The sequence below is a fragment of the Salmo salar genome, chromosome ssa01 (assembly GCF_905237065.1).
Source record: "Salmo salar chromosome ssa01, Ssal_v3.1, whole genome shotgun sequence".
Taxonomy (NCBI): Eukaryota; Metazoa; Chordata; class Actinopteri; order Salmoniformes; family Salmonidae; genus Salmo; species Salmo salar.
The window spans coordinates 4,524,126-4,596,214 of NC_059442.1; the positions used below are offsets into that span (position 1 = coordinate 4,524,126).

The window sequence follows — 72,089 nt, forward strand, 5'->3', positions numbered from 1 at the left end:
TAGTCCCCGTAGATAGGGTTCAACACCTCACTATCTATAGTCCCCGTAGATAGGGTTCAACACCTCACTATCTATAGTCCCCGTAGATAGGGTTCAACACCTCGTTATCTATAGTCCCCGTAGATAGGGTTCAACACCTCGTTATCTATAGTCCCCGTAGATAGGGTTCAACACCTCATCTATATATAGTCCCCGTAGATAGGGTTCAACACCTCACTATCTATAGTCCCCGTAGATAGGGTTCAACACCTCACTATCTATAGTCCCCGTAGATAGGGTTCAACACCTCGTGATCTATAGTCCCCGTAGATAGGGTTCAACACCTCACTATCTATAGTCCCCATAGATAGGGTTCAACACCTCGTGATCTATAGTCCTGTAGATAGGGTTCAACACCTCGTGATCTATAGTCCCCGTAGATAGGGTTCAACACCTCGTGATCTATAGTCCCGTAGATAGGGTTCAACACCTCACTATCTATAGTCCCCGTAGATAGGGTTCAACACCTCGTGATCTATAGTCCCCGTAGATAGGGTTCAACACCTCACTATCTATAGTCCCCGTAGATAGGGTTTAACACCTCACTATGTTCAGTCCCCGTAGATAGGGTTCAACACCTCGTGATCTTTAGGCCCCGTAGATAGGGTTCAACACCTCACTATCTATAGTCCCCGTAGATAGGGTTCAACACCTCACTATCTATAGTCCCCGTAGATAGGGTTCAACACCTCACTATCTATAGTCCCCGTAGATAGGGTTCAACACCTCACTATCTATAGTCCCAGTAGATAGGGTTCAACACCTCACTATCTATAGTCCCCGTAGATAGGGTTCAACACCTCACTATCTATAGTCCCCATAGATAGGGTTCAACACCTCGTGATCTATAGTCCCGTAGATAGGGTTCAACACCTCGTGATCTATAGTCCCCGTAGATAGGGTTCAACACCTCGTGATCTATAGTCCCCGTAGATAGGGTTCAACACCTCACTATCTATAGTCCCCGTAGATAGGGTTCAACACCTCGTGATCTATAGTCCCCGTAGATAGGGTTCAACACCTCACTATCTATAGTCCCGTAGATAGGGTTTAACACCCCACTATGTTCAGTCCCCGTAGATAGGGTTCAACACCTCGTGATCTTTAGGCCCCGTAGATAGGGTTCAACACCTCACTATCTATAGTCCCCGTAGATAGGGTTCAACACCTCACTATCTATAGTCCCAGTAGATAGGGTTCAACACCTCACTATCTATAGTCCCCGTAGATAGGGTTCAACACCTCACTATCTATAGTCCCCGTAGATAGGGTTCAACACCTCACTATCTATAGTCCCCGTAGATAGGGTTCAACACCTCGTGATCTATAGTCCCAGTAGATAGGGTTCAACACCTCACTATCTATAGTCCCGTAGATAGGGTTCAACACCTCACTATCTATAGTCCCCGTAGATAGGGTTCAACACCTCTATCTATAGTCCCAGTAGATAGGGTTCAACACCTCGTGATCTATAGTCCCCGTAGATAGGGTTCAACACCCCACTATCTATAGTCCCCGTAGATAGGGTTCAACACCTCACTATCTATAGTCCCAGTAGATAGCGTTCAACACCTCGTGATCTATAGTCCCCGTAGATAGGGTTCAACACCTCGTGATCTATAGTCCCCGTAGATAGGGTTCAACACCTCACTATCTATAGTCCCCGTAGATAGGGTTCAACACCTCACTATCTATAGTCCCGTAGATAGGGTTCAACACCTCGTGATCTATAGTCCCCGTAGATAGGGTTCAACACCTCGTGATCTATAGTCCCCGTAGATAGGGTTCAACACCTCACTATCTATAGTCCCGTAGATAGGGTTTAACACCTCACTATGTTCAGTCCCCGTAGATAGGGTTCAACACCTCGTGATCTTTAGGCCCCGTAGATAGGGTTCAACACCTCACTATCTATAGTCCCCGTAGATAGGGTTCAACACCTCACAATCTATAGTCCCCGTAGATAGGGTTCAACACCTCACACTATCTATAGTCCCCGTAGATAGGGTTCAACACCTCGTGATCTATAGTCCCGTAGATAGTGTTCAACACCTCGTGATCTATAGTCCCCGTAGATAGGGTTCAACACCTCGTGATCTATAGTCCCCGTAGATAGGGTTCAACACCTCACTATCTATAGTCCCCGTAGATAGGGTTCAACACCTCACTATCTATAGTCCCCGTAGATAGGGTTCAACACCTCGTGATCTATAGTCCCCGTAGATAGGGTTCAACACCTCGTGATCTATAGTCCCCGTAGATAGGGTTCAACACCTCACTATCTATAGTCCCCGTAGATAGGGTTCAACACCTCGTGATCTATAGTCCCCGTAGATAGGGTTCAACACCTCAATATCTATAGTCCCCGTAGATAGGGTTCAACACCTCGTGATCTATAGTCCCCGTAGATAGGGTTCAACACCTCGTGATCTATAGTCCCGGTAGATAGGGTTCAACACCTCACTATCTATAGTCCCCGTAGATAGGGTTCAACACCTCACTATCTATAGTCCCCGTAGATAGGGTTCAACACCTCGTGATCTATAGTCCCCGTAGATAGGGTTCAACACCTCACTATCTATAGTCCCGTAGATAGGGTTTAACACCCCACTATGTTCAGTCCCCGTAGATAGGGTTCAACACCTCACTATCTATAGTCCCCGTAGATAGGGTTCAACACCTCACTATCTATAGTCCCCGTAGATAGGGTTCAACACCTCACTATCTATAGTCCCAGTAGATAGGGTTCAACACCTCACTATCTATAGTCCCCGTAGATAGGGTTCAACACCTCACTATCTATAGTCCCCGTAGATAGGGTTCAACACCTCACTATCTATAGTCCCCGTAGATAGGGTTCAACACCTCACTATCTATAGTCCCCGTAGATAGGGTTCAACACCTCGTGATCTATAGTCCCCGTAGATAGGGTTCAACACCTCACTATCTATAGTCCCGTAGATAGGGTTTAACACCCCACTATGTTCAATCCCCGTAGATAGGGTTCAACACCTCGTGATCTTTAGGCCCCGTAGATAGGGTTCAACACCTCACTATCTATAGTCCCCGTAGATAGGGTTCAACACCTCACTATCTATAGTCCCTGTAGATAGGGTTCAACACCTCACTATCTATAGTCCCCGTAGATAGGGTTCAACACCTCACTATCTATAGTCCCCGTAGATAGGGTTCAACACCTCACTATCTATAGTCCCCGTAGATAGGGTTCAACACCTCACTATCTATAGTCCCCGTAGATAGGGTTCAACACCTCACTATCTATAGTCCCCGTAGATAGGGTTCAACACCTCGTGATCTATAGTCCCCGTAGATAGGGTTCAACACCTCGCGATCTATAGTCCCCGTAGATAGGGTTCAACACCTCACTATCTATAGTCCCCGTAGATAGGGTTCAACACCTCACCATCTATAGTCCCCGTAGATAGGGTTCAACACCTCGTGATCTATAGTCCCCGTAGATAGGGTTCAACACCTCGATATCTATAGTCCCCGTAGATAGGGTTCAACACCTCACTATCTATAGTCCCCGTAGATAGGGTTCAACACCTCACTATCTATAGTCCCCGTAGATAGGGTTCAACACCTCGTGATCTATAGTCCCCGTAGATAGGGTTCAACACCTCGCTATCTATAGTCCCCGTAGATAGGGTTCAACACCTCGTGATCTATAGTCCCCGTAGATAGGGTTCAACACCTCGTGATCTATAGTCCCCGTAGATAGGGTTCAACACCTCGCTATCTATAGTCCCCGTAGATAGGGTTCAACACCTCACTATCTATAGTCCCCGTAGATAGGGTTCAACACCTCGTGATCTATAGTCCCCGTAGATAGGGTTCAACACCTCGTTATCTATAGTCCCCGTAGATAGGGTTCAACACCTCACTATCTATAGTCCCCGTAGATAGGGTTCAACACCTCACTATCTATAGTCCCCGTAGATAGGGTTCAACACCTCGCTATCTATAGTCCCCGTAGATAGGGTTCAACACCTCACTATCTATAGTCCCCGTAGATAGGGTTCAACACCTCACTATCTATAGTCCCCGTAGATAGGGTTCAACACCTCACTATCTATAGTCCCCGTAGATAGGGTTCAACACCTCACTATCTATAGTCCCCGTAGATAGGGTTCAACACCTCGTGATCTATAGTCCCAGTAGATAGGGTTCAACACCTCGTGATCTATAGTCCCCGTAGATAGGGTTCAACACCTCACCATCTATAGTCCCCGTAGATAGGGTTCAACACCTCACTATCTATAGTCCCCGTAGATAGGGTTCAACACCTCACCATCTATAGTCCCCGTAGATAGGGTTCAACACCTCACTATCTATAGTCCCCGTAGATAGGGTTCAACACCTCACTATCTATAGTCCCCGTAGATAGGGTTCAACACCTCACTATCTATAGTCCCAGTAGATAGGGTTCAACACCTCACTATCTATAGTCCCAGTAGATAGGGTTCAACACCTCGTGATCTATAGTCCCGTAGATATGGTTCAACACCTCGTGATCTATAGTCCCCGTAGATAGGGTTCAACACCTCACCATCTATAGTCCCCGTAGATAGGGTTCAACACCTCACTATCTATAGTCCCCGTAGATAGGGTTCAACACCTCGTGATCTATAGTCCCGGTAGATAGGGTTCAACACCTCACTATCTATAGACCCCGTAGATAGGGTTCAACACCTCACTATCTATAGTCCCAGTAGATAGGGTTCAACACCTCGTGATCTATAGACCCCGTAGATAGGGTTCAACACCTCACTATCTATAGTCCCAGTAGATAGGGTTCAACACCTCGTGATCTATAGTCCCCGTAGATAGGGTTCAACACCTCACTATCTATAGTCCCCGTAGATAGGGTTCAACACCTCACTATCTATAGTCCCAGTAGATAGGGTTCAACACCTCGTGATCTATAGTCCCCGTAGATAGGGTTCAACACCTCACTATCTATAGTCCCCGTAGATAGGGTTCAACACCTCACTATCTATAGTCCCCGTAGATATTGTTCAACACCTCACTATCTATAGTCCCCGTAGATAGGGTTCAACACCTCGTGATCTATAGTCCCCGTAGATAGGGTTCAACACCTCGTGATCTATAGTCCCCGTAGATAGGGTTCAACACCTCGTGATCTATAGTCCCCGTAGATAGGGTTCAACACCTCACTATCTATAGTCCCCGTAGATAGGGTTCAACACCTCACTATCTATAGTCCCCGTAGATATTGTTCAACACCTCACTATCTATAGTCCCCGTAGATAGGGTTCAACACCTCGTGATCTATAGTCCCCGTAGATAGGGTTCAACACCTCGTGATCTATAGTCCCCGTAGATAGGGTTCAACACCTCGTGATCTATAGTCCCCGTAGATAGGGTTCAACACCTCGTGATCTATAGTCCCCGTAGATAGGGTTCAACACCTCACTATCTATAGTCCCCGTAGATAGGGTTCAACACCTCACTATCTATAGTCCCCGTAGATAGGGTTCAACACCTCACTATCTATAGTCCCCGTAGATAGGGTTCAACACCTCGTGATCTATAGTCCCCGTAGATAGGGTTCAACACCTCGTGATCTATAGTCCCCGTAGATAGGGTTCAACACCTCACTATCTATAGTCCCCATAGATAGGGTTCAACACCTCACCATCTATAGTCCCCGTAGATAGGGTTCAACACCTCGTGATCTTTCGTCCCCGTAGATAGGGTTCAACACCTCACTATCTATAGTCCCCGTAGATAGGGTTCAACACCTCACTATCTATAGTCCCCGTAGATAGGGTTCAACACCTCGTGATCTATAGTCCCCGTAGATAGGGTTCAACACCTCGTGATCTATAGTCCCGTAGATAGGGTTCAACACCTCGTGATCTATAGTCCCCGTAGATAGGGTTCAACACCTCGTGATCTATAGTCCCCGTAGATAGGGTTCAACACCTCGTGATCTATAGTCCCCGTAGATAGGGTTCAACACCTCACTATCTATAGTCCCCGTAGATAGGGTTCAACACCTCGTGATCTATAGTCCCCGTAGATAGGGTTCAACACCTCGTGATCTATAGTCCCCGTAGATAGGGTTCAACACCTCACTATCTATAGTCCCCGTAGATAGGGTTCAACACCTCACTATCTATAGTCCCCGTAGATAGGGTTCAACACCTCGTGATCTATAGTCCCGGTAGATAGGGTTCAACACCTCACTATCTATAGTCCCGTAGATAGGGTTCAACACCTCACTATCTATAGTCCCCGTAGATAGGGTTCAACACCTCACTATCTATAGTCCCCGTAGATAGGGTTCAACACCTCACTATCTATAGTCCCAGTAGATAGGGTTCAACACCTCGTGATCTATAGTCCCAGTAGATAGGGTTCAACACCTCGTGATCTATAGTCCCCGTAGATAGGGTTCAACACCTCACCATCTATAGTCCCCGTAGATAGGGTTCAACACCTCACTATCTATAGTCCCCGTAGATAGGGTTCAACACCTCACCATCTATAGTCCCCGTAGATAGGGTTCAACACCTCACTATCTATAGTCCCCGTAGATAGGGTTCAACACCTCACTATCTATAGTCCCCGTAGATAGGGTTCAACACCTCACTATCTATAGTCCCCGTAGATAGGGTTCAACACCTCACTATCTATAGTCCCAGTAGATAGGGTTCAACACCTCGTGATCTATAGTCCCCGTAGATATGGTTCAACACCTCGTGATCTATAGTCCCCGTCGATAGGGTTCAACACCTCACCATCTATAGTCCCCGTAGATAGGGTTCAACACCTCACTATCTATAGTCCCCGTAGATAGGGTTCAACACCTCGTGATCTATAGTCCCGGTAGATAGGGTTCAACACCTCACTATCTATAGACCCCGTAGATAGGGTTCAACACCTCACTATCTATAGTCCCAGTAGATAGGGTTCAACACCTCGTGATCTATAGACCCCGTAGATAGGGTTCAACACCTCACTATCTATAGTCCCAGTAGATAGGGTTCAACACCTCGTGATCTATAGTCCCCGTAGATAGGGTTCAACACCTCACTATCTATAGTCCCCGTAGATAGGGTTCAACACCTCACTATCTATAGTCCCAGTAGATAGGGTTCAACACCTCGTGATCTATAGTCCCCGTAGATAGGGTTCAACACCTCACTATCTATAGTCCCCGTAGATAGGGTTCAACACCTCACTATCTATAGTCCCCGTAGATAGGGTTCAACACCTCGTGATCTATAGTCCCGGTAGATAGGGTTCAACACCTCACTATCTATAGTCCCCGTAGATAGGGTTCAACACCTCACTATCTATAGTCCCAGTAGATAGGGTTCAACACCTCGTGATCTATAGTCCCCGTAGATAGGGTTCAACACCTCACTATCTATAGTCCCCGTAGATAGGGTTCAACACCTCACTATCTATAGTCCCAGTAGATAGGGTTCAACACCTCGTGATCTATAGTCCCGTAGATAGGGTTCAACACCTCGTGATCTATAGTCCCCGTAGATAGGGTTCAACACCTCACCATCTATAGACCCCGTAGATAGGGTTCAACACCTCACTATCTATAGTCCCCGTAGATAGGGTTCAACACCTCACTATCTATAGTCCCCGTAGATAGGGTTCAACACCTCACTATCTATAGTCCCAGTAGATAGGGTTCAACACCTCGTGATCTATAGTCCCGGTAGATAGGGTTCAACACCTCACTATCTATAGTCCCGTAGATAGGGTTCATTACCTCACTATCTATAGTCCCCGTAGATAGGGTTCAACACCTCACTATCTATAGTCCCAGTAGATAGGGTTCAACACCTCGTGATCTATAGTCCCCGTAGATAGGGTTCAACACCTCACTATCTATAGTCCCCGTAGATAGGGTTCAACACCTCACTATCTATAGTCCCAGTAGATAGGGTTCAACACCTCGTGATCTATAGTCCCGTAGATAGGGTTCAACACCTCGTGATCTACAGTCCCCGTAGATAGGGTTCAACACCTCACCATCTATAGTCCCCGTAGATAGGGTTCAACACCTCACTATCTATAGTCCCCGTAGATAGGGTTCAACACCTCACTATCTATAGTCCCCGTAGATAGGGTTCAACACCTCGTGATCTATAGTCCCAGTAGATAGGGTTCAACAGCTCACTATCTATAGTCCCCGTAGATAGGGTTCAACACCTCACTATCTATAGTCCCCGTAGATAGGGTTCAACACCTCACTATCTATAGTCCCCTTAGATAGGGTTCAACACCTCGTGATCTATAGTCCCCGTAGATAGGGTTCAACACCTCGTGATCTATAGTCCCCGTAGATAGGGTTCAACACCTCATCTATATATAGTCTCCGTAGATAGGGTTCAACACCTCACTATCTATAGTCCCCGTAGATAGGGTTCAACACCTCACTATCTATAGTCCCCGTAGATAGGGTTCAACACCTCACTATCTATAGTCCCCGTAGATATTGTTCAACACCTCACTATCTATAGTCCCCGTAGATAGGGTTCAACACCTCGTGATCTATAGTCCCCGTAGATAGGGTTCAACACCTCGTGATCTATAGTCCCCGTAGATAGGGTTCAACACCTCGTGATCTATAGTCCCCGTAGATAGGGTTCAACACCTCACTATCTATAGTCCCCGTAGATAGTGTTCAACACCTCACTATCTATAGTCCCCGTAGATAGGGTTCAACACCTCGCTATCTATAGTCCCCGTAGATAGGGTTCAACACCTCGTGATCTATAGTCCCCGTAGATAGGGTTCAACACCTCGCTATCTATAGTCCCCGTAGATAGGGTTCAACACCTCCCTATCTATAGTCCCCGTAGATAGGGTTCAACACCTCGCTATCTATAGTCCCCGTAGATAGGGTTCAACACCTCACTATCTATAGTCCCCGTAGATAGGGTTCAACACCTCACTATCTATAGTCCCCGTAGATAGGGTTCAACACCTCGTGATCTATAGTCCCCGTAGATAGGGTTCAACACCTCGTGATCTACAGTCCCCGTAGATAGGGTTCAACACCTCACCATCTATAGTCCCCGTAGATAGGGTTCAACACCTCACTATCTATAGTCCCCGTAGATAGGGTTCAACACCTCACTATCTATAGTCCCCGTAGATAGGGTTCAACACCTCGTGATCTATAGTCCCCGTAGATAGGGTTCAACACCTCACTATCTATAGTCCCCGTAGATAGGGTTCAACACCTCACTATCTATAGTCCCCGTAGATAGGGTTCAACACCTCACTATCTATAGTCCCCTTAGATAGGGTTCAACACCTCGTGATCTATAGTCCCCGTAGATAGGGTTCAACACCTCGTGATCTATAGTCCCCGTAGATAGGGTTCAACACCTCGTCTATCTATAGTCCCCGTAGATAGGGTTCAACACCTCACTATCTATAGTCCCCGTAGATAGGGTTCAACACCTCACTATCTATAGTCCCCGTAGATAGGGTTCAACACCTCACTATCTATAGTCCCCGTAGATATTGTTCAACACCTCACTATCTATAGTCCCCGTAGATAGGGTTCAACACCTCGTGATCTATAGTCCCCGTAGATAGGGTTCAACACCTCGTGATCTATAGTCCCCGTAGATAGGGTTCAACACCTCGTGATCTATAGTCCCCGTAGATAGGGTTCAACACCTCGCTATCTATAGTCCCCGTAGATAGGGTTCAACACCTCGCTATCTATAGTCCCCGTAGATAGTGTTCAACACCTCACTATCTATAGTCCCCGTAGATAGGGTTCAACACCTCGTGATCTATAGTCCCCGTAGATAGGGTTCAACACCTCGCTATCTATAGTCCCCGTAGATAGGGTTCAACACCTCGTGATCTATAGTCCCCGTAGATAGGGTTCAACACCTCACTATCTATAGTCCCGTAGATAGGGTTCAACACCTCACTATCTATAGTCCCCGTAGATAGTGTTCAACACCTCACTATCTATAGTCCCCGTAGATAGGGTTCAACACCTCGTGATCTATAGTCCCCGTAGATAGGGTTCAACACCTCACTATCTATAGTCCCGTAGATAGGGTTCAACACCTCACTATCTATAGTCCCCGTAGATAGGGTTCAACACCTCACTATCTATAGTCCCGTAGATAGGGTTCAACACCTCGTGATCTATAGTCCCCGTAGATAGGGTTCAACACCTCGTGATCTATAGTCCCCGTAGATAGGGTTCAACACCTCACTATCTATAGTCCCAGTAGATAGGGTTCAACACCTCACTATCTATAGTCCCCGTAGATATATAAGGAATTGGAGTAATTAAGAGTGCGTAACTAGGGTATTGGAGTAATTAAGAGTGCGTAACTAGGGTATTGGAGTAATTAAGAGTGCGTAACTAGGGTATTGGAGTAATTAAGAGTGCGTAACTAGGGTATTGGAGTAATTAAGAGTGCGTAACTAGGGTATTGGAGTAATTAAGAGTGCGTAACTAGGGTATTGGAGTAATGTTACGAGGCCCATTCCCAACTCTATCCTTTAGTGAAAAATAGAAACCTAAATAATTCCATAATTACATCCAGTAATGACATCTTATTTCTACATGTTCAGTTTAAACAAATTGCACACATTTTTTTTTTTTTTAAAAGCTTCTTTAATTTCATCATTAGATTACACAGTGGAGCGAATCCTCCAATCAGACGATACCAACGAGATAAGATACCTCCCGGACAATACTAAACCATAAAGCCCAATGTGTCAGTTGAGGCGCAGCGGAGCAGACAAAATGACAATGGGTAAAAACACACAGATGAGCTGGCTTTGCCTTTGACAGGCTCTCTCCCCACCAGCTGATAAACAATTTGGATATCATGCAGTAAGCTTGTGGGCACTTTCACATTCAACACAGTCAAGCTCTCTCTTGCAGACACACACAGACACACAATGACAGCAGCTGTTGTTCTTTACTGATGGAATGGGGAGCGATAGAGTGGTAGAGGGGGTTTGGGGAGCGGTAGAGGGGGTTTGGGGAGCGGTAGAGGGGGTTTGGGGAGCGGTAGAGGGGGATGAGTGGTAGAGGGGGATTTGGGGAGTGGTAGAGGGGGGATGAGCAGTAGAGGGGGGTGAGCGGTAGAGGGGGATGAGTGGTAGAGGGGGAATGGGGAGCGGTAGAGGGGGGATGAGCGGTAGAGGGGGAATGGGGAGCGGTAGAGGGGGGATGAGCGGTAGAGGGGGATGAGTGGTAGAGGGGGATTTGGGGTGTGGTAGAGGGGGGATGAGCGGTAGAGGGGGATGAGTGGTAGAGGGGGATTGGGGGAGCGGTAGAGGGGGATTGGGGAGCGGTAGAGGGGGATTGGGGGAGCGGTAGAGGGGGTATGTAGAGGGGGATTTGGGGAGTGGTAGAGGGGGTTTGGGGAGCGGTAGAGGGGGTTTGGGGAGCGGTAGATGGGGATGAGCGGTAGAGGGGGTTTGGGGGAGCGGTAGAGGGGGATGAGAGGTAGAGGGGGGTTTGGGGAGCGGTAGAGGGGGATGAGAGGTAGAGGGGGTTTTGGGGAGCGGTAGAGGAGGGATGAGTGACAGAGGGGGGGGTTGGGGAGCGGTAGAGGCGGGTTTGAGTGACAGAGGGGGGGTTGGGGAGCGGTAGAGGCAGGTTTGAGTGACAGAGGGGGGGTTGGGGAGCGGTAGAGGCGGGTTTGAGTGGTAGAGGGGGGTAGAGGGTGGTTGGGGACTGGTAACAAGGCCCATATTCGTAGTCCCGACACCCTAGTGAGTGAGAGGTGTCCGTGTGATCAGTCGATCAGTCAGAGAAATAAAGAGACTTGAAACCAGAGGGGGAAAAAAACTGTCCCTGACAGCAGTAATACTGTAGTAGTACTAGATAGTAGTACTAGTCTTCATTTCCCCAGACCAATCTTCTTAGCCTCTGTTTCGTAGATCAACAACCTCCACATTTTAACTATGAACACCTCTGCCTCCTCATCCAGAACCTGCAGGTAACAATAAATCAGTTAGTGGTGTCGTCATTTACTAACACACGTTCTAACACCCGTTATGTCTAGAGTACTGCACTGTTGACGAGAAACAGGTAACAATAAATCATTCAGTTCAGTGAGTGGAGTGGTCTTGTCTCTCACACTTTTTTTTTTTTATAACTAACTCAAATGTAAGATTACATATCATTTTTACATTTTACATGTCATTTAGCAGACTCTTATCCGCAGCGACTTACAGTTAAGTGCATTCATCTTAAAACGACAACGTGAGAAAAACTACACGTCTCAGTCGTAGCAAGTACATGTTTTCCTCACTTAAAAGTCTGAGCTAGTAGAACAAGCCAGAAGTACATTACACGCGTTAACGTACGATCACTAAAACTGGTTTCAGCCTAGAAAAATCCGTTCCTGTGATCACGTTTAATGATTTTCTATGATCCACTCACCATGGCAACATCATCCAAGATCCCCTGCGGTGTACCGTGAGACATGACCTTTAGGGGACAACATAACAAGCTGGTCAAACATCACACCGTGAGACATGACCTTCAGGGGACAACATGACCTTTAGGGGACAACATGACCTTTAGGGGACAACATAACAAGCTGGTCAAACATCACACCGTGAGACATGCCCTTTAGGAGACTACATGACCTTTAGGGGACAACATAACAAGCTGGTTAAACATCACACCGTGAGACATGACCTTTAGGAGACTACATGACCTTTAGGGGACAACATGACCTTTAGGGGACAACATGACCTTTAGGGGACAACATGACCTTTAGGGGACAACATGACCTTTAGGGGACAACATGACCTTTTAGGGGACAACATGACCTTTAGGGGACAACATGACCTTTAGGGGACTACATGACCTTTAGGGGACTACATGACCTTTAGGGGACTACATGACCTTTAGGGGACAACATAACAGCTGGTCAAACATCACACCAGCCTAGTGCAGAGATTATGTTACACGTCACAGCAATAAACACTGGGTCCATCCCCAATACCTTTGACAGCATCCTGTCATCTACATGGCCAATGTGAAGGACTGAAAACAACACATGCTTATGACAAGCTGTAGGTTGTGTTCATATCCTTATCCAGAGCCACTACAGTAGTGAGTCATTTAGCAGACTCTCTGATCCAGAGCCACTTACAGTAGTGAGTCATTTAGCAGACTCTCTGATCCAGAGCCACTTACAGTAGTGAGTCATTTAGCAGACTCTCTGATCCAGAGCCACTTACAGTAGTGAGTCATTTAGCAGACTCTCTGATCCAGAGCCAGTACAGTAGTGAGTCATTTAGCAGACTCTCTGATCCAGAGTCACTACAGTAGTGAGTCATTTAGCAGACTCTCTGATCCAGAGTCACTACAGTAGTGAGTCATTTAGCAGACTCTCTGATCCAGAGCCACTAAAGTAGTGAGTCATTTAGCAGACTCTCTTATCCAGAGTCACTTACAGTAGTGAGTCATTTAGCAGACTCTGACCCAGAGCCACTACAGTAGTGAGTCATTTAGTAGACTCTCTGATCCAGAGCCACTTACAGTAGTGAGTCATTTAGCAGACTCTCTGATCCAGAGCCACTTACAGTAGTGAGTCATTTAGCAGACTCTCTGATCCAGAGCCACTTACAGTAGTGAGTCATTTAGCAGACTCTCTGATCCAGAGCCACTTACAGTAGTGAGTCATTTAGCAGACTCTCTGATCCAGAGCCACTTACAGTAGTGAGTCATTTAGCAGACTCTCTTATCCAGAGTCACTACAGTAGTGAGTCATTTAGTAGACTCTCTGATCCAGAGTCACTACAGTAGTGAGTCATTTAGCAGACTCTCTGATCCAGAGTCACTACAGTAGTGAGTCATTTAGCAGACTCTCTTATCCAGAGTCACTACAGTAGTGAGTCATTTAGTAGACTCTCTGATCCAGAGTCACTACAGTAGTGAGTCATTTAGCAGACTCTCTGATCCAGAGCCACTTACAGTAGTGAGTCATTTAGCAGACTCTCTGATCCAGAGCCACTTACAGTAGTGAGTCATTTAGCAGACTCTCTGATCCAGAGCCACTTACAGTAGTGAGTCATTTAGCAGACTCTCTGATCCAGAGCCACTAAAGTAGTGAGTCATTTAGCAGACTCTCTGATCCAGAGCCACTAAAGTAGTGAGTCATTTAGCAGACTCTCTTATCCAGAGTCACTTACAGTAGTGAGTCATTTAGCAGACTCTCTGATCCAGAGCCACTACAGTAGTGAGTCATTTAGCAGACTCTCTGATCCAGAGCCACTACAGTAGTGAGTCATTTAGCAGACTCTCTGATCCAGAGCCACTACAGTAGTGAGTCATTTAGTAGACTCTCTGATCCAGAGTCACTACAGTAGTGAGTCATTTAGTAGACTCTCTGATCCAGAGCCACTACAGTAGTGAGTCATTTAGCAGACTCTCTGATCCAGAGCCACTACAGTAGTGAGTCATTTAGCAGACTCTCTGATCCAGAGCCACTACAGTAGTGAGTCATTTAGCAGACTCTCTGAGCCACATACAGTTAGTGCAGAAAGACAAGTACAACTCACCTTCGAACAAACAAAGTCGACTAGCGTAGCTTCCTCCTCTCCGATATATTCTATAATCTTCTTGTTGATCCAGGGCCTGATGCGACGGTCCATCAGAGTCTGAGGAGAAGAACAAAGGTGGTAGACTTGGTGTGTTTTAAAAGAGACACAGGAGCGACAGTCCCAACTCCAACTCCCCCCCCACAAAACTTACACACACGCCAAATTCATACCGGTGCGATTAAATGGTTAGCTGCGGCGCCTCAGAAATGTAAAAGGGAGAGAGCACATCTCCGACAAGATTCTCCGGGACAAGACGAGACCAAAAAAAAAAAAGGCATTCATCGCGCAGTCCGACTGCATCCGAACTCTAATTTACAAACGAGCGAGTTTATTTCAGACCTCGTGACGACTAAGTATAAATCCACTCCTACAAAGCATAGCTAATAGAGATTATAAAACACACATTTTCACTTTCTACTTCTCTATCGAACAGCCGAGTCGACAAAAACATGTTTACAATAGCCGGTGGTATGTGTACGTCACTTTGGGGGTGGAGTCTCCTCCTTCTCGCTAAACATTACATGTTTATCGCTAGGCAGGAAACTAAAGTGATTACGGACAATAAACTGTTTCTTCTCCCTTAAACGTGACCTGATCTCGACCCGTCCCCCCCCCCCACACACACTTCATCACTAATCCATGACTCTCCCCCCTTATCTATGCCTGCCATGTGATCGTTCTCTCTAACACTCAGTACATTCCAAGCTTAGTTTCACACACTATATACCTTCCTATTACAGATACCCATACCCGTGTGGCTCAGTTGGTAGAGCACGGTGTTTGCAACGCCAGGGTTGTGGGTTCGATTCCCACGGGGGGACCAGTACGGAGAAAAGAAAATGTATGAAATATATGCCTTCACTACTGTAAGTCGCTCTGGATAAGAGCATCTGCTAAATGACAAAAAATGTTAAATGCAAAATGTAACCTCTGGTGTAGACCCTCTAAACCATAGCACTCAATATTTCAATAGAATATCTGATAATTAACCTTATTTCAAGTTTAGGAGTTAGAACCCAGAATCCATCACACTATATTTAGGGAAAAAGAGCTCTAGCCTGGGTACCAGTCTGTTTGTGTTATCATTCCACTCCTTGCCATTTTGCACTAGTGATGGAGTTGAAATGATAAACAGATCAGGGACCAGGCTAGAAGAGTTCATCCTAAACGAGTCCACAGCGGTCTATTGATGTAAATCCCCTGTATCTATCCATAAAACCTGGTCCTATAGTCTCTCCACTACCTCGTCTTCATCCTTACCGAGTCCACAGCGGTCTATTGATGTAAATCCCTGTAATCTATCCATAAAACCTGGTCCTATAGTCTCTCCACTACCTCGTCTTCATCCTTACCGAGTCCACAGCAGTCTATTGATGTAAATCCCTGTAATCTATCCACAAAACCTGGTCCTATAGTCTCTCCACTACCTCGTCTTCATCCTTACCGAGTCCACAGCGGTCTATTGATGTAAATCCCTGTAATCTATCCATAAAACCTGGTCCTATAGTCTCTCCACTACCTCGTCTTCATCCTTACCGAGTCCACAGCGGTCTATTGATGTAAATCCCTGTAATCTATCCATAAAACCTGGTCCTATAGTCTCTCCACTACCTCGTCTTCATCCTTACCAAGTCCACAGCGGTCTATTGATGTAAATCCCTGTAATCTATCCATAAAACCTGGTCCTATAGTCTCTCCACTACCTCGTCTTCATCCTTACCGAGTCCACAGCGGTCTATTGATGTAAATCCCTGTAATCTATCCATAAAACCTGGTCCTATAGTCTCTCCACTACCTCGTCTTCATCCTTACCGAGTCCACAGCGGTCTATTGATGTAAATCCCTGTAATCTATCCATAAAACCTGGTCCTATAGTCTCTCCACTACCTCGTCTTCATCCTTACCGAGTCCACAGCGGTCTATTGATGTAAATCCCTGTATCTATCCATAAAACCTGGTCCTATAGTCTCTCCACTACCTCGTCTTCATCCTTACCGAGTCCACAGCAGTCTATTGATGTAAATCCCTGTAATCTATCCATAAAACCTGGTCCTATAGTCTCTCCACTACCTCGTCTTCATCCTTACCGAGTCCACAGCGGTCTATTGATGTAAATCCCTGTAATCTATCCATAAAACCTGGTCCTATAGTCTCTCCACTACCTCGTCTTCATCCTTACCGAGTCCAGAGCGGTCTATTGATGTAAATCCCTGTAATCTATCCATAAAACCTGGTCCTATAGTCTCTCCACTACCTCGTCTTCATCCTTACCGAGTCCACAGCGGTCTATTGATGTAAATCCCCTGTATCTATCCATAAAACCTGGTCCTATAGTCTCTCCACTACCTCGTCTTCATCCTTACCGAGTCCACAGCGGTCTATTGATGTAAATCCCCTGTAATCTATCCACAAAACCTGGTCCTATAGTCTCTCCACTACCTCGTCTTCATCCTTACCGAGTCCACAGCGGTCTATTGATGTAAATCCCCTGTAATCTATCCATAAAACCTGGTCCTATAGTCTCTCCACTACCTCGTCTTCATCCTTACCGAGTCCACAGCGGTCTATTGATGTAAATCCCTGTAATCTATCCATAAAACCTGGTCCTATAGTCTCTCCACTACCTCGTCTTCATCCTTACCGAGTCCACAGCAGTCTATTGATGTAAATCCCCTGTAATCTATCCATAAAACCTGGTCCTATAGTCTCTCCACTACCTCGTCTTCATCCTTACCGAGTCCACAGCGGTCTATTGATGTAAATCCCTGTAATCTATCCATAAAACCTGGTCCTATAGTCTCTCCACTACCTCGTCTTCATCCTTACCGAGTCCACAGCGGTCCAGTCCAGAGGGTAGTTGAACAGCTCAGGTCTGGCCGTAGGAATCTTCTCAATCAGACTCCTGATGTGTTTTCGTTTCTCCTCTGTGTTTTGTCCTCCCTTCCCTCCAGGTACCTCCGCCCCGTCCAGACCCAAACTCTTATCGTCCTCACCGTAGTCCAGCGGAACCAGCTTACGTTTACGGGGCGCCTCGTCGGCCTCCTCCTCTCCAAACTTGTTGAAGACGCTGTCGACGTTGGCCAGCTTCTTACGTTTACTCCCAGTGTGGATCTGATGGTTGGGGCTGGCGCCGGCGCCTGGGGAGGAGAGCGAGAGAGAGCGAGAGCGAGAGAGAGAGAGATATAGTAGGGAAGTAACTATTAACTTTTAAATGTATTAGAAGAAAAGTTACGGTACCTTTAGCATACAGATGTAAAACGTTTAACATCTTCAGAAAGTATTCACACCCCTTGACTTTGTCCACATTGTTGTTACAGCTTGAAATTAAAATGTATTAAATTGAGATTGTGTCACACACACACACACAATACCCCATAACGTCAAAGTCGAATTATGTTTTTAGCAATATTTACAAATTAATTACAAATGAAAAGCTGAAATGTCTTAAGTCAATAAGTATTCAACCCCTTTTGTTATGGCGAGCCTAAATAAAATTCAACAGTTGAAATCTGCTAAACCGGTCACATACTAAGTTGGAGCATGGACACCGTATGCAATAATAGTGTTTAACATGATTTTTCAATGACTACCTCATCTCTGTACCCCACACACACAAAATTGTGGCGAAATCAAGCACTGTGAGCCGACACTTTGGGTGTGCATCAGCTGTCGGGAAGGAGAGGGAAAAAAAGATTGGCTCTTTGTGGAGAACTAAGGAGCTATCAGTTAGCAGTTTGACAGTTTGTGCAACTCTGCAGAAGTCTTGTTTATTTTCAGCGCGTTTCGTTCGTGAAGTGTTTAAGTCGACGGCCGGTGTTAGCGCTCTAGCTCGTGGTTATGTGTTGCGACCGCTCCGGTCATCGATCGCATGGAGTCGTTGCAACATCGTTGCAAAGCTATGACAAAACAACCAACCAGCCACCAGATGTATCCGACGGACAGTCAGTGAAACTGCAAGCCCAGAAGTCAACAGGTGAAACTGCAAGCCCAGAAGTCAACAGGTGAAACTGCAAGCCCAGAAGTCAACAGGTGAAACTGCAAGCCCAGAAGTCAACAGGTGAAACTGCAAGCCCAGAAGTCAACAGGTAAAACTGCAAGCCCAGAAGTCAACAGGTAAAACTGCAAGCCCAGAAGTCAACAGGTGAAACTGCAAGCCCAGAAGTCAACAGGTGAAACTGCAAGCCCAGAAGTCAACAGTTAAAAGCCCTCTCTCTCTCTCATTCATTTTCTCTCTATCGTTCCATTGCTTTACACTGCAGGAGACTGTTTTAACCCCCCCAATGATCTTCCCTTTGATGTCGCTGGACTGTTACTGCCCTGCCAGACGTATTTGGGTTGCCATTTCAGTTAAAGGGAGGTTGCTGCCAGTTTATTGTTGTTTGAACTGCATTGCTTTGATGTGGTACTATTATAATTTGGCTGAGACGAGTTTGGACATTTTAAGGCCTTTGTTATATCTATGAACACACCCCCTCACTCCTCCCTCACCCATTCATACCCCCCTTCAGTCCTCCCTCACCCATTCATACCCCCCCTCACTCTCCCCCACCCATTCCTACCCCCCCTCACCCATTCATACTCCCCACTCTCCCCCACCCATTCATACCCCCTCTCTCACTCCCCCCCACCCATTCATACCCCTCACTCCCCCCCACCCATTCATACCCCCTCCCTCACTCTCCCCCCCACCCATTCATACCCCCCCTCACCCATTCATACTACAGCTACACACCGCTGAATGAGCTGAGCGCCCGGTCAACAGTCTTGAGTTCCCACATATGCTGAGCACTTGTTGGCTGCTTTTCCTTCACTCTGCGGTCCAACTCATCCCAAGCCATCTCAATGGCCCAGTTTCAGGCTGGTTCTAAACTGGCCCAGTTTCAGGCTGGTTCTAAACTGGCCCAGTTTCAGGCTGGTTCTAAACTGGCCCAGTTTCAGGCTGGTTCTAAACTGGCCCAGTTTCAGGCTGGTTCTAAACTGGCCCAGTTTCAGGCTGGTTCTAAACTGGCCCAGTTTCAGGCTGGTTCTAAACTGGCCCAGTTTCAGGCTGGTTCTAACCTGGCCCAGTTTCAGGCTGGTTCTAACCGGCCCAGTCAGGCTGGTTCTAACTCACCCAGTTTCAGGCTGAGGCCTATCTTCGGCCGGTGTTCATCTGTGGGCTGGGCTTCTGGAGAGTTCTCATGGGGGATGATGATGCCACACGGAGACTCGTTGCCAGGGGAGTTGGGCGTGGCGCCGCCGCTGCCCGACGACACAGAGGGTGCCGACGTGATTGGCCGCAGTGTGGGCTTGAGGTGTGGGTGTGTCCTGGCATCTGACGAGTCTTCCCCGTCACGATCGTCAAGCTCCTCTCCATCCTCCACATCATCGTCTGATTGGGACTGAGGGTGTTCGGGAGGAGGCCTGTCTGCACCTCCACCTCCTCTCCTGTCCCTCTCTCGGTGCTCCCTCTCCCGGTGCTCCCTCTCCCGGTGCTCCCTCTCCCGGTGCTCCCTCTCCCGGTGCTCCCTCTCCCGGTGCTCCCTCTCTCGGTGCTCCCTCTCCCTGTGTGGTTTCTCCTGCTGCACCTCCTCCTCCTCCTCCTCCTCTGGCTCCGGCTTCACTGGGGGCTGCCGCCTCCTCTCTGCCTCCTCCTCCATCTTGGTGTAAAAATCAAATCACAATTTATTTAAAGTCTCAACACACTTTACAAATGAAAATAAAACAAAACAAAATGTCATGAATGTGCCTTGTTGATTAGTGTGTATTGTCCCCATTTGACAGGTACAATACACACTGATCAACATTTCTCATGTCTGTTACTGTGCCAAAGTTAACCAGCAGGAGGTAGACGGGAGGAAGATGGGAGACAGACGGGAGGCACACGGAGACAGACGGGAGGAAGACGGGAGACAGACGGGAGGAAGACGGGAGACAGACGGGAGGAAGACGAGACAGACGGGAGGAAGACGGGAGGAAGACGGGAGGAAGACGGGAGGAAGACGGGAGGCACACGAGACAGACGGGAGGCACACGAGACAGACGGGAGGCACACGAGACAGACGGGAGGCACACGAGACAGACGGGAGGCACACGAGACAGACGGGAGGCACACGAGACAGACGGGAGGCACACGAGACAGACGGGAGGCACACGAGACAGACGGGAGGCACACGAGACAGACGGGAGGCACACGAGACAGACGGGAGGCACACGAGAGACAGAACGCAGCGTTGCGTTTTCCCTTGCAAAACACATTGTTACGATGTGCCCTCGTGAACACGACCTTGGTCATAGGAGAGCTCCACAACAGCCAGCCAGCCAGCCAGACCGTCTGCCTGTCTCCTGTTCCACAACAGACAGACGGAGACATACCCTCTGCAGCTCGGCCTCAGGGTCTGGGTGTCCCTCAGCTAACAGTCTCTGTCTGATCTGATCATGCTCCTCCTTCTCCCGCTTCCTGTCTCTATCATCCAGCTCTGTCTCCTTCTCACGGTCTCTCAGACGCTTCTGTAATGCACTACCCCTGAGAGGGGGGGGACGACGACGACGACAGAGAGACAGACAGTCAGTCAGTCATACAGATTAACACTACAGACCTGTGTTAAAATACTATTTGTAATCATTCAAATACTTTGCATTTGCTTTAGGCTGCCTATAGCGCCAGATGGGCAAGGGTTTGCTATTTCTTTACCCCCCCCACCCACGCCTAACTCAAATCAAGCCCAACTTGAGATTAGGAAATGATTTAAAATAGCATTGGAACTCAGCTCTGCTACAGGGTGCCAGACCCAACACAGCTGGCTCCTTTGTTTGTGGCTTCCACCGACCAGTTCCAACAGCTTGTATTTTGACTCATCTGTCTGTCTGTTATAAACGGTGCCGTCTCACCTGTAGTATTTTGACTCGTCTGTTATAAACGGTGCCGTCTCACCTGTAGTATTTTGACTCGTCTGTTATAAACGGTGCCGTCTCACCTGTAGTATTTTGACTCATCTGTATGTCTGTTATAAACGGTGTCGTCTCACCTGTAGTATTTTGACTCGTCTGTTATAAACGGTGTCGTCTCACCTGTAGTATTTTGACTCATCTGTATGTGTGTTATAAACGGTGCCGTCTCACCTGTAGTATTTTGACTCGTCTGTTATAAACGGTGTCATCTCACCTGTAGTATTTTGACTCATCTGTTATAAACGGTGCCGTCTCACCTGTAGTATTTTGACTCATCTCTGTTATAAACGGTGTCGTCTCACCTGTAGTATTTTGACTCATCTGTCTGTGTGTTATAAACGGTGCCGTCTCACCTGTAGTATTTTGACTCATCTCTGTTATAAACGGTGTCATCTCACCTGTAGTATTTTGACTCATCTCTGTTATAAACGGTGCCGTCTCACCTGTAGTATTTTGACTCATCTGTCTGTGTGTTATAAACGGTGCCGTCTCACCTGTAGTATTTTGACTCATCTCTGTTATAAACGGTGTCATCTCACCTGTAGTATTTTGACTCATCTTCTGTTTATAAACGGTGCCGTCTCACCTGTAGTATTTTGACTCATCTCTGTTATAAACGGTGCCGTCTCACCTGTAGTATTTTGACTCATCTGCTGTTGTTATAAACGGTGTCATCTCACCTGTAGTATTTTGACTCATCTGCTGTGTGTTATAAACGGTGTCGTCTCACCTGTAGTATTTTGACTCATCTCTGTTATAAACGATGTCGTCTCACCTGTAGTATTTTGACTCATCTCTGTTATAAACGGTGTCATCTCACCTGTAGTATTTTGACTCATCTCTGTTATAAACGGTGTCGTCTCACCTGTAGTATTTTGACTCATCTCTGTTATAAACGGTGCCGTCTCACCTGTAGTATTTTGACTCATCTCTGTTATAAACGGTGTCGTCTCACCTGTAGTATTTTGACTCATCTGTCTGTGTGTTATAAACGGTGCCGTCTCACCTGTAGTATTTTGACTCATCTCTGTTATAAACGGTGTCGTCTCACCTGTAGTATTTTGACTCATCTCTGTTATAAACGGTGCCATCTCACCTGTAGTATTTTGACTCGTCTGTTATAAACGGTGTCGTCTCACCTGTAGTATTTTGACTCATCTCTGTTATAAACGATGCCGTCTCACCTGTAGTATTTTGACTCATCTCTGTTATAAACGGTGTCATCTCACCTGTAGTATTTTGACTCATCTGTCTGTGTGTTATAAACGGTGTCGTCTCACCTGTAGTATTTTGACTCATCTCTGTTATAAACGGTGCCGTCTCACCTGTAGTATTTTGACTCATCTCTGTTATAAACGGTGCCGTCTCACCTGTAGTATTTTGACTCATCTCTGTTATAAACGGTGCCGTCTCACCTGTAGTATTTTGACTCATCTCTGTTATAAACGGTGCCGTCTCACCTGTAGTATTTTGACTCATCTGTTATAAACGGTGTCGTCTCACCTGTAGTATTTTGACTCATCTGTCTGTGTGTTATAAACGGTGTCATCTCACCTGTAGTATTTTGACTCGTCTGTTATAAACGGTGTCGTCTCACCTGTAGTATTTTGACTCATCTGTTATAAACGGTGCCGTCTCACCTGTAGTATTTTGACTCGTCTGTTATAAACGGTGTCATCTCACCTGTAGTATTTTGACTCATCTGTCTGTGTGTTATAAACGGTGTCGTCTCACCTGTAGTATTTTGACTCGTCTGTTATAAACGGTGTCATCTCACCTGTAGTATTTTGACTCATCTGTCTGTGTGTTATAAACGGTGTCATCTCACCTGTAGTATTTTGACTCGTCTGTTATAAACGGTCTCACCTGTAGTTTTTACTCGTCTGTTATAAACGGTGCCGTCTCACCTGTAGTATTTTGACTCATCTCTGTTATAAACGGTGTCATCTCACCTGTAGTATTTTGACTCATCTGTCTGTGTGTTATAAACGGTGCCGTCTCACCTGTAGTATTTTGACTCATCTCTGTTATAAACGGTGCCGTCTCACCTGTAGTATTTTGACTCATCTCTGTTATAAACGGTGTCGTCTCACCTGTAGTATTTTGACTCGTCTCTGTTATAAACGGTGCCGTCTCACCTGTAGTATTTTGACTCATCTGTATGTGTGTTATAAACGGTGCCATCTCACCTGTAGTATTTTGACTCATCTGTATGTGTGTTATAAACGGTGCCGTCTCACCTGTAGTATTTTGACTCATCTCTGTTATAAACGATGTCGTCTCACCTGTAGTATTTTGACTCGTCTGTTATAAACGGTGCCATCTCACCTGTAGTATTTTGACTCATCTCTGTTATAAACGATGTCGTCTCACCTGTAGTATTTTGACTCGTCTGTTATAAACGGTGCCATCTCACCTGTAGTATTTTGACTCGTCTGTTATAAACGGTGTCGTCTCACCTGTAGTATTTTGACTCATCTGTCTGTGTGTTATAAACGGTGTCGTCTCACCTGTAGTATTTTGACTCATCTCTGTTATAAACGGTGCCGTCTCACCTGTAGTATTTTGACTCGTCTGTTATAAACGGTGCCATCTCACCTGTAGTATTTTGACTCATCTCTGTTATAAACGGTGTCGTCTCACCTGTAGTATTTTGACTCATCTGTCTGTGTGTTATAAACGGTGCCATCTCACCTGTAGTATTTTGACTCGTCTGTTATAAACGGTGTCGTCTCACCTGTAGTATTTTGACTCATCTGTCTGTGTGTTATAAACGGTGTCATCTCACCTGTAGTATTTTGACTCATCTCTGTTATAAACGGTGCCGTCTCACCTGTAGTATTTTGACTCATCTCTGTTATAAACGGTGTCGTCTCACCTGTAGTATTTTGACTCGTCTCTGTTATAAACGGTGTCGTCTCACCTGTAGTATTTTGACTCATCTGTCTGTGTGTTATAAACGGTGCCGTCTCACCTGTAGTATTTTGACTCATCTCTGTCATCGTCATAATCTTCCAGGAACTCTTTCAGACGCTTGCCTTCTTTTGTCTGTAGGAGGAAGAAAAACACTGGATTACATACCAACTCCAAAGTATCCACACATCACAGATTTAGACAGATTCAGAGGCCAGGACATAGTGAAGCGATTACATGCATGTGGCATTACAGGTTGACAGAATCAGAGAGAATGTATACTTATAGAAGGCATATATGGAATCATCTCTCTGACCATCTCATGTCGTCTCTCCTCCTCTCGCTGGTTCTCTTTGTCGTAGTCCCGAGCCTTCTTCCTCTCCCTGATCTCCCAGTTCTTCAGACGCTGAGAAGAAGAAGAGCAACAACATCTGATATATATACACACACACACACATTACACATTACACACACACACACACACACAACACACACACACACACACACATTACACACACACACACACATTACACACACACACTACACACACACACATTACACACACACACTACACACACACTACACACACACACTACACACACACACACACACACACACACACACACACACACACACACACACACACACACACACACACACACACACACACACACACACACACACACACACACACACACACACACACACACACACACACACACACACACACACACACACACACACACACACACACACACACACACACACACACACACACACACACACCGAAATGCTGTTTCAGCCAGTCAGCATCCAAACCAACTGTAATTTGCATCTATACATAGACAGGTGTTCAATTGAGTTGTCTGAAGACAGAGCCAGTATGAGCACAGTGGCTTGTGTCTCAAATGGAACCCTGCTCTAGTCTAAAGTAGTGCACTATATAGGGAATAGGGCTCTGGTCTATAGTAGTGCACTATATAGGGAATAGGGTGCCATAGGGCTCTGGTCTAAAGTAGTGCACTATATAGGGAATAGGGCTCTGGTCTAAAGTAGTGGACTATATAGGGAATAGGGTGCCATAGGGCTCTGTGCTAAAGTAGTGCACTATATAGGGAATAGGACTCTGGTCTAAAGTAGTGCACTATATAGGGAATAGGGTGCCATAGGGCTCTGGTCTAAAGTAGTGCACTATATAGGGAATAGGGCTCTGGTCTAAAGTAGTGCACAATATAGAGAATAGGGTGCCATTTGGAACACATACCTAAGTGCCTTAGGCCTGAGGGAATCAGAAAGAGTTGTCAGACTGGTTGTGTTCCATGCTACGACAGTATATTGCAGTGGTAAAGCCTAATTAACCCTACACATGTACGTAACGCAAGAAAGCTGTTAGCGAAATAAGAATGTTAATCGTGCATACCTGTGTGGAGCTGCAGGGCTGCACGCGTTTGAGTATTTTTGTAACTTTACAGGATTACCATTTCTCCGTAGCTAATGTAGTTCTTGCGTTGTGTACTTGCGTAGGGTATAAATTCGGCCTAAAGCCTTGTCAACATGGACTACACGTCAAACTTACTTCCTGGTAGGCAGTCTCCTTGTCCCTCATCTTCCTCTCCAGCTTCCTGCGTTCGTACGCCTCCTCCTGATCTTCCTCACGGTCGTGTTTCTTCTCATCGCGGCTCCGTTCTCTACAGGCAGAGACGTGAGTTCAAACACTCACCACTTCTACAGCTGACCAGCACCTGTATTCAGAGCGCTGATCTAGGATCCTCATACCAACCTGGATCTACTGCGGTCTTTGCTGACTTCTCGACTCCGCTCCTTCACGCGTTCCCTCTCTCCGCGTTCCCTCTCTCCTCGTTCCCTCTCTCCTCGTTCCCTCTCTCCTCGTTCCCTCTCTCCTCGTTCCCTCTCTCCTCGTTCCCTCTCTCTCTCCTTTGTCCGTTCACGTTCCCGATCGATCCGGTCCCGGTCTCTGTCCTTGTTGTTGTTGTCGTTTCTCTCCTTCTCCTTCTCCCTCTCGCGGTCCCGGCGCTCCCTCTCTCGCTCCCTCTCTTTGTCTCTCTCCCTCCTGTCCTTATCGATCTCTTGCCGTTCCTGCTCTTTCTTTCCCTTCTCCTCCTCCAGTTTCTACAGGAAGAAGAGGAGTACCCCTGTGTTAAGTCACTCTACTGCTGTATTCCCCCATAGACAACACAGTCAACACGGCAGTGAGAACAAGCTACCTGGAACCATGAAAAACAGCCCCAGACCATTATTTCTCATCCACCAAACTTTACAGTTGGCACTATGCATTGGGGCAGGTAGCGTTCTCCTGGCATCCACCAAACCCAGATTCTTCCGCCGGACTGCCAGATGGTGAAGCGTGATTCATCACTCCAGGGAACGTGTTTCCACTGCTCCAGAGTCCAATGGCAGCAAACTTTACACCACTCCAGCTGACTCTTGGCATTCCGCATGGTGATCTTACGCTCGTGTGCGTCTGCTCTGCCATGGAAACCCCATTTCATGAAGATCCCGACGAATAGGTATTACGCTGACGTTGCTTCCAGAGGCCCGTGTGTCACCTGAACTGGACTCGCATGTAAAGGACGCATGCATTTCTCTAGGAAACTGTGCAGTAATCCCAACATCCCTATGGACGACGCAAATCGCCCTCGCGCTGCCCTCACCCACCTGGACAGAAGGAATGCATTAGTGAGGATGCTGTACATCGACTACCAAACTCACCACAAAGCTCACAGCCCCTGGGGGACTGAACTCCTCTTTACGCAACAGCTTCTACCTCAAGGCCATCAGACTGTTAAACAGCTTCTATCTCCAGGCCATCAGACTGTTAAACAGCTTCTATCTCCAGGCCATCAGACTGTTAAACAGCTTCTATCTCCAGGCCATCAGACTGTTAAACAGCTTCTATCTCCAGGCCATCAGACTGATAAACAGCTTCTATCTCCAGGCCATCAGACTGATAAACAGCTTCTATCTCCAGGCCATCAGACTGTTAAACAGCTTCTATCTCCAGGCCATCAGACTGTTAAACAGCTTCTATCTCCAGGCCATCAGACTGTTAAACAGCTTCTATCTCCAGGCCATCAGACTGTTAAACAGCTTCTATCTCCAGGCCATCAGACTGTTAAACAGCTTCTATCTCCAGGCCATCAGACTGTTAAACAGCTTCTATCTCCAGGCCATCAGACTGTTAAACAGCTTCTACCTCCAGGCCATCAGACTGTTAAACAGCTTCTATCTCCAGACCATCAGACTGTTAAACAGCTTCTACCTCAAGGCCATCAGACTGTTAAACAGCTTCTACCTCCAGGCCATCAGACTGTTAAACAGCTTCTATCTCCAGACCATCAGACTGTTAAACAGCTTCTACCTCCAGGCCATCAGACTGTTAAACAGCTTCTATCTCCAGGCCATCAGACTGTTAAACAGCTTCTATCTCCAGGCCATCAGACTGTTAAACAGCCATCACTAGCCAGCTACCACCTGGTTACTCAACCCTGCTGCCCCATAGACGTGGAATCACTGGTCACTTTAATAATGGAACACGAGTCACTTCAATAATGTTTACATACTGCTTTACTCATCTCATATGTATACAGTGTAATTTTTGTCAATGCCACTCCGACGTTGCTCGATTTAATATTTATATATTTCTTAATTGCATTATTTTTTACTTTTAGATGTGTGTGTTGTTAGATACTACTGCAATGTTGGCGCTAGGAACACAAGCATTTCACTACACCCGCAATATCATCTGCTGAATATGTGTACGTGACCAACACAATTTGATTTGATTTATACAGTGAATTCGGAAAGTATTCAGACCCCCCCCCTCCCCTTTTTCCACATTGTGTTGCGTTACAGCCTTATTCTAAAATGGATTGAATAAAAAAAATGGTCTTCATTAATCTACACACAATACCCCACAATGACACAATATGACACAATACCCCACAATGACTCAATACCCCATAATGACTCAATACCCCAATACCCCACAACGACTCAATACCCCACAACGACACAATACCCCACAACGACACAATAACCCACAACGACACAATACCCCAACACCCCACAACGACACAATACCTCAACACCCCACAACGACACAATACCTCACAACGACACAATACCCCACAACGACACAATACCCCACAACGACACAATACCCCACAACGACACAATACCCCAATACCCCACAATGACAAAGAAAAAAATAGGTTTACATTTTTTTCCAAATGTATTAAATATATAAAAACAGAAATACCTTATTTACTTAAGTATTCAGACCCTTTGCTATGAGGCTCGAAATTGAGCTCAGGTGCATCCTGTTTCCATTGATCATCCTTGAGATGTTTCTACAACTTCATTGAAGTCCACTTGAGGTAAATTCAATTGATTTGACATGATTTGGAAAGGCACACACCTGTCTATATAAGGTCCCACAGTTAACAGTGCATGTCAGAGCAAAAACCAAGCCATGAGGTCGAAGGAATTGTCCGTAGAGCTCTGAGACAGGATTGTGTCGAGGCACAGATCTGGAGAAAGGTACCAACACATTTCTGCAGCATTGAAGGTCCCCAAGAACTCAGTGGCTTCCATCATTCTTAAATGGAAGTTTGGAACCACCAAGACTCTTCCTAGAGCTGGCCGCCCGGTCAAACTGACCAATCGGGGGAGAAGGGCCTTGGTCAGGGAGGTGACCAAGAACCCGATGGTCAATCTGAGAGAGCTCCAGAGTTCCTCTGTGGAGATGGGAGAAGCTTCCAGAAGGACAACCAACTCTGCAGCACTCCACCAATCAGACCTTTATGTTAGTGGCCAGATGGAAGCCACTCCTCAGTCAAACACACGACAGCCCGCTTGGAGTTTGTCAAAAGGCACCTAAAGGACTCTAAGACCATGAGAAACAAGATTCTCTAGTCTGATGAAACCAAGATTTAACTCTTTGGCCTGAATGACAAGCGTCACGTCTGGAGCAAACCTGGCACCATCCCTACGGTGAAGCATGGTGGTGGCAGCATCATGCTGTGGGGGTGATTTTTCAGGGGCAGGAAGTCAGGATCGAGGGAAAGATGAACAGAGCAAAGTACAGAGAGATCCTTAATGAAAACCTGCTCCAGAGCACTCAGGACCTCAGACTGGGGTGAAGGTTCACCATCCAACAGGACAACGACCCTAAACACACAGCCAAGACAACGCAGGAGTGGCTTCGGGACAAGTCTCTGAAGGTTCTTGAGTGGCCCAGCCACAGCCCGGACTTGAACCCGATCAAACATCTCTGAAGAGTCCTGAAAATAGCTGTGCAGCGACGCTCCCCATCCAACCTGACAGAGCTTGATTGGATCTGCAGAGAAGAATGGGAGAAACTTCCCAAATACAGGTGTGCCAAGCTTGTAGCGTCACATCCAAGAAGACTCGAGGCTGTAATCGCTGCCAAAGGTGCTTCAACAAAGTACTGAGTAAAGGGTCTGAATACTAATGTAAATGTTATATTTCTGTTTTAAAAATATACACATTTGCAACATTTTGCTTTGTCATTATGGGGTATTGTGTGTAGATTGATGAGGGAGAAAAAAAACGATGTAATCATTTTTAGAATAAAGCCGTAACGTAACTCAAATGTGGATAAAGTCAAGGGGTACTGAATACATTCAGAATGCACCGTACACCACTAGGACCTGCGTAGGTTCACTAGTCTCTCTCTTTCTGGGTCTTCTATTCACACTGCCAGTGGACCTCCTTTTAACCATGTCAACTAGCTAGTACCTACAAACACAAGCTTGTATCCAAAATGCCACCCTATTCCCTACATGGGGGCGGCAGGGTAGCCTAGTGGTTAAGAGCGTTGGGTTAGTAACCGAAAGGTGGCAAGTTCGAATCCCCGAGCTGACAAGGTACAAATCTGTCGTTCTGCCCCTGAACAAGGCAGTTTAACCCACTGTTCCTAGGCCATCATTGTAAAATAAGAATTTGTTCTTAACTGACTTGCCTAGTTAAATAAAAAAGGTAAAATAAACATATTACACTACTTTTGACCAGCGTCGGTCGAAAAAACATCACCCTATATAGTGCAGTAACAGTCTCAGAGCCAGCTGCCCCTATGCAAGTCCTCCAGAAAGGAGCGCCCGAGACGTAGAGAAGAAGAAATTAAAGATGATACTTACATCCGTACACACTTTCCCCAAAGCTCTGAGATTCATCTTGCTTTAGTCACCAATATGTCGTCTACCATAATGGTGGGGTTATAATCAATAGATTAGCTTTAAAAAGGACCATTACATTACGTCCACCCTACTCTCTAGCTGGTAGTTCTACTGCGTAGTTTCATCCCAAGTCACTATTGTTAACAGTTGATCCTACGATCTTTAGGGGCTACTGAAATAGCATTGCTGACTGATGGGATACATATTGTTTATAAATATTAAATTTTTTATCAAGTTCAATTGATCAAAAATGCACAAAATGAGGAAATATCTCAACTAAATGTTGTTGACAATATGAACGAATAATCATAGGAAGGGGGACCGGGCTATGCAAAACGAGCTCACCCAATGTTTTCACGTGTGACTTTGATTGTAAATGTATCCCTTTCAGTGGCACGTTACCTACTCTCCTATATATTTGGTCAATACATGAATTTTGAAGTCCCAATAGGTAACAGGATGTTGAAACTACACTAGGTGTGATGTAGATGTGGGTATTGTAGTTCTTTCTCCCCAAACGCCTAATGTGAGTGGTAAGGTGAGAGAGAACAGTGGGCTGGCTACGTTACCTTGTGAGTGTCCCGGAACTTAGAGATCTCTCTGGATATCAGGTCTCTTTTGTCATCCTCCATCTCCATCACATTGATGTCCTCCTGGGAAACAAATCATGAAACAGCTTATCAGATGGCTGGAGGTTGTACAGTACAGGAACACAAGTAATCAGATTGCTGGAGGTTGTACAGTACAGGAACACAAGTAATCAGATTGCTGGAGGTAGTACAGTACAGGAACACAAGTCACGAAACAGACTACTGTACACACACTACATTACCAAAAGTATATGTGGCCACCTGACGGATTCGTCCGTCGGACTGCCAGATGTTGAAGTGTAATTCATCACTCCAGAGAACGTGTTTCCACTGCTCCAGAGTCCAAAGGGGGCGAGCTTTACACCACTCCAGCTGACACTTGGCAATACTAGGGTTGTGTGCAGCTGCTCAAGGAAACATGGAAACCCATTTCATGAAGCTCCTGACAGCAGTTATTGTGCTGACGTTGCTTCCAGAGGTAGTTTGGAACTTGGTAGTGAGTGGTGCAACCGAGGACAGACGATTTTTTACACGCTTAAGCACTCACTGGTCCCGTTCTGTGAGCTTGTGTGGCCTACCACTTCACGGCTGAGCCGTTGTTGCTCCTAGACATTTCCACTTCACAATAACACCACTTATAGTTGACCCGAGGCAGATCTAGCAGGGCAGACATTTTACGAACTGACTCGTTGGAAAGGTGACATCCTATGACGGTGCCACGTTGAAAGTCACTGAGATCTTCAGTACGGGCCGTTCTACTGCCAATGTTTGTCTATGGAGATTGCATGGCGGTGTGCTCGATTTTATACACCTGTCAGCAACGGGTGTGGCTGAAATAGCCGAAACCACAAATTTGAAGGGGTGTCCGGTAAATGTATGTACATAAGTTTGATATGAAGGCATTCTCTCGCCACAAAATGGCAACTCGCTAGTATTTAAATATGACAAATGGGGTGAGAACACCTTTATGATTTCAGGTCAACCAAAATCATTAATAGTTGCATTTGTTGGTAGCTGAATTAATACACGTATTTACATTGGCCAACTTTATTTAATCTCTACGGCGTTGATGTCTTCCTGGAACATACAGTGCCTTGCGAAAGTATTCACCCCCCTCGGCATTTTGCCTATTTTTGTTGCCTTACAACCTGGAATTAAAATCGAAGATGTAAAACTTTGAAGATGTAAAACATTTTTTTGGGTGAAACAAACAAATTAGACCAAAAAAAACAACTGAAAACTTGCTTAACTATTCACCCCCCCAAAGTCAATACTTTGTAGACCCACCTTTTGCAGCAATTACAGCTGCAAGTCTCTTGAGGGTATGTCTCTATAAGCTTGGTACATCTAGCCACTGGGATTTTTGACCATTCTTCAAGGCAAAACTGCCCCAACTCCTTCAAGTTGGATGGGTTCCACTGGTGTACAGCCATCCTTAAGTCATACCACAGATTGTCAATTGGATTGAGGTCTGGGCTTTGATTAGGCCATTCCAAGACATTTAAGTGTTTCCGCTTAAACCACTCAAGTGTTGCTTTAGCAGTATGCTTAGAGTCATTGTCCTGCTGGAAGGTGAACCTCTGTCCCAGTCTCAAATCTCTGGAAGTCAAACAGGTTTCCCCTCAAGAATTTCCCTGTATTTAGCGCCATCCATCATTCCTTCAATTCTGACCAGTTTCCCAGTCCCTGCCGATAAAAAACATCCCCACAGCATGATGCTGCCACCACCATTCTTCACTGTGGGGATGGGGTTCTCAGGGTGATGAGAGGTGTTGGGTTTGCGCCAGACAGTGTTTTCCTTGATGGCCAAAAAGCTCAATTTTAGTCTCATCTGACCAGAGTACCTTCTTCCATATGTTTGTGGGGTCTCCCACAAGCCTTTTGGCGAACACCAAACGTGTTTGATTATTTTTTTCTTTAAGCAATGGCTTCTTTCTGGCCACTCTTCCGTAAAGCCCAGCTCTGTGGAGTGTACGGCTTAAAGTGGTCCTATGGACAGATACTCCAATCTCCGCTCTGGAGCTTTGCAGCTCCTTCAGGGTTATCTTTTGGCTCTTTGTTGCCTCTCTGATTAAGGCCCTCCTTGCCTGGTCCATGAGTTTTTGGTGGGCGGCCCTCTCTTTGCAGGTTTGTTGTGGTGCCATATTCTTTCTATTTTTTAATAATGGATTTAATGGTGCTCCGTGGCATGTTCAAAGTTTCAGATATTTTTTTTATAATCCAACCCTGATCTGTACTTCTCCAAAACTCTGTCCCTGACCTGTTTGGAAAGCTCCTTGATCTTCATGGTGCCCCTTGCTTAGTGGTGTTGCAGACTCTGGTGCCTTTCAGAACAGCTGTATATATACACTGAGATCATGTGACACTTAAATAAAGTCCACCTGTGTGCAATCTAACTAATTAAGTGACTTCTAAAGGTAATTGGTTGCACCAGATATTATTTAGGGGCTTCATATCAAAGGGGGTGAACACACGCACCACTTTTGCATATTTTTGTTGTTGTAATTTTTGGTTGTTGAAACAAGTAATTTTTTAAATTTCACTTCACCAATTTGGACTATTTTGTGTTGGTCCATTATATGAAACACATTTCAATTTACAGGTTGTAACGCTGCAACAAAATAGGAAAAATGCCAAGGGGGATGAATACTTTTTCAAGGCGCTGTAAGTAAAGAAACAAACACACTTCACATGCAAATCAGATTGATAAGTTGACAATCTCTCATCACAACAAAATGGTGACTCAAGGATTTAAAGGGCCAGTGCATTTAAAAACGTGATTTCCTGTGTTTTATATATATTTCCACACTAATAGGTTAAAATAATACAGTGAAATTGTGAAAATTATGATCATGCCCTTTTAGTGTAAGAGCTGTTTGAAAAGACCGCTTGAAATTTCAGCCTGTTTTGGTGGGTTGGAGTTTTGGCGTTCCACGGTGACATCACAATGAGGTAAATTAGTTAATAGACCAATAAGAAAGAGAGTTCCAAACCTCTCTGCCAATAACAGCTAGTTTCTGTGTTCCCCCCCTCTCCACTCAGACCACTTCCAAACAGTCCTAACTAATTTCCTGCTTGAGAAATTGCTCTTAGCTAAGAAGCTATTTTTGTTTCTTTTTGACAGTTTCTATTGAAAACAATGCAGAGATGATTTGATATTGAGATAAAAAATTTAAAAAAGCTGCATTGGACCTTTGAAATCCTCGAAATGGGACTAGGACTTACAGTAGGTTAATGATAAAGTGACAGGCCAATCACAATTTTAGTTCTGCCAGAAGGAAGTGGTAGCTCACTGGTAGCCTGCAGTCATACACGCAATTCTACACCAATTTACAAACATACATTTCTATTGTAGATATAAATGTATATCATCGTTCGGCGGAGCCCGGACGCCGCTACCTCCCCCCGTTGGGCGGAGCCCGGACGCCGCTACCTCCCCCGTTGGGCGGAGCCCGGACGCCGCTACCTCCCCCGTTGGGCGGAGCCCGGACGCCGCTACCTCCCCCGTTGGGCGGAGCCCGGACGCCGCTACCTCCCCCGTTGGGCGGAGCCCGGACGCCGCTACCTCCCCCGTTGGGCGGAGCCCGGACGCCGCTACCTCCCCCGTTGGGCGGAGCCCGGACGCCGCTACCTCCCCCGTTGGGCGGAGCCCGGACGCCGCTACCTCCCCGTTGGGCGGAGCCCGGACGCCGCTACCTCCCCGTTGGGCGGAGCGGGACGCCGCTACCTCCCCGTTGGGCGGAGCCCGGACGCCGCTACCTCCCCGTTGGGCGGAGCCCGGACGCCGCTACCTCCCCGTTGGGCGGAGCCCGGACGCCGCTACCTCCCCGTTGGGCGGAGCCCGGACGCCGCTACCTCCCCGTTGGGCGGAGCCCGGACGCCGCTACCTCCCCCGTTGGGCGGAGCCCGGACGCCGCTACCTCCCCCGTTGGGCGGAGCCCGGACGCCGCTACCTCCCCCGTTGGGCGGAGCCCGGACGCCGCTACCTCCCCCGTTGGGCGGAGCCCGGACGCCGCTACCTCCCCCGTTGGGCGGAGCCCGGACGCCGCTACCTCCCCCGTTGGGCGGAGCCCGGACGCCGCTACCTCCCCGTTGGGCGGAGCCCGGACGCCGCTACCTCCCCGTTGGGCGGAGCCCGGACGCCGCTACCTCCCCCGTTGGGCGGAGCCCGGACGCCACTTCCTCCCCCGTTGGGCGGAGCCCGGACGCCGCTACCTCCCCCGTTGGGCGGAGCCCGGACGCCACTACCTCCCCCGTTGGGCGGAGCCCGGACGCCACTACCTCCCCCGTTGGGCGGAGCCCGGACGCCACTACCTCCCCCGTTGGGCGGAGCCCGGACGCCACTACCTCCCCCGTTGGGCGGAGCCCGGACGCCACTACCTCCCCCGTTGGGCGGAGCCCGGACGCCACTACCTCCTCTCTTCAGTGGAATGGATGCTACTACCTCCTCTTTCTTCTCTCTCTTCTTCTTGCGAGGCTGGTTGTCCCCGTCCTGAGAAGGGGCGTTGAGCTCACTGCCGTATTCCCGGATCAACCCCTCGATGGCCCCCTTCACTATCTGGTCACGACGCTTTGTGTCCTCATCAAGATCCTCCTCCTCCTCTTCCTCTTCCTCCTTGAGCCCGTCCTCTGACATTGCTCCCTATGAGACACAAACAGGAAGCAGAGAGGGAGGTTCTTATTATGAATCCCCATGTCTAATGGATATGATATTTCCATTTACCTTGGCTGTAAATGGAATCATAAGTTGTATCCCCGAGTGGTGCAAGCGGTTTAAGGCACTCCATCTCAGTGCTAGAGACGTCACTACGGACATCCTGGTTCAAATCCAGGCTGTATCACAACCGGCCGTGATCGGGAGTCGCATAGGGCGGCACACAATTGGCCCAGCAGTCGTCCGGGTTTGGCCGGTGTAGGCCGTCATTGTAAATAAGAATTTGTTCTTAACTGACTTGCCTGGTTAAATAAAGGTTCAATTAAAAATGTAATAAAATCTTTCTCTGTTCTCCTCCATCACCTCTCATGATAGATAGATAGGACATAGGCCTACTACTCACCCCATGTTGTGTGTGTGGGGTGTGGTGTGTGTGGTGTGTGTGGTGTGTGTGTGGTGTGTGTGAGGTGTGTGTGAGATGAGGTGTGTGTGAGGTGTGTGTGAGATGTGTGTGAGATGTGAGGTGTGTGTGTGGTGTGTGCGGTGTGAGTGTGTGTGAGGTGTGTGTGAGATGAGGTGTGTGTGAGGTGTGCGTGAGATGTGAGGTGTGTGGTGTGTGTGAGGTGTGTGTGAGATGAGGTGTGTGTGAGATGAGGTGTGTGTGAGGTGTGTGTGAGATGTGAGGTGTGTGTGAGGTGTGTGTGTGGTGTGTGCGCTGTGCAGTGTGTGTTCACCCCGTTGGCACTCCTCCTCTTGGCCTTCCATTCCTCTAGCTGGGCCTTGGTCTTAGCATCCACCTTGACCAGCAGCTTCTTGTCTCCCAGCAACAGCTCATGTAGCAGACGCAGGGAACGCAGGGTGGACTCTGGCTCCTTGTACTCACAGAAACCAAACGCTACAGAGAGAGAGAGAGAGACACAGACAGAGAGACAGAGAGAGAGACAGAGACAGAGACAGAGAGAGAGAGAGAGAGAGAGAGAGAGAGAGAGAGAGAGAGAGGGAGGGAGAGGGAGAGAGGGGGAGTGAGAGGGAGCGAGGGAGAGGGAGCGAGGGAGAGAGAGTGAAAGAGAGAGAGGGGGGAGAGGAAGATGGGAGCGAGGGAGAAAGAGAGAGAAAAAGACAGAGGGGGGAGAGGAAGATGGGAGCAAGAGAGAGTGAAAGAGAGAGAGGGGGGAGAGGAATATGGGAGCGAGGGAGAAAGAGAGAGTGAAAGAGAGAGAGGGGGGAGAGGAATATGGGAGCGAGGGAGAAAGAGAGAGAGTGAAAACAGAGGGGGAAAAGTGAAAGAGAGAGAGGGGGGAGAGGAATATGGGAGCGAGGGAGAAAGAGAGTGAAAACAGAGAGGAGAGGAAGATGAGAAAAGAGAGAGAGGGGGGAGAGGAAGATGGAGACGGAGAGAGAGAGACATGGAAGATTTCACTAAAGTTTCAAACAGAGAGGTTACTAGTGAACGCTCAGGTGGGGAAAGACAGGACAAGAGTTAGTACCGAGCTGACAGAAAAAGACATATCTAAACTCTGTTCTCTTTTAAAATCTTATTTGTTTTATAAATTAACTATGATTTACATCAGCGATTAAAAAAAAAAGTGCATTTGTTTCTAAAAACCCAAGCAGCAAACCATCTGTTGTACAGAACTAGAACCACCTCCTTAATATAACATGAAGCTGACCTCATCACCTCACTATGTAAACAGTTATCATGAGGCTGGTCAACCACGACATTCTAGAGGCGTGGGGGTAACGACACGGGCGTGGGGGTAACGACACGGGCGTGGGGGTAACGACACGGGCGTGGGGGTAACGACACGGGCGTGGGGGTAACGACACAGGCGTGGCCGTAACAACACAGGCGTGGGGGTAACAACACAGGCGTGGGGGTAACAACACAGGCGTGGGGGTAACAACACAGGCATCCACAGGCGTGGCGGTAACGACACAGGCGTGGGGGTAACGACACAGGCGTGGCCGTAACAACACAGGCGTGGGGGTAACAACACAGGCGTGGCGGTAACAACACAGGCATCCACAGGCGTGGCGGTAACAACACGGGCGTCCACAGGCGTGGCGGTAACAACACGGGCGTCCACAGGCGTGGCGGTAACAACACGGGCGTCCACAGGCGTGGCGGTAACAACACGGGCGTCCACAGGCGTGGCGGTAACAACACAGGCGTGGCGGTAACAACATAACAAGGAAAGGAGGGAAAGTATAGTAGAAGTATTGTACCTGTTTTGTTTTTACCTTGCAGTTTCCCAGAAGCTCCTTGGACTCTCTTCCAGCTCAGGACCAAGCCACATTTCTACAGGATGGAGAAAAGGACAAGAAGAGGGGACCTCATCTGAGACTAAACACCAATGTCAACGTGATCCATCATCATTCAATCACATTGGTTAATATAAGCCCTTCTTTTTTTATACATAAAACAGTTGTTACAAAGTGTTTTACATTTTAACACGGACCAGAACCCAAAGAACAGGCAGAAGAAAAGTAGAAATGGGTCATGATCCTGAAGACACGTTGTGTGCAGGGTTTACAGTAATATGACTGCAACTAAATAATAACTCAATATACAGTAATATGACTGCAACTAAATAATAACTTAATAATACAGTAATATGACTGCAACTAAATAATAACTCAATACAGTAATATGACTGCAACTAAATAATAACTTAATAATACAGTAATATGACTGAAACTAAATAATAACTCAATAATACAGTAATATGACTGAAACTAAATAACCTAATAATACAGTAATATGACTGAAACTAAATAATAACTCAATAATACAGTAATAAGACTGAAACTAAATAATAACTCAATACAGTAATATGACTGAAACTAAATAATAACTTAATATACAGTAATATGACTGCAACTAAATAATAACTATAATACAGTAATATGACTGAAACTAAATAATACCTAATAATACAGTAATAAGACTGCAACTAAATAATAACTCAATACAGTAATAAGACTGAAACTAAATAATAACTTAATAATACAGTAATAAGACTGAAACTAAATAATAACTGAATACAGTAATATGACTGCAACTAAATAATAACTCAATACAGTAATATGACTGAAACTAAATAATAACTTAATAATACAGTAATATGACTGCAACTAAATAATAACTGAATACAGTAATATGACTGAAACTAAATAATAACTTAATACAGTAATATGACTGAAACTAAATAATAACTTAATACAGTAATATGACTGAAACTAAATAATAACTTAATAATACAGTAATATGACTGCAACTAAATAATAACTTAATAATACAGTAATATGACTGAAACTAAATAATAACTTAATAATACAGTAATATGACTGAAACTAAATAATAACTTAATAATACAGTAATAAGACTGAAACTAAATAATAACTTAATACAGTAATATGACTGAAACTAAATAATAACTTAATAATACAGTAATAAGACTGAAACTAAATAATAACTTAATAATACAGTAATAAGACTGAAACTAAATAATAACTTAATAATACAGTAATATGACTGAAACTAAATAATAACTTAATACAGTAATATGACTGCAACTAAATAATAACTTAATAATACAGTAATAAGACTGAAACTAAATAATAACTTAATAATACAGTAATAAGACTGAAACTAAATAATAACTTAATACAGTAATATGACTGAAACTAAATAATAACTTAATAATACAGTAATAAGACTGAAACTAAATAATAACTTAATAATACAGTAATAAGACTGAAACTAAATAATAACTTAATAATACAGTAATAAGACTGAAACTAAATAATAACTTAATAATACAGTAATAAGACTGAAACTAAATAATAACTTAATAATACAGTAATATGACTGAAACTAAATAATAACTTAATAATACAGTAATATGACTGAAACTAAATAACTTAATAATACAGTAATATGACTGAAACTAAATAATAACTCAATAATACAGTAATATGACTGAAACTAAATAACCTAATAATACAGTAATATGGCTGAAACTAAATAATAACTTAATAATACAGTAATAAGACTGAAACTAAATAATAACTTAATAATACAGCAATAAGACTGAAACTAAATAATAACTTAATAATACAGTAATATGACTGAAACTAAATAATAACTTAATAATACAGTAATATGACTGAAACTAAATAACCTAATAATACAGTAATATGACTGAAACTAAATAATAACTTAATAATACAGTAATATGACTGAAACTAAATAATAACTTAATAATACAGTAATAAGACTGAAACTAAATAATAACTTAATAATACAGTAATAAGACTGAAACTAAATAATAACTTAATAATACAGTAATATGACTGAAACTAAATAATAACTTAATAATACAGTAATATGACTGAAACTAAATAATAACTTAATAATACAGTAATAAGACTGAAACTAAATAATAACTTAATAATACAGTAATATGACTGAAACTAAATAATAACTTAATAATACAGTAATAAGACTGAAACTAAATAATAACTTAATAATACAGTAATATGACTGAAACTAAATAATAACTTAATAATACAGTAATAAGACTGAAACTAAATAATAACTTAATAATACAGTAATATGACTGAAACTAAATAATAACTTAATAATACAGTAATATGACTGAAACTAAATAATAACTTAATAATACAGTAATATGACTGCAACTAAATAACCTAATAATACAGTAATATGACTGCAACTAAATAATAACTTAATACAGTAATATGACTGAAACTAAATAATAACTTAATAATACAGTAATATGACTGAAACTAAATAATAACTGAATACAGTAATATGACTGAAACTAAATAATAACTTAATACAGTAATATGACTGAAACTAAATAATAACTTAATAATACAGTAACATGACTGAAACTAAATAATAACTTAATAATACAGTAATATGACTGAAACTAAATAACCTAATAATACAGTAATATGACTGAAACTAAATAATAACTTAATAATACAGTAATATGACTGAAACTAAATAATAACTTAATAATACAGTAATATGACTGAAACTAAATAATAACTTAATAATACAGTAATATGACTGAAACTAAATAATAACTTAATAATACAGTAATATGACTGAAACTAAATAACCTAATAATACAGTAATATGACTGCAACTAAATAATAACTTAATACAGTAATATGACTGAAACTAAATAATAACTTAATAATACAGTAATATGACTGAAACTAAATAATAACTGAATACAGTAATATGACTGAAACTAAATAATAACTTAATACAGTAATATGACTGAAACTAAATAATAACTTAATAATACAGTAACATGACTGAAACTAAATAATAACTTAATAATACAGTAATATGACTGAAACTAAATAACCTAATAATACAGTAATATGACTGAAACTAAATAATAACTTAATAATACAGTAATAAGACTGAAACTAAATAATAACTTAATAATACAGTAATATGACTGCAACTAAATAATAACCTAATAATACAGTAATAAGACTGCAACTAAATAATAACCTAATAATACAGTAATAAGACTGAAACGTATATTGATCTCAGATGGATTGTCTGGGGCCAAGTTAACCTGTCCTTTCATGTCAGAAAGTCATGACCATCATGCTTTTAGGGAAAGAGGATCATTTTGTACATTTTGACCAATTCTAGTCCCTTTGCTGAAGGGCTCCTGGGGATAGTCTACTGTAATATTATTTATATTAATTGATTTATTTATTTATTATGCTGACATCAACAAAACTATCATTTTCACCTCCAGAAATGAGCCCAATAAAAATATTGGTAAAAATTATTTTAAAATAACATATTGGTAAAAATTATTTTAAAATATTGGACCACGGATATGGGGCTCCTGAGTGTCGCAGCGGTCTAAGGCACTGCACCTCAGTGCTAGAGGCGTCACTACAGACATCCTGGTTCGAATCCAGGCTGTATCACAACCGGCTGTGATCGGGAGTCCCATAGGGCTGCGCACAATTGGCCAAGCGTCGTCCGGGTTTGGCCAGGGTAGGGTGTCATTGTAAATAAGAATTTGCTCTTAACCGACTTGCCTAGTTAAATAAGGTTAAATTACATTTTTTTAAATAATATAGCCCAGGGCTCTCTAACCTTGTATCTGGAAAGCTACCAACCCTAATCGAGTGCACCTGATTCTAATAATTAGCTGGTTGACAAGATTTATCAAGTTTGTTACAACTGGGGTTGGCTCGAAAACCTACAGGAGGGTGTCTCTCCAGGAACAGGGTTGGAGAGCTCTGGACTAGATAGATGTAAACCTACAGTAGGTCTCTCTCCAGGAACAGGGTTGGAGAGCCCTGGACTAGATAGATGTAAACCTACAGTAGGTCTCTCTCCAGGAACAGGGTCGGAGAGCTCTGGACTAGATAGATGTAAACCTACAGTAGGTCTCTCTCCAGGAACAGGGTTGGAGAGCCCTGGACTAGATAGATGTAAACCTACAGTAGGTATCTCTCCAGGAACAGGGTTGGAGAGCCCTGGACTAGATAGATGTAAACCTACAGTAGGTCTCTCTCCAGGAACAGGGTTGGAGAGCTCTGGACTAGATAGATGTAAACCTACAGTAGGTATCTCTCCAGGAACAGGGTTGGAGAGCCCTGGACTAGATAGATGTAAACCTACAGTAGGTATCTCTCCAGGAACAGGGTTGGAGAGCCCTGGACTAGATAGATGTAAACCTACAGTAGGTATCTCTCCAGGAACAGGGTTGGAGAGCCCTGGACTAGATAGATGTAAACCTACAGTAGGTATCTCTCCAGGAACAGGGTTGGAGAGCCCTGGACTAGATAGATGTAAACCTACAGTAGGTATCTCTCCAAGAACAGGGTTGGCACTTGCAACTTCAATGCGCCTCGATAGGAATATTTATCTGCCATTGAACACGCCGACTAAGTAAACAGGTCAACTATTCTATAGGTTTGTCTGAGTTTGTTCTAATAACAACATTACATTGCAAAAATAGTAGACTGGAAAGTTACATCCTGAGACCTGAGTGATAAAGTAGAGGCTTTGAATGACTTTACCAGCAGCTACAGTAGACTACACGCCGCTGTCTGAGCTGAGCAGTACAGACTGTTTAATTCCCTTCCTCTGAACATCAGAGTGTCAGCAACAATCATGCATGTCAGTGCAGTGCACACTGCGTAACAGAGAAAATGTAATATTTGAGAACAAATTAGGGAATATATTTAATAAAGGGAATATATTTTGTAGAACAGACATGTTTCTGTATTAGGCTATGTGATCTCCAAACCCCCCCCGACTGATCTCAAAAACGACCTCTCCAGAATCCATATGACGGAAATCCGTCACAGTGACTGAGAACTTTAACCCCTGTGTGTGTGTGCGTGTGTGTGTGTGTGTGTGTGTGTGTGTGTGAGAGAGAGAGAGACTTGGTTAAGCTGGACAGAATAATTTCTATATAAAATTCCAACCCATGTTTCCAATCCCAGGCTTGCTTACCGCTAGCAGCTGTCTGACCAGCATGTCAGAAGCCTTCTCTGAGATGTTCCCTACAAACACTGTAGTGGTGGGACCTCCACTGCCCCCTTCCTGGATCTCCTTGGCTCTGACTGGGTTCAGGTCTTTCCTCTGAGCGGGAGGCTTCTGGACCATAGACACTGTGGTAGGAACAAGGACCTGCAATACAACACAATACACACATTAGGAAATAGAGTTGTCTGCCCGCAAGTGTGATGAACTTATACTTTGTGTGTGTGTGTGTGTGTGTGTGTGTGTGTGTGTGTGTGTGTGTGTGTGTGTGTGTGTGTGTGTGTGTGTGTGATAATAACAGTTCAAGCTCACCGTAGGTGCAGAGGTCATTATCCCCATGTGGACTGGAATCATGGGCGTACCTGGAAGACATCATCATAATCTATCACCTTCAAACTCTTCACTCAGTAGATCTGAATATCAATATCCCTTAAAGTGGACGAAGAATGTTCTGATATGAATGAAATATGTTTGCTAATATGGGTGATTGATGACTACAACCAACAAACAAATAGTTGTTTGAAAGATCATTACAAAAAAACAAAAAAAAACGGTGGTGCACATTGTTATAAACGTATCGTTATCGAAATCAATTCAGGCAATTTTTCGCGATATGGATATTTGTCCATTATTGCCCAGCTCTACTAGACTTTATCCCACCTGCTGGGACTCCCTGGGGGAACCCTGCGAATTGGGGAGGGCGAATCCCGGGGGGCAACTGGGGGAGACGGTTCAGGTGTGGGGGATACGACATCTTGGGAGGTGGAGTGACCTGGGGGAACAAGAAGAGACGCACAGGTTTAGGGACTACCATGGGGGTTACCCATGGATAGATTCTGGCCTGCGTGGATAAACTAGCTAGGCTAGCTATACCGGCTAGCTTAGGTTACTGCTATCCTAGGTATTTGGTTAGCCTACACAATCTAAAATAGCCATGCATTTAAACATTACACAAAGAAGGTTACATTCTACATACTGGCTGGTTAGGTAATCAATGCAAAAAAACAAAAAAAATGCGTTTTCTAGTTTACATTTCCTACTAGCTGGTAGATACCACCGCTACCACGCAAGTTAGCTAGCTAGCTAACTTTGCTAACGTTAATGGACATTTACAAAAAAATAGTTTAGTGTTAACATACCTGAAAACAGGCGGCGTGCACACAATGTACTCTTGTGTCAACGTATTATATCTGTTTTCATATAAGTCAAGTCTAAAGTACAAAATGAAACGATATTTAATCGGTCTTCAATAGCTAACTTGCTAGCTACGTTATGCCTCAAACAAGGACCTGTGTTTTTTTGCAATGCATTATGGGATATGCCATTTAAAAAATAAAAAATAAAATTAGTTTATAATTTTTCACCACTTGGGGGCGACAGGGTTACATACTGGTCCAAAATACCCCCTGTTTAATAGAGTACTGTACCCTGGCCCCATTTTTTTATGTTTTTGCTCCAAAAACAGGTCAACAAGAACAGGAACAAACCACTGTATTTAGGTGATGAGAAGCTGTACCCATGAGCAACGATCTGTTACATTATATTCTTCAATAACAACAATACAATTCATCTAAATTATTGTATTTCCACAAAATAAAACAATGGTTGACTTTTACTGTATAACCCAAAATAAAAAATATACCTATTTGCTATTTTAATAAGCCTATCTTATCCCCCCCTAAAACAGGCTTATTGAAAGAGCAAATTGGTATATGGTCAATAGGTCACACTCCACTACATGTAAACATGGGGTACAGACTGATATCTAATATGTTTTGCGCAATTATGGAAAGCAGACATCGAGGTCAACCAACATGTTTGTCAACCGCAGTTTGCTGTGTTGGTGGAAACTTCCCCCCCCTGCGAAATTGCGGGATCATGGGTGCGTATTCAGAAACACAAGACACTCCTTCTGAACAAACCCATCAATTGGACCCATCTCATTGGTTAGTGCGAAGGTGTGGCATGTGGCACTGACGCACATTCCCCAATCAGGTTTGGCCTGTGTCGGTCGTCATTGTAAATAATAATTTGTTCTTAATTAACTGACGTGCCTAATTTAAATAAAGGTTAAATCAAAAATAAAATAATAATAATTTGATTTGGGGTATAACGTTTTTTTAATAAAAATAATTATACGGCCCAGTGATGCTTAGAGACAAATTAAGGGTTACACATTTTAGTTGATCGCGCTCTTGGCATCCTCTCATGAATATTAATGAGTTCAAAGGGAGCATAAGACCAGCCCTCGGCTGAGCGTCAACATCATAAGAGAGGGGGGGATCTTACAGAAGAGCGTTTGAATCGCAGCCTTTTTTTGTGTGTGTCGTTAAACTGTTGTTATCAATTATTTTTTGAAGTAAACGGATAAATTAATAAATAGGATTTTAAAATGGCTTTGAGAGGGCCACTGTGTCGTCTTCTACGGACACAACTCAACAATACCTGTCAGAGCAGAGTTCATTCTGTGGCTGTTATAGGAGGCCCATTCTCAAAAGGACAGGTAAGGAAAAAGCTCATATACTGTTAGGATTCGTTTGTTTTAATATGAGTATTTGATTAGGCTATTTCGTTTACCAGAATTATTGAACGTTGTCGTTTTTTTCTTTTAGAAAAGGAGAGGGGTGGAACATGGACCCAAAGCCATCAGAGATGCCGGTCTGATCGAGAGACTTTCACATCTGGGTAAGTGATGGAACAGCTTAATGTGATTAAAAACAAACTTAGAAATGTACTGTTGGATTAAAATAATTGTATATAAAAACTTATTCTAACCCTGAAATAGGTTAATGGTTAATGTGAGAACTGCTTCCTCTTTTCCTTCTATTAGGGGAAGTAAAGACTGATGTATTACATATAAATGCGGTCTAAGCTAATGTTGCCAAACAAAGAAAATAACCATATTTAGGATAATGTTTAGACCTTGAATGCTGGCGATCTAAACAGATTATTTCTTTTTTTATCTAAAACGATTATTATCTCGTAAATAAAACGGTAAAAGAGCGGTTTTATTGTCGCACATGGGCGCGAAAGAATGGGCCAGTCTCTGCTGTCGTCACCCCTTTATGCACATACAGAGCCTTCCCCGAAAAAGCGAACTCTCTCCTCCCATTTAGGACTACAGCTTTCCCTTTGTACGCTCCCGCCTATAATAGATTAATTGGAGGCCCTATCGCTTTCTTGAATGTTTGAAAGATGATACGAAAAAAAATAGTTTGTGTAAACCTAATAGTGAGATTGTATCACACATCCGGCTCCGTGTGACTGCATACTATAACGTTACTGTCTTTGGTAATATCCAAACTGTGTTCCAATCCAGAGTAAACCATGGGTTTGTTTCAGACCGTGGACCAATCTGAGCAAGGAGGCGCACAAATTGCGTCAGACAATATGCTTACACTTCCTAATAATTAAATAATTAAAAGGGTCAGATCTTAATTGTGAAAAGATAAAATAAATCTACATAGGCTAGGCTAGGGATGCTACACAGAATTAGTTTTTCTCATTAAAGCATTAGTTGGTAAATCGTAGAACATTGTCCATGTGTGAGGCTACCTGTCTGCATAAGGAGACTATATGGACCGGTCTGAGCAGAGGGGCATTAATTTCCTCAGATAAAATGATTCCACTTCTAAACCAATGGGATTATTCTCAGGTCATAAATAGTGAGGCCTATGATGTCCCAGAGAATGGCTATTTCTCAGCACACACACAACACATCTGAATGAAGTGCAGCAAGCCTACATCTAGTTGAGTGTTAAAGTTAAAGTGAGACACAAATGTTCCAGTGTAGAGATAGCCACGTTCAGTTCTGGAATGTGCAAGTCATTTCCTGTAATCTTAGCCCCATCTCATCCCTGAGCACTCAGCTGTGGGACTGATCAACAGCTTGCACTCATGGCACGGCAAGGTGCTTTTTGGCAGTCAACTTTTTGCCAATCAACTGCTCCACCCAGTCAACCATTCCCAGGGACAGCCTGCGGTGTAATATGAGAATCTTTAGATGGTGGGTTTTTTTCCCCTCTGTTGTCAGATGTGGAGGACTGGCATACTTTTAACAAGACATCAAACCCCATAGTCTTTAAGAAACACCATCATTTTTAAATACACTAGTCCAAGGGGATTTTATCGCATTTAAGTGCTTTTATTTTAGTTTTATATGAGCCCAGACTACTGGTACATTTTTATAAGTATTTGTGACTTCTATTGTAACTTGCAGCTCATTGGGAACAAAATGTTCCAGTTTACTCATCCTTAAGTAAAGGCCTTTAGTCTATCGAGAGCTTTGTGACCAATGCTTTGTTCATCTCCTGCTGTGTCCAAACATGTGCCTTGTTGATATGACACTTGATCTCTTGTAAAATCATTCACTTGATATGCAATATGGTGCTATTTCAGTTGTTTTGTAAAATCACATTCACTTGATATGCAATATTGTGCTATTTTAGTTATTTGTAAAAGTGGACTTCAAACTGTTGAGATGAGAAGTTTATTAAAAACAAAAGTATGAAAGTAAATAACTTTTTCTGATGCTAATTTTGCAACAGGGAGACAAAAAAAAATGATATTTTCCTTTAATATCTAGAAGACTGAGATGTTCAGTCATTGTGCGCTTGCCAAGATGGGGAAATATCCCTTTGAACTGCATCAAATATCACTGACATTGCATCAAGTTTAAATACATACTGTATTAGATCATGATCGCATGAACAGAGATGCACCCCGAGTACTGGATTCAGCTATTCCTGTCCAGCGGTCTAAGATGGTAACATGGGGGTGTCTTAGAGATAACGAGGTACCACATTGGTCCCCCCCCTTGATCAGCAGTGTAACTCTACACCAAACAGTCCGGTGGAATATTGTCACCCACAGCTGCTGTTTCAAATCCGTTGTTTACTTCAACTCGTAAGTCATTAGTCCGAGGTGCCAATACGAGTAGATTGGGTGCATTGCAACCCAATTTCCACCAAATTCGTCTGTGTTTACTCCGTCGCCACCGTAGCAGTGGTAGCAGGAGGTGATCTGCTCTTGGAGAAACCTGAGAAGACACACATGGAAAGTAGTGCCCAGTCAGACAGACAGCGGTTCCAGCGACAGCTTGAATGACTCCGTCTCGGCAATCAGAGATGATATGAGAGGGGGGTGTAAAGAGAGCAAGGGTAGAGGGGGTTGGACATCAGAGCCTGGAGAAAGACTTGACCTAATGCCTTTGGGGTGGCAGGTAGCCTAGTGGTTCGTGCGTTGGACCAGTAACCGAAAGGTTGCTGGATCGAATCCTTGAGCTGACAAGGTAAAAATCTGTCGTTCTTCCCCGGAACAAGGCAGTTAACCCACCGTTCCTAGGCCGTCATTGTAAATAAGAATTTGTTCTTAACTGACTTGCCGAGTTACATAAAGGTAAAAAATATATACAGTTTATTTTTATTTATTTACACTTTACCAAGGTATATGTAAACTTCTGACTTCAACTGTATATTTCTTTTACCTTTATTTAACTAGGCAAGTCAGTTAAGAACTTATTATTATTATACATTTAAACTCAGTTTTTCACAATTCCTGACATTTAATCCTAGTAAAAATTGCCTGTCTTAGGTCAGTTAAGATCACCACTTTATTTTTAAGAATGTGAAATGTCAGAATAATAGTTGAGAGAATGATTTATTTCAGATTTTATTTCTTTCATCACATTCACAGTGGGTCAGAAGTTTACATACTAATTGAGTGTATTTGGTAGCATTGCCTTTAAATTGTTTAACTTGGGTCAAACGTTTTGGGTAGCCTTCCACAAGCTTCCCACAATAAGTTGTGTGCATTTTGGCCCATTCCTCCTGACAGAGTCAGGTTTGTAGGTCTCCTTGCTCGCACACACTTTTGGAAGACCCATTTGCGACCAAGCTTTAACTTCCTGACTGATGTCTTGAGATGTTGCTTCAATATATTCACAGTTTTCCTACCTCATGATGCCATCTATTTTGTGAAGTGCACCAGTCCCTCCTGCAGCAAAGCACCCCCACAACATGATGCTACCGCCCCCGTGCTTCACGGTTGGGATGGTGTTCTTTGGCTTGCAAGCATCTCCCTTTTTCCTCCAAACATAACAATGGTCATTATGGCCAAACAGTTCTATTTTTGTTTCATCAGACCAGAGGATATTTCTCCAAAAAGTACGATCTTTGTCCCCATGTGCAGTTGCAAACTGTAGTCTGGCGGTTTTATGGCGGTTTTGGAGCAGTGGCTTCTTCATTGCTGAGCAGACTTTCAGGTTATGTCGATATAGGACTCGTTTTACTGTGGATATAGATGCTTTTGTACCTGTTTCCTCCAGCATCTTCACAAGGTCCTTTCCTGTTGTTCTGGGATTGATTTCCACTTTTCACACCAAAGTACATTCATCTCTAGGAGACAGAACGCGTCTCCTTCCTGAGCGGTATGACGGCTGCGTGGTCCCATGGTGTTTATACTTGCGTACTATTGTTTGTACAGATGAACGTGGTACCTTCAGGCATTTGGAAATTGCTCCCAAGTATGAACCAGACTTGTGGAGGTCTACAATTTTTTTTCTGAGGTCTTGGCTGATTTCTTTTGATTTTCCCATGATGTCAAGCAAAGAGGCACTGAGTTTGAAGGTAGGCCTTGAAATACATCCACAGGTACACCACCAATTGACTCAAATGATGTCAATTAGCCTATCAGAAGCTTCTAAAGCCATGACATAATTTTCTGGAATTTTCCAAGCTGTTTAAAGGCACAGTCAACTTAGTGTATGTAAACTTCTGACCCACTGGAATTGTGATACAGTGAATTATAAGTGAAATAATCTGTCTGTAAACAATTGTTGATAAAATGACTTGTGTCATGCACAAAGTAGATGTCCTAACCGACTTGCCAAAACTATAGTTTGTTAACAATACATTTGTGGAGTTGTTGAAAAACTTCCGACTTCAACTGTATATGTATTCTGCCACAACCGTCTGGGCCACAAACTCGCACGATAACACAACAAGCTCTAAAAGCAGCGTCCATCCAACAAACCCAGAAAAGCCAAGGCTGTTTCTAGATCTGGGGCGACTTCTAGGTCTCAGGAATCCATTAGTTATGCACTTACCGTAATTTCCGGACTATAAGCCGCAACTTTTTTCCCACGCTTTGAACCTCGCGGCTTAAACAATGACGCGGCTAATATATGGATTTTTCCCGCTTATATATTTTGTTGGAAAGGAGATAACTTGAATGTTTCAGTGCACAAGGGGAGGAAGATGGTGACCAATGACTTTCTTGGTAGGCTACTGTTTACTGCTCATTTTAATTTTTTTGTTACAAGCCGTGTTTCGTTAAAGCCTATTTATTTTTGTTATAAGCCGTGTTTCATTAAAGCCTATTTATTTTTGTTACAAGCCGTGTTTTGTTAAAGCCTGTGTAAAGTTCATTTGTTTCAATGTACCGGTAGGCACCTGCGGCTTATAGACATGTGCGTCTTATTTATGTTCAAAATAATATATATTTTTTTAAATTCAGTGGGTGCTGCTTATATTCAGGAGCGCTCAATAGTCCGGAAATTACGGTAATCATTAACAAAAATACTCACAACAATTCATCCATTTTCTGTTAACTTAATCTATTTTATTTTTTATTTTATTATTATTTTAAACAATAATGAATATAAAAAAATACCTTTTTCATTTCCTCATACAGATTACCCAGTGCATGACTTTGGAGACCTGAGCTTCCAGCATCTGGAAAAGGACGAGCCTTACATGCACATCCCTTTCCCTCGTACTGTGGGCAGAGCTAACAAACTGCTGTCAGAGGCCGTCAGCAACGCTGTGGGAGCCGGAAACACTACCATCATGCTTGGAGGAGACCACAGGTACGTACCACAACAACACCTTTATGTTCTCGGAGAAAAACTGTGGTTATTTTAGCAACGGTGACTTATAGAACTGTCAACGTTGACAGTGTTAGGAAATGAAGTATTAGGCAGGTTTAGGATCCTAGACACAGCGAGAGTAAACTGGGTAACCAGTTTCTTTATGATAGTGACACATATTGGTCAGTGTTCCCTGGGAGGGTGGAATACTGGTGATTGGATTCTAACTCACTTCCTGATCTCTGCCCATCGCAGCCTGGCCATTGGTTCAGTGGAAGGCCACGCCAAGAAGTGTCCTGACCTGTGTCTGATCTGGGTCGATGCCCACGCCGACATAAACACGCCCTTCACCTCTCCCTCGGGCAACCTCCACGGACAGCCGGTGGCCTTCATGCTCAAAGAGCTGCAGAACAAGGTAAGAGAATGGGGCCTTGGGGCATTCTCACTAGCCTGGTTCTTCCCTTGAGACAAGCCTGGTCCAAGATCTGTTTGTGCTGCATAATCTTCTTTTAGATACCATAGGAGTCTACAGCCACTTCTCAGGGCAAGCCTGGTCCAAGATCTGTTTGTGCTGTATAACCTACTCCTATTGGCATGTCATGTTCTGAGAACAGGCTATATTCTCACTACAACAAGGCTACACTTTACGACAGTAAAACTCCTCTGCCCTGATACTCACCTCTTGTTATTGTTGTCTGTAGATGCCAGAGCTCCCAGGCTTCTCCTGGGTGAAGCCCTTCCTGTCGGCTAAAGACCTGGTCTACATTGGCCTGAGAGACGTAGACCCGGGAGAGTAGTAAGTACACTTCTCTGTACACTACTAAGTACAATAATCTGGATTATAACACACAGTTAACTTTTGGTTTAAGTAGTAGTATAGCAGTAGTAAAAATCAAATATAATTTTATTAGTCACATGCGCCGAATACAACAGGTGTGGGACTTACAGTGAAATGCTTACTGAAATGCTTACTAACCAAAAATACGGATAAGAATAAGAGATAAAAGTAACAAGTAATTAATGAGCAGCAGTAAAATAACAATAGCGAGACTATACAGGGGGGTACCAGTAAAGAGTCAATGTGCGGGGACACCGGTTAGTTGAGGTAATATGTACATGTAGGTAGACCTATTAAAGTGACTGTGCATAGATGATAACAACAGAGAGTAGCAGCGGTGTAAAAGAGGGGGAGGGGGGGCAATGAAAATAGTCTGAGTAGCCATTTGATTAGATGTTCAGGAGTCTTATGGCTTGGGGGTAGAAGCTGTTAAGGAGCCTCTTATCCCTAGACTTGGCGCTCATGTACCGCTTGCCATGCGGTAGCAATCTATGACCAGGGTGTCTGGAGTCTATGACAATTTTTAGGGCCTTCCTCTGACACCTGGTATAGAGGTCCTGGATGGCAGGAAGCTTGGCCCCAGTGATGTACTGGGCCATTCGCACTACCCTTTGTAGTGCTTTGCGGTCGGAGGCCGAGCAGTTGCCATACCAGGCAGTGATGCATCCAGTCAGGATGCTCTCAATGGTGCAGCTGTAAACTTTTGAGGATCTAGGGACCCATGCCAAATCTTTTCAGCCTCCTAAGGGGAAATAGGTTTTGTCGTGCCCTCTTCACGACTGTCTTGGTGTGCTTGGACCATGTTAGTTTGTTGGTGATGTGGACACCAAGGAACTTGAAGCTCTCAACCTGCTCAACTGCAGCCCCGTCGATGAGAATGGGGGCATGCTTGTAACTCTTTTTTCCTGTCGTCCACAATTATCTGCTTTGTCTTGATCACGTTGAGGGAGAGGTTATTGTCCTGGCACCACACAGCCAGGTTTCTGACCTCCTCCCTATAGGCTGTCTCGTCGTTGTCAGTGATCAGGCCTACCACTGTTGTGTCATCTGCAAGCTTAATGATGGTGTTGGAGTCGTGCCTGGCTGTGCAGTCATGAGTGAACATGGAGTACAGGAGGGGACTGGGCACGCACCCCTGAGGGGCCCCTGTGTTGAGGATCAGCATGGCGGATGTGTTGTTACCTACCCTTACCACCTGGGGACGGCCCGTCAGGAAGTCCAGCATCCAGTTGCAGAGGGAGGTGTTTAGTCCCAAGGTCCCAAGGTTAGCTTATTGATGAGCTTTGAGGGCACTATGGTGTTGAACGCTGAGCTGTAGTCAATGATGGTTCGTGGCCTTGATGGTTCGCCGCCTCTGGGTGAGCGTTTTCTTGTTTGCTTATGGCGGAATACAGCTCATTCAATGCTGTCTCAGTGCCAGCCTAAGTCTGTGTGGTGGTATGTAGACAGCTACAAAAAACACAGATGAAAACTCTCTAGGTAGATGGTGTGGTCTAAAGCTTATCATGAGAAACACTACCTCAGGCGAGTTATAGCTCGATAACCAGGTCTTATTTACAAAAATACATAGTCCACCGCCCCTTGTCTTACCAGACGCCGCTGTTCTACCCTGCGGGTACAGCATATAACCAGCCAGCTGTATGTTGATAGTGTCGTCGTTCAGCCACGACTCCGTGAAGCATAAGATATTACAGTTTTGAATGTCCCGTTGGTAGTGTAGTCTTCTGCATAGGTCATCTATTTTATTCTCCAAAGATTGCACGTTTGCTAGCAGAATGGAAGGCAGTGGGGGTTTATTCGATCACCTACAAATTCACCTACAAATTCTCAGAAGGCAGCCCGCCCTCTTGCCCCTTTTTCTCTGCCTCCTCTTCACGCAAATCACGGGGATCTGGGCCTGTTCCCGAGAAAGCGGTATATCATTCGCGTCGGGCTCGTCAGACTCATTAAAGGAGATTAAGGATTCTGCTAGTCCGTGGTGAGTAGTCCCGTGTGGCTCAGTTGGTGGAGCATGGTGTTTGCAACGCCAGGGTTGTGGGTTCGATTCCCACGGGGGAGCCAGTACAAATAAAAAAAAAAGTGTATGAAATGTAATGTATGCATTCACTACTGTAAGTCGCTCTGGATAAGGGCGTCTGCTAAATGACTAAAATGTAATCCCAGTCCTGATGTCTAGAAGTGATTTTCACTCATAAGAGACGGTAGCGGCAACATTATGTACAAAATAAGTTATAAACAATGCAAATAAACAAACAAACTTATTGCTGCAGCAGTAGTATACACTTTCATTACATGTTAGTCATTAGCAGATACTCTTATCCAGAGTGACACAGTGCATTCAACTTAAGGTAGCTATGTGGGACAACCACATACCAGTCATACCACAGGTAAACCACAGTCACTTGGTTTGCACACATTCGTCTTTGTGTTTCTGTGTTTTGATAGTAAGTTGATCTGGATAAGATTGTCTGTCTGCTAACTGACTCAAATGTGAATTTACTTTTTTTTTTGTACACAACATTTACACCCGTTACATCCAAATATACTTCCAGACATGATATTAAATGACATTCTACTCTCCTTTCTCCTCACAGCGACATCCTGAAGGACTTGGGTGTCCAGTACTTCACAATGAGAGACATCGACAGGCTTGGTATCCAGAGAGTTATGGAAGTCACTTTCGACCACCTCTTGTCAAGGTAATTTAATTACACTTTTACCATTGCGGTTGACAGTTTGGATGCATTTAGTTGACAGTTGAATTTGAGTTGAAAGTTGATTCGCTGAACTGTATTCTGAACCCGTTTTCTTCTTCTCTTGTCCAACAGGAAGCAGCGGCCGATTCATCTGAGTTTTGACATTGATGCGATGGACCCGTCTTTGGCCCCGGCCACAGGGACACCAGTAAACGGAGGTCTAACCTACAGAGAAGGAATCTGGATCACAGAGGAGATCCACAACACAGGTATGTTAGGGAATGCTATAATTATTCTGTTTTGAGAAGATGGAGTAAAACATTTATATTCACATGGCAGTCATAGACACTGAAACTCATGGATAATGATCAGCCAGTCACACTAACACATTCATAAGAAATAATGAGGAATGGGTCTGTCATTAAACTTGGAGCCTTTTCCTCTAAGTTATTGCCGACTCTTGGTAGGATGAGAATAGTGGATACGTAAACTTTATTATATTTATACTTAAGGTACGATGAGATTATAAACATTGTCTATGAAGTAACATTTCAATCTGAAACATTCTTTGACGTACAGTTTCTATGTTTGAAGTAAAATTTCAGTCTGCAACGTTCTACCAAAGGAACTGAAACTAATAGATTGTACTTGTGTTTAATCTCCAGGGTTGTTGTCAGTGATGGACCTTGTTGAGGTCAACCCAGACCTGGGGGCGAGTCGTGAGGCGGTGGAGAGCACAGCTTCCATGGCGGTGGACGTCATCGCATCCGCCCTAGGACAGACCCGTGAGGGAGGTCCCATCACTCAGGATTCGCAAACGCTTAAAGAGGACACGGAACAGCTCCGTCTCTAGAACACACAGCTTCTAGAACACAGCTTCTAGAAGACTAAGAACTTTCAACATATGACCACTCGGCATTCCTGAATTCTAAAAAACTTTACATACACACACACTGATGCAGTAGTTGGAAAGGGTTTTGTTACATCTTCTGTGTGTATGGTGCTGTATGGCAACCTGTTCAACAGTCAGTCAAACTTCAATCATGACTAAACTTATAATAACTAATAAGCCCAGTTAAAGGCTTATATGCCTTATTTACTAAGATGACTTGGAAAAAGTTAGCCTGGGCCCAGATCTTTGCTATCATGTCATCTGTTTGGCAGGACAAGGAATCGCACAAAATAGTCACACAAACAGACTGGTACCCAGGCTATAGGATGCTAATTGATGTGATCAGCTGGTCTCCCTGAACCTTGGAAGGACAGCCTCCATAGCTCCACTATGGAAATGTTGACTGTATATGACTGTGATCAGCGGTATGCCATAGACATAATTAGAAAAACTCAGCATTGCTGATGACTTGACGCTGCAGCTCTGTAATGGGGTTGTAATGAAACCGGACACGACGACAAGCATGAAACTGCCTCAAAACTACGTTTTAGGTGCAGACTATTATTATTATTATTATTATTATTATTATTATTTTACTAATGTGTACACTGTTTGGTTTAGACATACCTCAGCTAAATACGAAGTGGCTGTGCCAGTCGAGTTGTCGTAGGGATGCTGTGCCAGTCGAGTTGTCGTGGGGATGCTGTGCCAGTCGAGTTGTCGTAGGGATGCTGTACCAGTCGAGTTGTCGTGGGGATGCTGTGCCAGTCGAGTTGTCGTGGGGATGCTGTGCCAGTCGAGTTGTCGTGGGGATGCTGTGCCAGTCGAGTTGTTGTAGGGATGCTGTGCCAGTCGAGTTGTCGTAGGGATGCTGTACCAGTCGAGTTGTCGTAGGGATGCTTTTGCACTTTTGGACCAGATGTGGTTTTGACACATTTTATTAGAAGTATGTTTTGTAGTTTTACATTGAATAATCACAATTATAAATCCATGTTTATGTATTTACTGTCTGGTTTTTACATTTGTCAGTATTAAATGACTAGGTAAAGTTTTTCTCCAGTAAATTTCTATAAGTTAAAAGTAGTGTAAGTAAGGGATATGGTAAATGCTGATAAGAGTGAAATAATATTATTTGATTTACTAAATGTAAAAAAAACATGCCTTTTGATGTGACCACTGAATCTGTCTTTTAAATAAAGTAATTTAGTCTTCCACAATGACGTCAGTCTGTGTTTATTACTAGTTACCACATGAGATGTGTGTTCATTACCAGTTACCGTGGAGACGCGTGGCTTATGACTGGCAGAGCAAGTCTAGTTGGTTTTAGTCTATTATATAATGTTCAGTCTTGTATAACCAGGTCTATATATGGAGAGTTCAGTGTGCCCAGTCTGGTTTCATGAGGCTACAAGGCACCGATTTGTTCTGCAATAATCACATACTCTAAAGGCTGTCACTATATAGTCTTTCCTCCTGTCCTCTCCCCGCATTTCTCTCAACTTCAGTAGGAAGCAAGGAGAGGATTTCAAGTAAAGGACACAAGGAATCGTGAGAAGACCATGGTAAAATCCTTGCCGCCTCTTCAAAACCCATTGGATGAGAACGGTTCGGACCTTCTCATCCAATGGGTTTTGAGAAGGAGGCGAGGAGAGAGGAAGTGAGGAAATAAGGAAATGCAATTGCGATTTTCCCCCAGTAGGTTGGTGGCACCTTAATTGGGGAGAACAGGCTTGTGGTAATGGCTCAACATTTTGATTGTATTAGCCCACACAGCTCTATGGATGCACTTTCATGCTATGTTTAGGACTTCACATGGAAGCTTATTGAGACCCTAATTGATGTATAGAACAATCTTAAAATGATCTACTTTGGTTTAGATACAAGTGTAACCGATGTGAAATGGCTAGCTACTTAGCGGTGGTGCGCGCTAATAGCGTTTCGAACGGTGACGTCACTCGCTCTGAGACCTTGAAGTAGTTGTTCCCCTTGCTCTGCAAGGGCCGCGGCTTTTGTGGCGCAATGGGTAACGATGCTTCGTGGGGGGCAGTCGTTGATGTGTGCAGAGGGTCCCTGGTTCGGGGCGAGGAGAGGGACGGAAGCTAAACTGTTATACAAGCATCATGAAACCTCTAACACAATATGTTCATTTGACTTGATGAAAATCCTTTTTTTTTTTTTTGCACCCGACTTGCTTACTACTTTTTCCATGTGGTTTCTTTATTCACAGACTCCGTGAAATGATGACCGACCTCTTCCTACATATTTAGTCAAATTATACATTTTCTGTATGGTTTCCTGGAAACAAGGGTGGCTTAACTTAACCCACTTTTGGTTCAACTTACCCCCACTCTCCCCTAAACAAAATATATTTCTCTGAGCAATTGTATTAATATAAAATAGTATAATTTGCCAAATATTTTGAGCATACTTTATAGCTCCGTATTTGTATTATTTCTTTAATACAGTCATTAATATGAATATTTATGAAGGGTGTTAGTTTGTATCTCTGTTATAAAGAACACTATATTTCCCTGGGAGTGACGCTGAATGGAAAAACACTTCCCTCGGTAGAACAGGGTACGATAGCAATAACAGATCGGCCACGTGTGGGGAAGTCATTGAATAGTAACAGGTGTTGTTAACAACACAACATGCTGTTATCTACATTACACTACGTCACTGTTCTATTTTAAAATCACCGCTCGGTGCGATACAATTACTTTACTGTTCATTTACATGGAATGTACCACACCACGCCCCTGTTGTACTTGTAATCACGATACAATTATTTTATTGGTGGAGGTCTAGGTAGACAGATATAACCAGTGTAGAGGAGGTCTATATAGACAGATATTACCAGTGTAGTGGAGGAGGTCTAGATAGACAGATATAACCAGTGTAGAGGAGGTCTATATAGACAGATATTACCAGTGTAGAGGAGGTCTATATAGACAGATATTACCAGTGTAGAGGAGGTCTATATAGACAGCTATAACCAGTGAAGAGGAGGTCTATATAGACAGACATAACCAGTGTAGAGCAGGATGTCTATATAGACAGATATAACCAGTGTAGAGGAGGTCTATATAGACAGATATAACCAGTGTAGAGGAGGTCTATATAGACAGATATTACCAGTGTAGAGGAGGTCTATATAGACAGATATAACCAGTGTAGAGGAGGTCTATATAGACAGATATTACCAGTGTAGAGGAGGAGGTCTATATAGACAGATATTACCAGTGTAGAGGAGGTCTATATAGACAGCTATAACCAGTGTAGAGGAGGTCTATATAGACAGATATAACCAGTGAAGAAGAGGTCTATATAGACAGATATTACCAGTGAAGAGGAGGAGGTCTATATAGACAGATATAACCAGTGTAGAGGAGGAGGTCTATATAGACAGATATAACCAGTGTAGAGGAGGTCTATATAGACAGATATTACCAGTGTAGAGGAGGTCTATATAGACAGCTATAACCAGTGTAGAGGAGGAGGTCTATATAGACAGATATAACCAGTGTAGAGGAGGTCTATATAGACAGATATTACCAGTGTAGAGGAAGTCTATATAGACAGATATAACCAGTGAAGAAGAGGTCTATATAGACAGACATAACCAGTGTAGAGGAGGAGGTCTATATAGACAGATATAACCAGTGAAGAAGAGGTCTATATAGACAGCTATAACCAGTGTAGAGGAGGAGGTCTATATAGACAGATATAACCAGTGTAGAGGAGGAGGTCTATATAGACAGATATTACCAGTGTAGAGGAAGTCTATATAGACAGATATAACCAGTGAAGAAGAGGTCTATATAGACAGACATAACCAGTGTAGAGGAGGAGGTCTATATAGACAGATATAACCAGTGAAGAAGAGGTCTATATAGACAGACATAACCAGTGTAGAGGAGGAGGTCTATATAGACAGATATAACCAGTGTAGAAGAGGTCTATATAGACAGATATAACCAGTGTAGAGGAGGTCTATATAGACAGATATTACCAGTGTAGAAGAGGTCTATATAGACAGCTATAACCAGTGTAGTGGAGGAGGTCTATATAGACAGATATAACCAGTGTAGAGGAGGAGGTCTATATAGACAGATATAACCAGTGTAGAAGAGGTCTATATAGACAGATATAACCAGATATAACCAGATATAACCAGATATAACCACCTCCCCTATATCTGTCTGGTTTCCCCGCTCTGTTCCCTGCTTCAGCATTGATTGTCTTACGTCCTTGTTTTCCCGTGTGCTGTCGCTGTTCCTGTCTTGTTTTATGTCTGTTCCTGATTATAGGTTTGACTCCCCGTACCTGCTTCTCATCCCCGGCGTCGGTCCTTACAGAAGGCAGAAGCCACCATACGAAGCATCGGGGAGTGCTGACATTCCGGTTGGTGGTGAAGTCGAATTTCCAGCCTTGTTAGCAATCCCGACTCGGGGTTCATTGCTAACCTGTAGCCCCAACAGGCTAGATAGCACCATTTTTTCTAAGAGTGCAAAACAGGAGTGAAATGGCAGAACAGTCCAATTGGCAAGTAAATGGAAATACATTTGCTGAAATTATATAATTACTTCTGTCTATACAGAAATAAATTAAATCATTCAAAATACTTTACCAGAAAGCATCAGGAATCATTAGCTTCTTTTGAAAGCCTGCAATTTGGTCATTGTGCTTGGCAACAGGCCTAGCCAGGGGCGAAAATCTGATATCCACTTTGGAGGGGACAATTACATGACATTTTCTCAAAAGCAATTCCTGAGGGGGGACACCAAAAGTAGTGCTGTAACACATAGCCTACATTGTAATATGGTAAATGTATATTGAGGAACCAAAGAAATAAGGTGTTTGCCGTACTCCTAACTACCGGTACACAAAACTACACAACTAATCACAACAGCAATACCATTGCCTTTAACAAATCTTAGTTCAGTCACCAGTTTAAGTTGAGAGTGAGGCTATCCATGGCATTTTCCAATTATGTTCCTATTTTACAAGTCAAAAAAATTGAGAACCTTTCATAATGTTGCCAAACAACTACTCAACAAACTTACCTGAGACTCCCTGTCTCTGCCAGTCTGTCCCTGCATATCTGTCCCCAACTCTGCTGTCTGTGTGCCATCTGTTGCCTGCTCTGCCTAATGACATTGTGAAACATTTCCATTAGAATTTCATTTCTTTCTTATGAACATTTTATCAACTAGTCTTTGAGATATTAGGCTACTAGGGTTCTTACTATGCGTTTTGCTGTATTGAAAAATACTCTGATGTCCATCTTTTATTTTTCTACCATTTCTCTACCTGGCTGGCTGGCTGGCTGGCTACACACACAGTGTGTAGGTTATTTACAGTAGGAGATGGGCTTCTATCATCTTCAATCATTCTATTTGGGCTTCGATCTAAAAGGTAGCTAGCAAATGTGAAACGGATTAAAATGACAAGAGTTGACAGCTGTATGAGTTCACCATTTACACAACATATGCTGCAACCTTTTGTAATTTTAATAGTTTGTTTCATATTGGCTGGCTTCCAACAATAGCTGAATTTGCAAAGCTAGCGAGCACCAATTCAGTTTCAGTGGTGTTTGCTATAATCTTTGCAACCCGGGTTAAATAAAGGTGAAATAAAATAAATAAATAAAAGTTCCCTTGCGACAATTTAGCTTTTGCAACGAGACCATTAAATATATTTAAGACAATGGTAGAACAGAGTGTAGTTCTGTTCAGTTTGGATTTCAGTTTATCGCTAACCTTATCACAGGGACTTTGAAGCACTAACTTACATCATCTGCATGCTGATCTTGGAATAAATTGACGATAGCAAAGATTCCATCTTTGACGACGCCACATAAATGGAATAGGTACTAGCTAGCTTAATAGTTCATATTTGCACGCTAGCTCTGCATATTCAGCTAGTGTGTGTGCGCGATTGACTGGATTAACCTCACGTCAGTTACGTGCATTGAGTGCCTTTCAGACAGTAGATACGACCTCTCTGTTACCTAGCAAGCTAAGGAACTGGCAGTGGATCAAACCATTGTGAGGCAAAGGGTGGGGGGGTCGCAATCTTTTGAAACTTAAAAACACGCTATTAAGTGTCTATAATTAGCACAATTGCTTTCATTGCGTATAATTAATATTATTTAAATTACATAGTCATGTTTCAGTGATATATTGGGGGGGACAAATCATATTTTTCCCAGGATGGGGGGGTCGTGTCCCCCCCGCCCCCCCCGGGATTTCCGCCCCTGTGGTACGGGGCTCGACATCGATGCAACCGGGGTTGCCTAAGCCTGCTTGTCGGGCTGTCACGCCCTAGCTGGCTTAACCTGTTAGGGCTAGGGGGCAGCATTGACACGGCTGGATAAAAAACATACCCGATTTAATCTGGTTACCACTCCTACTCAGTAACTAGAATATGCATATACTTATTACATATGGATAGAAAACACCCTAAATTTTCTAAAACTGTTTGAATGGTGTCTGTGAGTATAACAGAACTCAAATGGCAGGTCAAAACCTGAGAGATTCCTTTACAGGAAGTGGCCTGTCTGACCATTTCTGGAACTTCTTTGCCATCTCTATCATTTACTAAGGATCTCTGCTCTAACGTGACACTTCCCACGTCTTCCATAGGCTCTCAGAGCCCGGGAAAAAACAGAATGTCGTCATTCCAGCCCCAGGCTGAAACACATTATCGCCTTTCTCAAGTGGCCCATCAAGAGACACTAGCTTATGCGCGTGACCCCGACCGCCCCCGCCTTTGGGATTTTTTCCTCTGTTTGCCGAAAAGGAGATTCCCTGTCGGAATATTATCGCTTTTCTACGAGAAAAATGACGTAAAAATTGATTTTAAACAGCGGTTGACATGCTTCGACGTACGGCAATGGAATACTTTGAATTTTATTGTCAGGAATTGCGCCAAGCGCGTGACACTTCTTTACTATTTCGGATAGTGTCTGGACGCACGAACAAAACGCCGCTATTCGGATATAACGATGGATTATTTTGGACCAAACCAACATTTGTTATTGAAGTAGCTGTCCTGGGTGTGCATTCTGACGAAGACAACAAAAGGTAATGACATTTTTATAATAGTAAATATGATTATGGTGAGTGCTAAACTTGCCGGGTGTCTAAATAAGCGAGCCCGTGATGCCTGGGCTATGTACTTAGAATATTGCAAAATGTGCTTTCACCAAAAGCTATTTTAAAATCGGACATATCGAGTGCATAGAGGAGGTCTGTATCTATAATTCTTAAAATAATTGTTATGCTTTTTGTGAACGTTTATCGTGAGTAATTTAGTAAAATGTTAGCGAATTCCCCGGAAGTTTGCGGGGGTATGCTAGTTCTGAACGTCACATGCTAATGTAAAAAGCTGGTTTTTGATATAAATATGAACTTGATTGAACAAAACATGCATGTATTGTATAACATAATGTCCTAGGGTTGTCATCTGATGAAGATCATCAAAGGTGAGTGCTGCATTTAGCTGTCTTCTGGGTTTTGGTGACATTATATGCTGGCTTGAAAAATGGGTGTCTGATTATTTCTGGCTTGGTACTCTGCTGACATAATCTAATGTTTTGCTTTCGTTGTAAAGCCTTTTTGAAATCGGACAGTGTGGTTAGATTAACGAGAGTCTTATCTTTAAATGGCTGTAAAATAGTCATATGTTTGAGAAATTGAAGTAATAGGATTTTTAAGATTTTGAAAATCGCGCCACAGGCTGCAAGTGGCTGTTACGTAGGTGGGACGAATTCGTCCCGCCGGTCCCATAGAGGTTAAGAAGTTTCTTGCCCCGGTTGGCTCAGAAAGCGCCTATCCCACGTCAGGCCTCAGCCGGATTGTCAGGTTTTGACACCCAGCCGGCTCGTCAGGCTGCTATGCCCCCGCCGGATCATCGTGCTCCCAAGCCTCAGCAGGATCGGAAGGCTTTCACGCTTCTGCCAGTTCGTCAAGGTCCTTACAATAACCAGTGTTGTGGAGGACATCTATATAGACAAACAGGGGGGTGAATGGTCCTTGCGTCCCACCTACTCAACAGCCAGTGTAATCCCGTGGCGCGATATTCAAATACCTCAAAAATGCAAAAACTTCAATTTTTCAAACATATGACTATTTTACACCATTTTAAAGACAAGACTCTCGTTAATCTAACCACACTGTCCGATTTCAAAAAGGCTTTACAACGAAAGCAAAACATTAGATTATGTCAGCAGAGTACCCAGCCAGAAATAATCAGACACCCATTTTTCAAGCTAGCATATAATGTCACATAAACCCAAACCACAGCTAAATGCAGCATTAACCTTTGATGATCTTCATCAGATGACAACCCCAGGACATTATGTTATACAATACATGCATGTTTTGTTCAATCAAGTTCATATTTATATCAAAAACCAGCTTTTTACATTAGCATGTGACTAGCATGTGACTAGCATTCCGACCGAACACTGCCGGTGAATTTACTAAATTACTCACGATAAACGTTCACAAAAAACATAACAATTATTTTAAGAATTATAGATACAGTACTCCTCTATGCACTCGATATGTCCGATTTTAAAATAGCTTTTCGGTGAAAGCACATTTTGCAATATTCTAAGTAGATAGCCCAGCATCACAGGGCTAGCTATTTAGACACCCAGCAAGTTTAGCACTCACCAAAGTCAGATTTACTATAAGAAAAATGTTATTACCTTTGCTGTCTTCGTCAGAATGCACTCCCAGGACTTCTACTTCAATAACAAATGTTGGTTTGGTCCCAAATAATCCATTGTTATATCCAAATAGCGGCGTTTTGTTCGTGCGTTCAAGACACTATCCGAAAGGGTAAAGAAGGGTTACGAGCACGGCGCATTTCGTGACAAAAAAATTCTAAATATTCCATTACCGTACTTCGAAGCATGTCAACCGCTGTTTAAAATCAATTTTTATGCCATTTTTCTCGTAAAAAAGCGATAATATTCCGACCGGGAAATCGTTTTTTATTACAAAGAGAGTGAAAGTAAAAGCATGCTATCCCCTCATGCACGAGCCTCAGTCTAATGGCCCTCTGATAGAGCACTTGCCAAACGCGCTAATGTGTTTCAGCCTGGGGATGGAATTACATCGTTCAGCTTTTTCCCGCCTTCTGAGAGCCCATGGGAGCCGTAGGAAGTGTCACGTCATGCCAGAGAGCCCCTGTATTTGTTAGAGATGATCAAGGAGGGCAAGAAATGGTCAGACAGGCCACTTCCTGTAAGGAATCTTCTCAGGTTTTGGCCTGCCAAATTTGTTCTGTTATACTCACAGACACCATTCAAACAGTTTCAGAAACTTTAGGGTGTTTTCTATCCAAAGCCAATAATTATATGCATATTCTAGTTACTGGGCAGCAGTAGTAACCAGATTAAATCGTGTACGTTTTTTATCCGGCCGTGCAAATACTGCCCCCTAGCCCCAACAGGTTAACCAGTGAACCGTTACAGTTCACTAGTGCCCCCTGGTGTAGAAAATTAATGATTACGTGCTAAAAATTTGAGTTGGATATTAACCTATTATTTCTTTTTATTTCACCTTTATTTAACCAGGAAGGCTAGTTGAGAACAAGTTCTCATTTACAACAGGTGACCTGGCCATGATAAAGCAAATCAGTGCGACAACACAACAACATAGAGTTACACATGGAATAAACAAACATACAGTCAATAATACAGTAGAAAAAGTCGATATACAGTGTGTGAAAATGAGGTAGGATAAGGGAGGTAAGGCAATAAATAGGCCATAGTGGCGAAGTAATTACAATATAGCAATTAAACACTGGCGTGACAGATGTGCAGAAGATGAGTGTGCAAGTAGAGATACTGGGGTGCAAAGGAGCTAAAATAAATAAAATAAATAACAGTATGGGGATGAGGTAGTTGGATGGGCTATGTACAGGTGCAGTGATCAGTGAGCTGCTCTGACAGCTGGTGCTTAAAGTTAGTGAGGGAGGTAAGAGTCTCCAGCTTCAGTGATTTTTGCAGTTCGTTCCAGTCATTGACTACATGACTGTCATAGTACTTACCACTTCCTCTGCTTCCTTTTGTCTTTCATCAAAATATCTCACCAATCTCTTATTCTCTTCTGAAAACAGGAACACTGATGTTACTATCAAAAGATGATTAACTTTTAAAGGTTGAGCTACACTGTTGGGCTTCTTTGCTCGCTTCGAGGACAATACAATGCCACTGCGGCCAGCGGCCAAAGCCTGTGGGCTCTCCGTCTCTGTGGCCAACGTAAGTAAAACATTTAAACGTGTTAACCCTCACAAGGCTGCCGGCCCAGATGGCATCCTTAGCCGCGTCCTCACAGCATGCGCAGACCAGCTTGCTGGTGTGTTTACGGACATATTCAACCAATCCCTATCCCAGTTTGTTGTCCCCACATGCTTCAAGATGGCCACCATTGTTCCTGTTCCCAAGATAGTCATTTAGTTCAGTTACCTTAGCTATCGCCCAGTTGCACTCACTTCTGCCATAATGAAGTGCTTTGAGAGACTAGTCAAGGATCATATCACCTCCACCCTACCTGACACCCTAGAACCACTTCAATTTGCTTACCGGCCCAATAGGTCCACAGACGACGCAAACGCCATCACACTGCACACTGCCCTGTCCCATCTGGACAAGCGGAATACCTATGTAAGAATTCTGTTTATTGACTACAGCTCAACATTTAACACCATAGTACCCTTCAAACACGTCACTAAGCTCGAGACCCTGGGACTCGACCCTGCCCTGTGCAACTGGGTTCTGGACTTTGACGGGCCGCTCGCAGGTGGTGAAGGTAGGAAACAACACCTCCACCCCACTGATCACTGGGGCCCCACAAGGGTGTGTTCTCAGCCCTCTCCTGTACTCCCTATTCACCCATGACTGCTTGGCCATGCACGCTTCCAACTCAATGATCAAGATTGCAGACGACACTACAGTGGTAGGCTTGATTACCAACAACGACGAGACAGCCTACAGGGAGGTGGTGAGGGCCCTCGGAGTGTGGTGTCAGGAAAATAACCTCACACTCAACGTCAACAAAACAAAAGAGATGATCATGGACTTCAGGAAACAGCAGAGGGAGCACCACCCCCATCCACATCGACGAGACAGCAGTGGAGAAGGTGGAAAGTTTTAAGTTCCTCGGGGTACACATCACGGACAAACTGAAATAGTCCACCCACACAGACAGCGTGGTGAAGAAGGCGCATCAGCGCCAATTCAACCTCAGGAGGCTAAAGAAATTTGGCTTGTCATCTAAAACACTCACTAACTTTTACAGTTGCACAATCGAGAGCGTCTTGTCAGGCTGTATCACCACCTGGTACGGCAGCTGCTCCCCCCACAACCGTAAGGCTCTCCAGAGGGTGGTGCGGTCAGCACGACGCATCACCAGGTGCAATCTACCTGCCCCCCAGGACACCTACAGCACCCGATGTCACATGAAGGCCAAAAAGATTATCAATGACAACAACCACCCGAGCCACTGCCTGTTCACCCCGCTACCATCCAGAAGGCGAGGTCAGTACAGGTGAATCAAAGCTGGGACCGAGAGACTGAAAAACAGCTTCTATCTCAAGTCCATCAGACTGTTAAACAGCCATCACTAACACAGAGAGGCTGCTGCCTACATAATGACTCAAATCTCTGGCCACTTAAATAAATGGACTTAATAAAGGTATCACTAGTCACTTTAAGTAACATTTACATATCCTACATTACTCATCTCATATGTATATACTGTATTCTGTACCATCTACTGCATCTTGCCTATGCCGCTCGGCCATCGCTCATCCATATATTTATATGTATGTATTCTTATTCATCCCTTTACATTTGTGTGTATAAGGTAGTTGTTGTGAATTTGTTAGATCACTTGTTAGACATTACTGCATAGTCGGAACTAGAAGCACAAGCATTTCGCTACACTCGCATTAACATCTGCTAACCATGTGTATCTGACCAATAAAATATGATTTGATTTGGTGTGGGCTTATTTCAATGCTATGTATGTTTGTTTAGCTAGTGTCACAAGAAGGGATATGAAATATAAAGTCAAGCTAGTGTCACAGGAAGGGATCTGATATATAAAGTCAAGCTAGTGTCACAAGAAGGGATCTGATATAAAGTCAAACTAGTGTCACAAGAAGGGATCTGATATATAAAGTCAAACTAGTGTCACAAGAAGGGATCTGATATATGTGTGCTTCAGGTATGTTGCTCAAGCAGAGCAGAAATGTGCCACTACTAGTTGACTGATGTAGCTGGCAAGATAACTGCTGTTTGCATTCTCCCTGTTACTGTTTGCTTGTAAATGCTGATACTGGAGACTGTTATCAAACAAAACATGTGTAACCTAGCATTTAAGAAACACATTCTTAGATGCTAGGTGGCAGGGAAGACCCAGCTATATTGTGTGCAAGTAAAAAGATCTCTACGGGACTATTAGGCCTGTGAGAGTAATTATTTGGAGGATGTGCTGTTTCTGTGTGTTAATAATGTACAGCGTGAATGACCTACACTCCACAAAGAGCAAACAGGGTTTAAGTAATACCCTTGCAAATTACCATTTACTGTATCACAAATCATTTTGTATAATTCATTATTTGCATTATTGTTTTAAAAAGGAAAACGGTCATTAAATTATTTCAGCTGAAAAGATCGTCTGGGACCAGCATTGACCTGAAAGCAACGCAGGGACTAAACATCACAGCATTTCTTCATTATGGCAATGGTTGCCAGCTGAAGCCTCATTTACAGGTCAAATTAATACGTCAATCTATGTTAGCTTTGATGTTACATGTCATAAGCTTCGTCTTCTGATGAGTAAGAAATATCAGACCAATACACAGCGTGGTAAGTGTCCATACTTTTATTTTAACCGTAACCACTAAACAAGAAAAGAAACCGACCGACAGCCCTGTAAGGTACTACAACACGGAGACAAACACAAGAGAAAATAACCCCACTTAAATATGGCCTCCAATTAGAAGCAACGACAACCAGCTGCTTCTAATTGGAGGTCGTTCCCAAAACTAACATAGAAATAGACAAACTAGAAAAACCACATAGAAATAGAAAACATAGAACATAAACCAAAAACCCCGAAACACACAAAACAAACACATCCCTGCCACGTCCTGACCAACTACAATAACAAAATTACCCCTTATACTGGTCAGGACGTGACAGTTACATTAGATCATGTATTGAATATTTATTAACCACCACGGTAGTAAGACATTCATGAATCGTTTGATACGGATTTCTCCATACCCACTTTGAAGTAATGTTTTATAACAAAAACGCCCCAAAAAAACTGCTCTTTACACAGAAATGTTTTGACATTTTGAAAACCAGTCCCGATCTGATTGTGGACACCACTGTTGCAGTGCCTGCCTTTCATGCCTATACCCATGATGATGACTGACAGGTAATGAATAATAAAAAAATGTGACTGGTAGCGAGCTTGTTGACAGAGAACAAATGGAGGTTGTGGTCTTACTTACGAAAGTTTGTGTCACGTCCTGACCAGTAATAGGGGTTATTTGTTATTATAGTTTGGTCAGGACGTGGCAGGTGGTGTTTGTTTTATGTGGTTCGGGCTATGTATTTAGGTAGAGGGGTGTTTGGTTTATGTGGTTCGGGCTATGTATTTAGGTAGAGGGGTGTTTGGTTTATGTGGTTCGGGGTTTGTTAGTCTATGTTCTATGTTAGTATATTTCTATGTTCTATCTAGTCTATTTTTAGTTCTTTGTTTAGTTTATTGGGGTCGGACTTTCAATTGGAGGCAGCTGGTTATCGTTGCCTCTGATTGAAGGTCCTGTAATTAGGAGTTTGTTTTTCATGGGATTTTATGGGAGATTGTTCTTGTTTAGCCGTTTGCCTGACGAGACTGTCCAGTTCGTGTGTGGTTTCTCGTATACGTGTTTTTCCTCCTTCACCAATAAAAAAAAAGAAGAAGATGAGTGTACATTTTCCCGCTGCGTCTTGGTCTCTACCCTACGACACCCGTGACAGTTTGGTAAGATCCCAAAAGAGATGGCACCATCTCATGGTGTGTTGCAACTGATGCTCTGTTGAGTAGTCAGAGTCGGTGCAGGGTAAGAATTTATAAATGGAAATCAGTTAAGTATTGAGATGACCCATTGTTCAGGATTGTATTGATATCCCATAATTATGCACACAATAAAACGGCAGGTCAGGCTGTCCATACGGGGAAAAGTAGTTACTTCATCTCTGACTTAAGGTTTAATCCCAATCTATAGACACACCTTTTTGTCTGGTTTAGCCCTGACAGTCATGATGGACACGTTCCTATATTTATATATATATTATATTTTTATTTAACCTTTATTTAACTAGGCAAGTCAGTTAAGAACAAATTCTTATTTACAATGACGGCCTGTCAGGCTGTCCACTAACACGCTATACATCAGGTCAGGCTGTCCACTAACGCGCTATACATCAGGTCAGGCTGTCCACTAACACGCTATACATCAGGTCAGGCTGTCCACTAACACGCTATACATCAGGTCAGGCTGTCCAGTAACACGCTATACATCAGGCTGTCCACTAACACGCTATACATCAGGCTGTCCACTAACACGCTATACATCAGGTCAGGCTGTCCACTAACACGCTATACATCAGGTCAGGCTGTCCAGTAACACGCTATACATCAGGTCAGGCTGTCCACTAACACGGTATACATCAGGTCAGGCTGTCCAGTAACACGCTATACATCAGGTCAGGCTGTCCACTAACACGCTATACATCAGGTCAGGCTGTCCACTAACACGCTTTACATCAGGTCAGGCTGTCCACTAACACGCTATACATCAGGTCAGGCTGTCCAGTAACACGCTATACATCAGGTCAGGCTGTCCACTAACACGCTATACATCAGGTCAGGCTGTCCACTAACACGCTATACATCAGGTCAGGCTGTCCACTAACACGCTATACATCAGGTCAGGCTGTCCACTAACACGCTATACATCAGGTCAGGCTGTCCACTAACACGCAATACATCAGGTCAGGCTGTCCACTAACACGCTATACATCAGGTCAGGCTGTCCACTAACACGCTATACATCAGGTCAGGCTGTCCAGTAACACGCTATACATCAGGTCAGGCTGTCCACTAACACGCTATACATCAGGTCAGGCTGTCCACTAACACGCTATACATCAGGTCAGGGTGTCCACTAACACGCTATACATCAGGTCAGGCTGTCCACTAACACGCTATACATCAGGTCAGGCTGTCCACTAACACGCAATACATCAGGTCAGGCTGTCCACTAACACGCTATACATCAGGTCAGGCTGTCCACTAACACGCTATACATCAGGTCAGGCTGTCCAGTAACACGCTATACATCAGGTCAGGCTGTCCAGTAACACGCTATACATCAGGTCAGGCTGTCCAGTAACACGCTATACATCAGGTCAGGCTGTCCACTAACACGCTATACATCAGGTCAGGCTGTCCAGTAACACGCTATACATCAGGTCAGGCTGTCCACTAACACGCTATACATCAGGTCAGGCTGTCCACTAACACGCTATACATCAGGCTCTCGTTCTGTGCTTCTCTGCTCTGTATGGGGGTTTTGATTGACAGCTGTTCTGATTCTTGAGCACCACATGACAGGAAGTTGCCCCCATCCCTCCTGCTAATTGGGAAACTTTAGCAAAATGTGTTGTTGTCTGAGTGAGAGAAAAGCTGTAAATTAAGAGGACTTTATGTATTCTGAAAAGATGAGCTGTAGAGGATTATAATAAATACCGCTTTGATGTCATACAAGCAAACCAAAACACCTGTGAGTCCAAATGTGCACTTCACATTTCCAAACCATAAAACTCATGTCATATAAACTCATATCATATAAACTCATATCATATAAACTCATGTCATATAAACTCATGTCATATAAACTCATATCATACACAATGTCAACCTTTATAATCACTATGTTTGATGTAGTTACCAGATGACATGGAATACACTGGGTTGTTCTGAACAGAATGAGCCCGTTTGATGTACAGTTACCAGATGACATGGAATACACTGGGTTGTTCTGAACAGAATGAGCCCGTTTGATGTAGTTCCCAGATGACATGGAATACACTGGGTTGTTCTGAACAGAATGAGCCCGTTTGATGTAGTTACCAGATGACATGGAATACACTGGGTTGTTCTGAACAGAATGAGC

At 43.8% G+C, this 72,089-nt stretch overlaps 2 protein-coding genes across 6 annotated transcripts; one reads left to right on the plus strand and one right to left on the minus strand.

Moving 5' to 3' along the window:
• Positions 1–11,536: 11,536 nt before the first annotated feature.
• LOC106599215 (RNA-binding protein 25) lies at positions 11,537–44,855 on the minus strand. Of its 5 annotated transcripts, none has more exons than XM_045706887.1 (18): positions 44,679–44,855; positions 44,200–44,311; positions 43,852–43,901; positions 43,510–43,686; positions 38,214–38,271; positions 36,707–36,867; positions 35,760–35,960; positions 31,298–31,381; positions 26,291–26,640; positions 26,087–26,198; positions 24,827–24,916; positions 24,572–24,645; positions 21,022–21,172; positions 19,781–20,306; positions 17,494–17,804; positions 14,626–14,724; positions 12,494–12,541; positions 11,537–12,041 (listed from the first exon to the last, which is right to left on the minus strand). In XM_045706887.1, the coding sequence occupies exons 2-18, from the start codon at positions 44,291–44,293 to the stop codon at positions 11,949–11,951; spliced, it is 2,679 nt and encodes an 892-aa protein (XP_045562843.1). In that variant the 5' UTR covers positions 44,294–44,311; positions 44,679–44,855; the 3' UTR covers positions 11,537–11,948. The 5 variants fall into 5 exon arrangements, with proteins under 5 accessions (XP_045562843.1, XP_045562810.1, XP_045562912.1 ...); XM_045706854.1 differs by having other exon boundaries at positions 38,199–38,271; XM_045706956.1 differs by having other exon boundaries at positions 11,538–12,041; positions 35,763–35,960.
• Positions 44,856–45,792: 937 nt separating this feature from the next.
• LOC106599105 (arginase-2, mitochondrial) lies at positions 45,793–57,046 on the plus strand. Its single transcript, XM_014190234.2, has 8 exons — positions 45,793–46,042; positions 46,152–46,224; positions 51,232–51,406; positions 51,662–51,821; positions 52,108–52,202; positions 54,839–54,943; positions 55,073–55,209; positions 55,606–57,046. The coding sequence occupies exons 1-8, from the start codon at positions 45,932–45,934 to the stop codon at positions 55,791–55,793; spliced, it is 1,044 nt and encodes a 347-aa protein (XP_014045709.1). The 5' UTR covers positions 45,793–45,931; the 3' UTR covers positions 55,794–57,046.
• The last annotated feature ends 15,043 nt before the right edge of the window (positions 57,047–72,089 follow it).

Excerpts from the sequence above, each read along its gene's own strand:
- LOC106599215 (XM_045706854.1), bottom strand. The coding sequence starts at position 44,293 with ATGTCGTATCCCCCACACCTGAACCGTCTCCCCCAGTTGCCCCCCGGG. Across the intron at positions 38,272-43,509 it reads TGGTCAGACAGCTGCTAGCG|AAATGTGGCTTGGTCCTGAG; the intron begins GTAAGCAAGCCT and ends TCCATCCTGTAG. Across the intron at positions 21,173-24,571 it reads GATGAGTCAAAATACTACAG|GGGTAGTGCATTACAGAAGC; the intron begins GTGAGACGGCAC and ends CCCCCCTCTCAG.
- LOC106599105 (XM_014190234.2), top strand. The coding sequence starts at position 45,932 with ATGGCTTTGAGAGGGCCACTGTGTCGTCTTCTACGGACACAACTCAAC. Across the intron at positions 46,043-46,151 it reads GCCCATTCTCAAAAGGACAG|AAAAGGAGAGGGGTGGAACA; the intron begins GTAAGGAAAAAG and ends TTTTTCTTTTAG. Across the intron at positions 51,822-52,107 it reads TCAAAGAGCTGCAGAACAAG|ATGCCAGAGCTCCCAGGCTT; the intron begins GTAAGAGAATGG and ends TGTTGTCTGTAG.